Source organism: Meriones unguiculatus, chromosome 2, assembly GCF_030254825.1.
Source record: "Meriones unguiculatus strain TT.TT164.6M chromosome 2, Bangor_MerUng_6.1, whole genome shotgun sequence".
Classification (NCBI taxonomy): domain Eukaryota; kingdom Metazoa; phylum Chordata; class Mammalia; order Rodentia; family Muridae; genus Meriones; species Meriones unguiculatus.
In genome coordinates this window covers 170,479,236-170,551,324 of record NC_083350.1, presented here as the reverse complement: position 1 = coordinate 170,551,324, position 72,089 = coordinate 170,479,236, and the positions used below count along the sequence as shown (strand labels likewise).

Below are 72,089 nucleotides of genomic sequence, written 5' to 3'. Positions count from 1 at the left end.
TTTGCGTGTTTTTGAGACAGGGTTCCTAACCTCCGGGGCAGATGGCCTTGTCTTCAACTTCTTCCCCTCCTCCCTCTACCTGAGTGCTGGGATAGCAATTGTGAGCCATCAGCCCTGTTTACACATCGTTGGAGAAGAGCTGGGGGTTCTCCTAAGTGTGAGATAGTCGCTGTGCCACTGGCTGGATGTTATACCTTCTTAGGACACATTTCTCATACCTTCTGAGAGAGGATGCCTTATAAACTGTCTGTTTGTCTGTTTTTAAAGTTGGGGCAGAAAGATGGATGAGCAGTCAAGGGTTCTACTTGCTCCGGTATAGATAGGATGAGAGTTTAGATGCCAGCACCTGCTTCATGGCTCATAACTACGAAACTGTAACTCCAGTTTCAGTATCCAACACCCTCTTCCGGTCTCCTCCGGCCTCTGCATATGGTCTACACACACACACACACACACACACACACACACATGCACGCATGCACATAAAAGTAAATCTTAAATTCTTTTATTAGTTAACAAAGACAGGATTTTTTTTTGTCAAATTATAAAGAAATTATATAACAAGAATCCCTGAAATTTTTTTTTTTTCTCACACTTTGCTCTAATAGCCTTCAGGACTCTGCTTGTCTTGACCTTACATTGTTTTCTTCTGCATCTTTATTAATGTAATGGGACCATGGCCTTCTCTTTTCTGTTCTGAAGTTGCTTTATTCTTTATAAATCATCACATCAAAATATCCCAAATGCAGAAAAGCTTAAGACAAATGGGAGTCAAAAACTAAGAAATCAAATTCTACCTCTGTGGTGCACGCCTGTAATCCCAGCACTCAGGATCACAGAGGCAGGCAGATCTCTGAGCTCAGGGCAAGCCTGGACTGCTAAGCGAGTCTATTAAGGCTACAAAGAGAAACCCTGTCTCACAAAACAAAAAAAGAAAAGAAAAGATTGTTGGTAGATGCCGATATGATCAGAGCCCAGGGTGCCTTCCGCTACTGAAGCGCTGAACGGTACCATATCGAATGATTCTGTAAGGGTCGTCTGACTTCCACCTGAAGAACCTGGAAAAATGCCCACAGTCACTGGCTGCCTACAGCACCTTAGAAAATAAATGCCAGCCACAGGAAACGTCTTATTCCTTCTGTCTGAATGAGACCTGCCAGTCCTGGAGACTGCCCACATTTGCTTGAAAAGATTAAAATAAGGAGCCAGAGAAAAGGGGTCCTCTCCCAAAGCCCTGGGCTGTTTCTCTCTGGCTCCTCTTAGCCTGTGTGTGCCTTTGTGGAGCCGGCATTGACCTGGCATCGGGTTAGTTTACACATGGGTGTCCTGAAAGGCCAGCAGGGAGTGAGCTGTGCCAGGGCAGGCCACTCATCTCAGAGTGGCTATTTGCCTTTTCAGCTGATATAGACTTTCCAAACACTGGTTCCCACACTTCCCTTGGAGATAGGCACACAATGTCAAACTCCTGCTTTGTCAAAGATGACGAGGATACAGAGAGGCAGGTGGTGGTCAAGGGCCACACAGCAAGTGCGTTAGTCACAGAGTCCAGGAGCACTCTGGCTAGGCTCCGGCTCCTCTGATCTCAAGCCTGGACCTGTGGCTTGTGCTCTGGATAGCACACCCAAAATGGACCATCTTGCAAGCTGCTTTGCTGCACATTTACTGAATGTAGCACTGGCCGAGTGTAACACCTTAGCTTGCCAAGGGCTTTGATTCTGTGTTGGGATTACTGAGAGCCGGCGATGGAAGCTTCCTGAGGGCAGATGCTTCATGAGTGGGATGTTTCTTCGCTGCTGTAGCCCAGTACCTACATTGGTGCCTGGTATATACTAGAGACTCCATAAATGCTAGCTGAATGGTAAATAAATCTTTGCTAGGTTCTCAGTCATTGGAACTTAAATCAGAGCCGTGCCTGCCTGACACCTTTGTGAGTCTTGAAGGCCATTTAAAAATAATTTTTTGTGGCTGAAGATGGTGGCATATGCCTTTAAACTTGGGAGGATGAAGCAGGACAATTGCAAGTTCCAGGTCATCTTGGGCTACCCAGGGAGAATCTGTCTAGATAAATTAATGCACCAAAATTAAAAAGCAAATAAGCTTGTGATTGAGCCTTTCCAAAGAAAGCACAGGTGCCTGCTTCTATAATGGTCTCTGTGCTCTATACACAAGGACTCACAAGCACCTGGGGCCGGATGCTTCGCTCCTGCTCCCTCAGATGGAATAAAGCATCGGATCTCTTGACCACCTCACAGTGGCTTTTCTAACACAGCTTCACCTCAGGTTTAGCAGATAGCTACAGCCAGCTGGCTGCCCACTGGGCCTAGACAGAACAGTTACACTGAGGAGCAGAGAAAGCCATGCCCTCATCTGTGGACCTACAGCACAAGCTGGGTGGACACACAGATTCCTGTGAGCCATCCGTCTGAGAAGCTGGCATTGTTAAGCCTCCAAGTTAGGCTTGTCGAAATGAGCCTTTGGAAGGGACAGCTGTCCTAGGTAGAGGGTTTGGAGGTGGAAACAGTCTTGGTGGATCCTGTGGCATTCATAACAAGTGCTCCCATCCCCCTATCAGGCTGTGTTCCCCTCTTGTCTTTCTCCCTGCACATCTAAGTTACTTAGGGTGATGCTTCTTATTTCCCAAGCAGAAAACTGAAGGCAAATAGATGAATTTATAAATCTTTCAAAACAAAGCTTTATTTTGTGTTCTTCAGGAAATGAGAGTTTCACCCTAGAGGTCAGGCTGGCCTCCTTTCCTAAGCTTCCCAGGAGTGGATGACAGGCAGGGGTCACCACATCCAGCCACGTGTTTGCAAACCTACAAGGAGGTGTTGGGAGACCTCAAGTGGGACAGAATTCCAGCACTGCCTCTTTTCAACATCTAGTACATTTTGTAATCACAAGTACCTCGCCCATTTTTCCTTGAAATGTATTTTATAAAAGGTCTGAAAAGTGATGTTATAAAAGAGAAATGTATCTATAACCACCCAGATCAACTTTGGGTCTCAATTATGGAGATCACATGTTGCCTTTAGAATGTACTTGTTCACCCCATCTCCACATTGTTTTGTTTGTTTTCCAGGTTTGGAGAAATACTTGCTCAAGTGCCCGGGTCTGAAGGATCTAGAATTTTGCATCACTCTTCAGGAGAAGCCTCAATCCTTTCTCATTGTTAATATTGGGGAGTTTCTAGGGAGAGGGTCTGGGCCTACCAAGAATCATTGACAGAAGCAGAAAAGTCCTGTGGACCCAGCTGCCACATGTCTGCCCGTTCACATGGGTCCCAGGGCTGCTGAGGTCAAAGCTGGCAAAAGCCACTAAGAAGTTCCCATGATCCCCTGCACTCCAGTGTATGCCCAATCAGGGAGGAGCAGAGAGCTGACATCTGAGGCTATCATTATGCAGATAGGCCTTTGCTGGCTGCTCTTTCCTTAACCTTCAGATCTGGATGGCTATGCCCTAGAGTGACTTGAGAATCTCTCAGTAGGGGTGCTTGGAAACAGCCACCTAGCTGGTGTGGTTGTTGCTCAGCTTCCAAAGCTGCCGTGTCAAAGCATGTTACATAAGCTTGAGAAAACATTATTATCTCTATTAAAGAACCAGCAAAGGTGACCGTGATGAGATGAATGGGTCTAAGACATGTCACTCACGAATAAAAGCCCACATCTAATTCTCCACAGGAAGTGAACAGCAGACTTCTGAGGAACACATGTTCTCTGGCAATAAAAAGGAACTTCCTTCATATATTTAATTAATTAAGATTGAGGAATATTTTCCAGTGGGAAAACTTAGTTGCTGTCCCTGTATCTTTCAGGATATATAACGTCTGGAAAGCTCAGATGACACTGTCATGTCTTCCTGGTGCTAGGCCAGTGAATGGGTGGTACAAAAAGTTATTACTTCAATCATTACTGAAGTTTCCCACATGGCGGAATCCAATTAATTAGGCCTAGACAAACCTGCCAGCCACACCCAGGACCCAGCTGAATAACTCTTAGGACTCAGGAACACCCCTTCAACAAACACTCATTTGTTACTACCTGTTTTCAGTGAATCACTGTGGATTCTTCCCTTCAGAGCCTCCTCCACACACACAGCACTCTAGACCAAAGTCAAAAGCCTCTGCTTTAGAGTTCATTAGAAAATGTTCTTTAAACAATTTTTCAAATGGTAATTTATATTTCATGTTGACCTAGTTTTGCTCACAGGCAAGGATAATGCAATTAATTTTTTTTTTTTTTAGGCCTAAATCAAAGGACTGAATAGAGTCTTCCAGCCCTATCTGTTTTCCTTAAAGTTGACATAAATCTTATTTTCTCTCCAAAGCCTGTGGACTGTCAGCAGAACGGGCCCTACGCTTTGTACATGTCTTGGAGAGATCTGGAGATCAATCTCCAGAGCAAACTCATGTCCTTGGTTACCAGAGGTGCCAAGACTACTTAAGGTCTACTGTTTGCACCAAGCCACATTTATTGCACGCCAGCTACTGCCAGGTACTAGGTGGAAATTATAGATGGCCATCCTTTCTGCTAGCCCAGGTTTACCTTCTAGTTAGTAAGCAAAGAAAACAAAAAAGCCACCCCCCAAAAAATAAAAATAAAAAAAGAACTTCTACTAGCAAGTGATGGTAAAATAACTCCGAGGATGGGCAGGGAGGAGTTCAGTGGTAGGAGCACTTGCTTAGCAAAGCTGAGACCTTGGGTTAGAGCCCCAGCAGCTACCAAAAAGTGTCAGGAGGGATAGCATTTGAGTGAGCCTGATAACAACCCTGTGCACTCTCACCTGTTGTACTTCTCTGTTTTATTTATTTATTTTTGAGACAGGTCTGACTATATAGCTCCAGCTGACCTAGTACTCACTATGTAGACCAGGCTAGCCTTAAACTCACAGAGACCTGCCTGCCTCTACATCCTGAGTGCTGGGAATTAAAAAGGAGTGTGCGATCATGCCCAGCTTATACATGTTTATTTTAAAAGCAACTCCCCAAGAAAACATAAACTCAAGTAGGACAGGGAGACTGTCAGGACACGACTGTCCTCTGGTGCTTCCACTTTGGTGGGGGGGGGGGAGGTATTGGGAGGCATGCTGAGAAATTTATGCAGTCTCCAAGGGAAATGACAGTATAGTATGTATTCCAATGTAAAATTCACCATCCTTTGACTCAACAACCCCACTTCTAGGAACGTAGTCTGTCAAAATGGAACAGTCTCAAGAGGATATGTGTAAAAGATACCATAGCACAGTTCGTAGTTAACAGCAGTACCAACGACCCAAAAGTTCATCAGTAAGAAGAAAGTGAATCATACAACAGAACGTTTTACAGCCTTTAAGAAGAGTGAAGCTGCACTCCATGATAAACTGTTAAGTGAAAAAGGCAAGGAATACAATTGTGTTTAATACCCTACCATCTCTGAAAATTAGATATATTCACCAGTTTGATCCTTGAAAGGATCATACAGGCTAGTCAAATGTTAGATGCCTGGCTTTGGGGATGGGCTGATGGGCTTTGGGGATGTAACCGGATCTTGAAGGCTTTGACTTAATTGTTATATTAATCCATTGGTGAATTCATAATTAGAATTAGGAGAAGGCAGAAAATGTGGAAGGTAGCGCCCGAGTGGAGGAAGCAGGCTGCTGGGGACCTACCTTTGAGTGGCCTCCTCCTCTGTTCCCTCTCTCTCTGCTTCCTGATCACCTCGAGGCCAATTCATTTGGGGTTTTTCACACCTTCCTTCACTACAACCATCTAGCAATAAATTAAGCTGGTCTTGAGCCGAAATCTCTGAAACTGAGCCCAAATCTCTGAAACTGAGCCCAAATAAACCTTTATTCCTTTCAAGTTGTCTTTGCCAGGTTGCTGTTTGCCTGTTTGTTTTGGGCACAGAGAGAAAGTGTCAACTATCTCAGATAGATAAGAAATTGATAACAGCTTTTGCCTCTACAGAGAAACTTCACATATTCTTTTCTGTTTTGCACTCTTGTGCACATATTTGGCTACTGAGAAAAGAAAATGTTTTGAAAACCATCTTGGTTTTGGGAATCATACATCCAACTTTTACACACAGTCTGTTTTGTATCTGTTTATACCTGATGGTTCGATGGTTCTATCTTGAATGTAAATGTTATTTGTAGGCAAACACCCCTAATCGGTGGTGTAATCTCCTGTGAGCTGACCTAGTAGATGAACAATTCTCAGCCAGGGATGAGTATAGGGACAACTCTAAGGAATGTTTCAGAACAGTGTTTCTCTTAGGACAGCTGTCCTCTTCGGAAGACTGTGCCCTTATCTCTAATCCATTCAAAGATTTGAACAGCTACCCTACCCAACAGTCATTAAGATAGAGAACTGAGCCAGCATGGTGGCACACTATTGTAATCCCAGTATTTGGGATTTGGGGAGGCAGAGGTAGGCAATCTCTGTGAGGTCAAGGCCAGCCTGATCTACAAAGTGGAGTCCAGCTAAGCTGTTTCTCAAAAAAAAAAAAAAAAAAAAAAAATAGTGAAATAGTGAACTGAGAGGGTGGGGGCAGGGTGGAGGAAGAGTTTTGAGAGATATTTACAGTGTGTCCTTGGGCGCTAAAAGCAAATTTCTTCCAGCAGAAATGTCATCCCAGCTCCCAGTTTCTCAATTGCACAGACATTGTGGTGATGGACTGGAAGAGCAGAATGCTAAAGAAAAGGCTGGAATCGAGTTTTTTTTTTCAGATGCCCGGATCCGAGCTAACTCTGGTTTCCTACAATGTTGTGCTGGGGAAGGTCAGCCAAGAATACTCATAATCTGCTCATAGTGAGAATAAAACGTGTCCCATGCTAAATAAAGCATGTCTGCGTATGTAAAAATCTTATCTAAAAGAAAATTTGCTATCAAGAACATGAGGAGCTAGCTATGGAAATGACTTTCAGTCTCTATTTTTAAGGTACATTAAATATGTATCTCAATGGAAATGTGAGGAATTAACTTGCTTTGGGGCAAATTTTCCATTACTTCTGAGGCAGGTGTGGGAACTCATGCAGGGGCAGAGCTTGAGAAACTGGCAGAGAGGCTGAGGCTGCTGGGGGCAGAACTGCTCATTAGAAAAGGCCACGGGAACACCCCGAGAGCTGCTGCATGTGGGACTGAGTCAGAGAGCACAACCTGATCACGGAGTGCCAAAGAACAGAAACTGCCAGTCATGAGCCTGCAACCACAGCTTTGCATGCTCCGTTTGAAATCAACTGTCTTGCAGTCTGCCCACCCTGAAGCCAGGGCAAGATGCAAGCTCAGGAGTCCTCCCTCAGCCTTCCCCTGCAGCAGGAACCCCAGGGAGAAGTCCAAGAGCAGGAGAAGTCCAAGAGCAGGTGGCAGGCCTGCCATCTGTGCTGAAAGAACCTGATCACAGAGGAGGAAGCTATTAAAACATTGGTCAGTGCAGGAGGCCGAGCCAACTTCTGGATCAGAGTTCCATTTCTAATGAGGCTTCAGGGAAGGCCTTTGTTCTCCTGGTCCTTGCCAACAAACCCTTCAGCGCTCTGGGGAAGAGGGGCTGCTTGACACAGGGTGTGGGCACTAGGTAGTGGAAGTGAGGAGTGGGGAAGAGAAAAGAGCAAGGGACAAGAGAGTGGGATAAAGGAGGGGAAATAGAGATTCTAGAACTCACTGACAAGAACGCGCTATAACAGGCAGCAGATTCGTCAGAGTCCTGTGAGGAATTCTGAATTTCAACTTTATTTCTCTCCTCTTTTCCAAAGTTCTCTGGAGTCCTTCAGCCTGGAATCAGATGACTTTCCTTGCAACATAAGGCCAAGGTCTCAGTATTAATGATTCAATCTATAGCTCTACTGTTTCTGAAATTGTCATAGAATCGTAGAAATGACCTTAGATGTCTGTACCACTCAGTTTTCAGATAAGGAAACTGAAGCCTGGAGTGGATGGGTGACTTGGCTGAAGCTCATAAAACATTAGGGACTAGAATTCTAGTTCTCTTTTTCCAAGTAGTACAATGACATTAATTTTTCACGCTCACATTTTACTTAAGAGTTCTAGTCACTGTTTCAAACTATGTGCTCCATTCTCCTGTCTCCCAAAGAAAGTGTGTTGTCTTCAGGCATGATACAGGAGGCAGAAGAGGCTAGTAAAGCTTATATATAGTGGCCTGCAAAGCTTTAACCTTACGATTAAAGAAAACTGGTTGTTGTTTTGAGACTGCGTCTTTTTGTGCAATACATACTGGTTGAATTCAAACTCATGGCAATTCTCCTTTCTTAATCTCCTCAGAGTTGGAATTACAAGATTCAATTGGCTTAAAGGAATTTTAACTAGCAAATAGTGACCAGAATTTAACAAGTTGAGACATAAAAATTGATCCCAGCTCAACCTAATACAATATAGGGCAACCCTGGTCTTCAGGGAAGCCATGCCTACTATGTACTATCTAATCATCAGCTGGATGTGGCCCGGACTTAGTCACTGCACGGGAGAGTCCTAAGGCACATAATAAAAAAGAATCTGGTAGTTTCCAGTTTACTAAGTCTAAACAAATGGTACAATTTGACATTAAGTCCATTGCATCTTACCAGAATTTTCTGGCATGGCAGTTTATCTTGATCAAATTGGTTAAATTATTGTTATTCTAGCCGTCTAAAGCAGAATTTAAAATGTGGTGCTGTGCCTTGAATCACTTCATGAAGCAGACTTCCCAGTGAGGGTGAGAGAGCTGGTTCTGCTGAACCAGGGGACTGTCATCGCTCCTGCATTTGGGTGGGGCCATGAAGTAGTGACACTTGGTGGATACATATCACCCTAACTGTTGTGTATGTATGTCCACACAAAGCTGTCCACACATATACTTCTTTAGCTGGGAATTCCATATGCATGGCTGTCAGTTATTTTCTTCTAATACTTTTGGCTTACTAAACACCTCTGAAAAAGTCTTATATCCAGAGTTTGGATATGAAGAGCAATGGCCCCCACCCAAAGGCTCACGTTAGGGGGTTGGTTCTCACCTGGGAGGTTCTGGAAACTGTAGGAGGTAGGACATGGCTGGAGAACGCAGGCCACTGGGAAGGGGGTCTTTGGGAGGATCCTGGTCTCCTTTTCCCTCTCCCATTTCTGTATAGTATGAGATGCCTCCTCTGTTCCCCTCATTGCCACCATATACTACCTTATTATAGACTAAGGAACATGAAACCAATAGAGCATTTTGAAACCACAAATTAAAACACACCTTACATCCTTTATGTTGCTCTAGAAGATATTTTGGTTGTAGCTACTCAAAAGGCTCAGGGGGCCCTGCAGAGACTGATGAATCAACCAAGGACCATGTATAGAGAGGACCTAGATCCCCTGCTCAAATGTAGCCCAAGGGCAGCTCAGTCTCCATGTGGGTTCTCTAGTAAGGGGAGCAGGGGCTGTCTCTGACATGGACTCCAGTTGCCTGCTCTTTGATCACCTCCCTCTGGTTAGGTGGCCTAACTAGGCCACAGAGAATGAGGATCCAAACAGTCCTGATGGGACCTAATAGGCTAGGGTCAGATAGTAAGGAGGAGGACCTCCCTTATCAGTGGACTAGGCAAGGAACATGGCAGAGAGTGGGGTGGGAAGGTAGAGCCAGAGATGATGTGGGAGGGGCCTACAGCCAGATACAAAGTGAATAAATTGTAATAAATAATAAAGAAAAAAAGTAACCAAGAGGATAGAACAAACTCCATGTCCCACACCTACCTGTCTGTCTCGCTTCCACACAACCCAATTAATTAACTACAGGCTTAACGGGCTCATTTGGGGCTGATCTTCAAGCCTGGCTATTTATGTGGTTCCTGTACTGTTCCTTCCCTTTCATCCTGTTGGCCACATTGTTCTTAGAGAATCCTCTTTGCTTTGTTACATCTGGGAGACCACAGTACTGTTCACACTAATTCTAAAAAGGTGGGGTTGGGGATCCTGAGAGTCTTCTGTTGGCTTCCTTTGGCTTCGAGTCATTCTGTGATAGAGAAGTCAAAGTAAGGGAATTTTACCGCTCATTTGGCACCCCAGTGACAACCCTGGATCCAGGTGGTTCTTCACCTACTCTGCCTCCTGATGGTAAGTTTCTGTTGAACCAGAACAGCAGGGATAGGACTGCCCTCCAACAGGAAGGTGCCAGTGTGGAGGCAGACCCCTGTTCACAGTAGTCTCCTGAACCTCCACTACCCGCTCAATGAAGATATAAGCATTGTGGCATGTCTTCAAAATAAGGCCAGCCATAGAAGGTTGGGTTTCCTAAGGCCATCACTTTTCATTAGATTGGTCTATAATGGGACAAACAGGGAAGAAAAACCAGATATTTTGAAAAGAATGCTTTCCTATAATTAGGAACACTACTGTAATAAGAGCTAGAGGTAAAAGTTGTAAACAGTATTCATGCATATCAAATAGCCTATCAAACTAATTCTTGGGCTCAGTTTCATAGAAAGCATGAAAGTTGTATATGGTACAGATGGCAACAGCCTACACTGTAAATTCCACAGCCAACTGCCACTTGTTACTTAGAACTTCACGCTGCCTTTAAAATTTCAACAAGCATTGGAAAGAGTTCAGATTTCGAGAGCATTTTAATTATCAATTTATATTGAAGTTTGCTGATGGTTATTCAATTGTTATTACTTACACTAGCTACTCATTGCTACTCTGTACTGTATTAGTGACAAAACTACCAGTAATATGTTACCTTTCGGTTCTGGAGGCTAGTCTTAAAAAATCAAGGCATTGGCATAGCCATTTTAAGAGGTATCTATTTCCTTTCATTTTCCGGCTTCTAGAAGCCATCTGTATTCCTTGGCTTTATCTTTGAAGCCAGCAACATAGTATCTTCTCAATTTCTCTCCGACCCTTGCCGTTTTAGAGGTATTCTTGTTGTGGGGCTGGAGATGGCTTAGCAGTTAAGAAAACTTGGTGGTTCTGCAGAGGATCCAGGTTCAGTTCCCAGCACTCACAGCCATCTTTTACTCTAGTTCCAGTGATCCAGTGCTCTTCTGACTTCTGCAGGGACTAGGCATACATGTGGTGCACATGTGGGCTGGCAGTCATGCATATAAAACATCTTTAAAAGCACTCTTTTGCTGACATTAGGTTTAAATGGATAATCTGCTATAATCTGAATATGGCTTTTCCACACTAGAACTTCCTAGTCCTCAAAGTGGTAGGATTCAGAGGCAAGGCCTAGTAAGGTAAAGTTTGCGTGATGGGACACAGCCCCAAACAGGCTGCTTCATTCACAAGTGTGGTTATCAACGCAGTCTCGCAGTCTGCGCCCCTCTTCTCTTTACACATGTCCATTTGCCCTTCTGCTTTTCTATTGTGTAACAGTACACAAGGCCTTTGTCAGATGAAGCCTCCTGGGTCTTGAGCTGCATAAAATTTTCGTTTAGCTATTACCATGCCTCAGGTATTGTTATAATAATAGAGCAAGACTTACCCCATTTTAAGATCCTTAATTACCTACATAAAGCCCCTTTGCCATAACAGGTAACATAGTGATAGGTTCCTAGAATAGGCTTTGGATATTTTTGGGAGTTCTATTCAATTCATAACACCACCATTCCTGCTGATGCTTTTACTGTTAATATTAATGGATAAAACTTGATTGCATACCATAAACTAGAAGCTGTTCTGCTATTGATTGTCTTAATTTGTCCACAGCCTAGTTACTAGAATCATTTGACTTTCTCAGACAGGCCTGTGACTAAGCTGCTGCTGACAAACAGCAGTAATTTATCACAAAATTGGGTAACAATGATTCACAAACCCCTGTATTCCCATTAATCTAGCCTGATGTGTATACACTAACAAGTTAACTCTAAGACTGCAGGAGTTTGCAGCTCTAGAAAGATGCAGGTATATATCTAGATATGGGTAGAAACTTGCTTTTGAATTAATCCAGCTACTTTTATAAGATGCTTTATATACAGCAGGTTCATTCAGCTTAAAATTACTGAGAACAATAGTAATTAAGTTTATGAATGCTATCCTTAAACGCAAACCAACTATACCCAGCTTACTGAGTATGACCTAAGGTCCTGAACAAAATAATATTACAATGTAGGGCTAGGGATGAAGCGCCATCGACAGACAGCACTTGCCTAGCCTGCACCTGGCTCTGGGTTGTTTCCTCTAGTGCACCACAAAAACTAAAGATTCTAAAAACATTCACATGGAACTGACTTTTGTCAAAAATCCATCACTCCTGCTCAAAATAATTACAGACAATTACAAATAATTAATGATTAGACAGCAATTTCTGTTTCAGAGTCCAATGTTATCATGCCATCCCGTAGTACCTGTGTAGAGTACTCAGCTGTTAAATGCAGTATTTAATGAACTGGGAGACTATTCCAAGTGCAGTTCGACTGTACCTAACACAAGAGCTACCAAATAATTTTGCACCTAAGACTTGAAAAGCATTAGAAGAGGTTTAGAAGCTCTTGAATGCTTACTTAGTTGAGCCTCTAAGCTAAGTAATTAAAGTGATTTTAAGACTGAATATAGTTATATAAGTTATATAAATGTGAAGTAGAAAGCCTAGCCCAGTGACTTCCAGCCTAATTTGAACTCCAGCAGCATATAGGAATCCACTAAAGCAAATCAAAGCAAATTCTAACACTGCTTGCTTTTACCCTTTTTAGTTTGCTTGAAGTTACCCACAGCTCATCACTGAAAGGTTTTACCTGCACTGTTAGCTCATCTTACTTGTGTGGCTTAATTCATCCCCTGAACATCTTTTGGGAGACATCAGTGATGCCTGCCTACACAGAACTGAGATGACAGTTCTTCTCAAGCTTAGCTTCACGTGAACGGAGGCATTTGTCAGCAATACTTTCTGAGCACATGCTAAATCTTTAAAGCATCCAACAATTTAAAATATGACAGAACTTCAAACTTTCATGGCATAACTTAATTGCATTTAAAAACCTAATAATATGAAGTGCAGAACAGCTGCAAGCTATTGGAACTTCATTCTGCTTCCTTAATTTGCCTACAAAGTAATAAGTAAGCAGGCTGGACAAATCTGTTAAAAAAAAAACAAAAACAAAAAAGCAAAAAAAACCCAACTTATTTCTACCCTAAGAAAAACCTAACTATCTAGTTTTTAAGTTTGTGATGAAATAGTATCATTCATATCTTATTTACATAGATGTTTGCAAAAATTGTAAAGTCTCAAAGAATGTTTCTACTGCTTAGTCTTTCTGAAAAAGCCATTCAGCTGAAATGCAGATCTATAGCCCTAGCTACCAGGGGAGCTGAGGTCAGAGAATCCAAAATTCAAGGTCAGCCTGGATGACTAGTGACACAGTTTCAAAATAAAAGGTAAAAAGGAGGCTTGTGATACAGACCACTGGTACAGTGGTTGGTCACCAAATGCAAAGTCCAGTTTCCCTCCCTGGTACTGCAAAAACCAAAAACAAATAACAACAACAACAACAAAAAAAGTATGGTATAGTGCTAGATACGGTGGAGGAAAAGGAAGTATCTGGATTGAGGATTGAGGCCAGTCTGTTCAAACATATAAAAAAACAAAGTCAAGTTTTAAATTCTAAGGGATCAAATATGTTTAAACTTTGTTCACATTAAAGAAAAACCTTGGGCCAGGTGTGGTGGTGCACACCTTTAATCCCAGCATTCAGGAGGCAGAAGCAGGCAGCTCTCTGACATTAAGGCTAGCCTGATATGCAAAGTGAGTTCCAGGTCAGCTAGGGCTATACAAAAAGACCATGTCTCAAAAAAGCAATAAATAAAAATAAATAAACACAAATCTTCCCTAGTATAGTATTATTCAACACTGAAATAGCTTATGGATATTTGAAATTAAGTGGTATAAATTATAACTGTGCTGACAGAAAGGAAGCCACTACACGCCTTTCAGTATGTTTCAGGCCCATAGAGCCATTACAAGATTTAGACTAACTCCATACATATAGCTGATTTAAAACAATAAATACAGTACTTATTATAGGAATTTAAAAGTCATTACTATCATCGTAGATATAGTCTGGGGTGCTCACACATATTCATCAGAGGAATTTCATTATGCTGAAATCTTGAGTTTACAATTCCTTTTTATATTTCCTTCATACAACTGAAAGTGGCACTTTCAACTAGTTTACGTTTTTCTTTATGGCTATTTGCTGATATAAAATTTGTCGCTTACCCCCCCCAAATACATAACCTGCAAATAAAAACTCATTCTTTTCTTATGACTCACAGTTGAAAACTAGATAGTAAACTTCCTTCGATTCCTAAGCAGAAGGGAATAAGGAGCATGTACTGAACAGATCTACTCAGTCAATCCTACAGTCATCTATTGAACCAACCAAACCAAATCACCCACTCACCCGGTCAGCCAACCACCCAACATTTACAGATCCTCAACTATTTAGTGATTTGTTATTTTAAACAGAAATAGAACAAAACAGAAGTTCTAAAAGAATTTACTTTTATTTTTGCTTAGTTTTATTAAAAAAATAAATATGTCATAAAGCCTTTGTTTCCTTTAGGGAGAAAATAAAGGAACAAGTTCCATAAAATCAAACAAGCAATGGTAACATGTCTTAACTTGAAAACGACTGGGGATCACCGGTTTACGAGTTATAATTGAATGAATGCCTGCCGCAGTTGCCCATTTCCTCCTGCCAATGACAGCAAACAACAGGATCAACTAGGGCAAAATAAATAATTGTGTGGAAGCCCTGGTAAGTGCTTAAACAGACTATTTCACTGAGACATCTGTACAGCTATATCTTGCTTTAAATAACAAAGAAGTTCCTGTAAAGTTTGGGCAAATGAGATAGCCACAAACATACAAGAAGAACTTGGTGTCTGAAGGACCTCTGTGGTAAATTATTTTATGAACAAGCACTTTCACTTTGTTCAGGCTTTCGCTTTGCTTAGAAGTACTACCGCTCTGAATTGAGGCAACAGCACATTCACCCAGCAGTGTTCTTGCTGGGCCAGTGGCACAATTTCCAAGTTTGTGTTTCTGTTAAAATAAGTAGTGTAAGGTAGAGTCAGCCAAGAAATCCAGTGCATCTGGCAAAGCAGGCAGAGGGGTGGGGCTTGTTGTTTTCAATAACTCAACACAGCAGATATGGCTAAAAACCTGTTTTGTGCAAAGCACAATACTCAACTCAACCTTTCCACTTTGGTTGTAGATGTTTTCTATTGTCTAATAATACCAAGGAAGGTCTGAGATTCCAAAAGAAATACTTTTAATCCTCAAGACTGGCTCTAACCAACCTAGCTGCCTAACTTTGAGACTAAGGTAGGCAACAATGGAAGAGACTGAGTTTTCCATGGCTGAATTTTAATACATGTATGACACTTCACAACCAGTTAATGGGAATTTTGCTGGTGATGATTTTTTTTTTCAAGCGGTTCTTTTATTATCTTACTTCTTCTGAACTTCAGACCCTGAATTCTCAGGAAAATTCTGGATGTTTCTGAGTAGGTGATGCATTTCAATCCTCATTACAGAATGAAATTCTTCTCACCTACCAGCATTACATGAACTTGTACTACCCCCAAAGTATAACACATAATGCTCTGGATAGGTAATGAGCATGGTAGTATCAGTTCCAGTTGGTTTTATCAATGTTAAGTAAACAGAATCCTCACTTTACTCACAGCCTATTTGTTTTGACCAAACTTCTACCAGACCCAAGCAACATTTAATTAGGCTAGTCAGTTGTTTGTTTTTTTTCTCCAAACACTTCTACTAATATTGCTGCCTATATGTACAAGTGTGAGCAAAGAATATGCACTTTTTAGCCTTTCCACACCAAGTACACTAACCATTAGTAAATAATTAAATAATAAGTGGTCACTTTAAAAACCACTTTTTTTTACTTTTAAAAAATTACTTTCTAGCACTTAAAAAACTGGGTCTGAAAAGTATCCTATTTCTGTCAAATGCTGTTTCCCTCCCAGTCCCACCCAAACCTGCTACAAATGCTGGACTGAGTTCATATCAAATAACTTAGTGGTACCAAGATTTTCAAATGGAAACAGTGTTACTGACTTCTTCATATTGGATAACAAAATAAGGGTAACTCTGGTCGTCATTGAAAATGACGAAAATCTGAGGCTCAAAGAAATTATCCACACAAGAGTCATACAAGTCACTGGTGACACTGCCGGGGTTGACTGGCGGGGGTCTTCTCATGCCATGACTGCCCATTGTGTATCTGCCAGTCAACACTTTGGCCAAAAACATGAAATGGACTCCTTTGGAGGACTTCTTAGAAAAGTTATGAGAGTAGCTTGCCTTCTTTGCAAAATAACTGCCTTGTCCAAACATTGTAGCATGCTTTCCACAGACACGAGGGTCAAAGTTGTGCTTGCAGATTCCATCTACCACATCTTGGGATGTTCCATGAAATAAGTGTCTCTCATTTATTATTTTGTCACTGCCACACATTTTTCTGTTCATATATTCTTTTTTCCTAATGCAAAAAATAAACAGGCATTTAGAAGAAAGACATGTAGATTATAATAATACAGAATGCATTCAAACACTGCTTTACAGTTTCAATGGTAAAGATGTATTAAACTAGCTATAAAAGCAAAATGCCAAAAATCATTTATAGGTGTATTATGACTACATGTGTGCTGCTACATGGAAATATGAATACACTAAACTACACAAGTGTTTATTGTGTTTTACAATTGATAATAGTGAATACTAAAAAAAAAAGTTCTCTTAAATTTTTCACACCTCTGACTCACCTTTTATATTTTTCCCAAAGAAATTGGTTTTGGACTCTTAATATTTGTAAAATTCTGTATTTAAATTCAGGTACAGTTTTATGAAAAAGGTTGTAAATGATTCGATAACTTTTATCCTCTGCAGAAACAGGCACTTGGATGAAGTCCTGAGACGGATGCATGTAAACCCAAGTTTCAGGGTAAAAGTTTGCTGAAGTTACTCCATCTGGGCAGATAATTTGAGATGAAGCTGCTTCAATAGGCAGAGAAGACTGAGTGGGAACCCCACCAAGTGTCCTAAAATGGAGAAAAAACACTAAGCAAAGCATTCAGAAATCAGCACATCTATTATATAGTGTTTTGTAGTAGTGTCCAATTTTATAATTGAATAGCTTAAATACCTATGAATTAATATTATTTAATTACTGAAGAAAAACAAAACATAAAAAAACTGAGTGTAGTGGTGCTTAGCTATGACACAAGTACTCAGGAGATGTAGACAAGGGAAATATAACCTCAGGCCAGCCTGAACAACTTTGTCTCAAAATAGGAACTCAAACAAACAAACACCCATCAAACAAAAACTACAACAGACTCTTAGAGAGAGCACCTATCATCAGCTTCTTTCTAGCTTCCTTGCTGTGGAGACAACTCTGAAGTGTATTGCTTCAGGGCAAACAGCAAGGAGCAATTTATAGGTATCTTTACTTCTGAATCCTAGCGTCCTCTTTTGCATACACAATTAAGGAAGCGTTGTTTCAAAGGAGTAACGGTAACTTACATGTTTCTTTCAAACTTTGCTGACACTAAGCAGAAAAATTACTATCTCTATAGAATGTGTAGGATGGGAAATATTAGAATGGGGGTAAAAGGGAACTTTCAGGGTAAAAATTAAAAAGCTTACTTTTTATGCTAAAAAAAAAACCAGGAAGCAGGCATTCAAATCTGACAAACATTTGTTATTCCCTTTACTTTCTATCCTACAAATAAAACAACCGTCAAATATTATTCCAAGTTTTCAATCTCTAGCATATTCCCTGCCCCCAGTTAGAGTTACCAGATGCCAGAAGGTATGCCATTCAGTCTTTAAATTCAGTTTTTTTTTTTTTTTTTTTTTTTTTTTTTACTTTGAAAGATGAATTTTAAAAAACAGTAGGTTTGCTTTTTCCTGCCTGGTCATATGTTTCAATCATACTTTTTAGCTCCTTTTTTTTTTTTTTTTCTTTTTCAAAAACAAGGAAAAGGGAAGAAGCAAAGAATAAGGAAATCCTGACCCTTAGACCTAGTTGCAGTGTCAGGGTACTGTAACACTCTCTCATCAGTACATGGTAGTCACAAGGAAGGAGTAATGTCTGCCAAGTAGATTAGGAAATTGATATTTTCTTTTAAATTTTATTTTTTCTTACTAGTTACATTTTATTAACTCTGTATCCCACTACCTCATTCCCTCCCAATTCCACCTTCCCTCCCTCATCTCCACTGTGCCCCTTTCCAAGTCCACTTATGGGGGGGACCTCCTCCCCTTTCATCTGACCCTGTTTTATCAGGTATCTTCAGGACTGGCTGCAAAGTCCTCCTCTGTGGCCTAGCAGGACTGCTCCTCCCTTGGGAGGTGGGGAAGTCAAAGAGCCAGCCATTGAGTTCCTGTTAGAAATAGTCCTAGTTCCCCTCACTATGGGAAACCAATTGGTCACTGAGCTACCACGGGCTACATCTGAGCAGAGGTTCTAGGTTTTATCCATACATGGTCCTTGGTTGAGTGTCAGTCTCAGAAAAGACCCTGTGCCCAGATATATTTGGTCCTTGTGGAGCGCCTATCCTTTCCACATCATACTAACTCCCCTTCTTTCATATGATTCCCTGTACTCTGCGGAAGGTTTGGTTATGAGTCTTATTATCTGCTTTGAAACACTGCTAGGTAGAATCTTCAGATGCCTTCTGCGGTAGACTCCTGACATACGTTCAATGCACATCCCATCTGTCTTTCTAAATGAGGACTGATCATCTTACCCCATGTCTGCTCTCTTGATTATCTTTTTTAGGTGTATAGATTTCATTGTGTTTATCATATCTTATAGGTCTATATAAGCGAGTATACACAGTGGAAACTGATATTTTCAAAAGAGCTTTGTAACAGCAGTTATAGTTGCATATGAACATTCATCTTGTCTCTAAAGAGCATAGCCTACCATCACCCTCATTAGTCACCTACTAAGCACATCCTAAGAGCCAAGTATTTCACACACAGTATCACTGTCACAAGAACTGCATTATGGGCTTGATTATCCCCATTCTCTAATAAAGAAGTAGTTCAGAGAGGTTAATAATTTTGCCCTCATATAGCACATGGATTTTTAAATCCAGGCCTGTTTCTTTCCATTTTCACATTTCATGTATTACAGTAAAATAAAGCTACTAAGTGGTAACACAAGCTGGTCTGTCGGACTCTTATGACAAATAATATTATTGGTATTACCACTACTACTACATCGCCATTACACTTTTAAGAGATGAATATTAAGAGGCTAATGCTATGGAAACACAATTGCCTTCTCTAATCCTTGCCAGCTTCATGTAAATATCTATGCCCTCAAATCAATGCTCCCCAAAGTCCCTTTTTAAGACAAATCTCTAAGTGAGTGGAATCGGGACTTAACAAGTCCTCCCACCTGCCATCTGAAATTCAGGAGCAGATTTAAGTAGTCTCTCCAACCTTTACAACAAAAGACACATATTTCTTGTCTTTTGAATCATTTTCTGAGAGCTCAGACAAATTCCTTCGGAGACTTGGTACATGTATATTTTCCTGTTACAATATTTTTTCACTGGTATGTTTTTCTAAAGAGAAGTTCCACTGCCTTTATCAGATTTTCATAAAAGTCTGGCTCTCCTTAAAATGTCATCACTGTTCTGAACAAATTACAAAAAAGCATCCAACTTTAGCCCCCCCCTTTATCCTGCTTTACAAAGGTGAGTAGTAGCCCACCTGACTTTCCATTATTGTTAAGGTTTGACATTTCCAACAAATATAAGTTTTCCCAAACATTCTGCTTAAGGCTTATTCGTTATTTACAGCTGGCATATAAAATAATGGGTCTCATGTTTTATAGATGCTGTAATGGTTCATCTTACAGGATTCAGAGTATCACAGGAAATAAACCTTTTGGTATTCTGTAAAGACATTCCATGGCTGCTCTGGGTCTCAAAATTGAATAAAAAGGAAGACAGCACTTTTTCTTTCTGTTTTCTGACAGTAGATGTAGCATGGCCAGCCACCTCATACATTTTCTGTCATAACCACCCTGCCACAATCAACTGTAACCTTAAATTATGAGCCCCAACAAACCGTTCCTTAAGTTTAGCTTTCATCAGGTATTTTGTCAAAGCAAAAAGCAAATAATTCACATGTGTATCTTTGTATTGTGTTCATCCCATTATTCTTTACTGTCTCCACCTGCCTCCCAGACTCCCTGCTCCACTTTCATGTCTGCCTTACATATATCTAGATTCTACATAAGAAAACACATGCATAACTGTTCGTGTGAGTCCGGCTTATTTCCTTGAACATGAGCTTCAAGACCATTCATTTCCTTTGAAAAGACTCCCCCACCCCCATTTGTGGATGAATAAAACCCAGTATACATTTAACACATTTTCTCTGTTTATCTGTTGATGGGCATGTAGGATGATTCTTTATTAGTGCAACAATAAACACAAATATGCAGGTAATCTGGATTCTGTACATGGATAACATTTATTCCCACGCATAAATCCTTTCATCAAGTTAACATTCTAACTTTACTAAAACAGATATGCATACAAAGGCATATGTGATGACCTTTTATATTCCAGTTACCATGTCCAAAAAAATGTGTGTATGTTCCAAGCAATGTTACAATGTACCACTATTTTCTCAGAATGTTGTTTCTATTCAGCTTATAGTATTGCAATAACATACTGCAATGTTTTACCATACTAGCCTTTGAGAACCTCTGAAGAATGGCTTTTCAGATTCCGTTATTCTCCTTGTCTCCCTTTACCATTTTGAAATGTTTCCTAAACCAATCTCAGTACTGAAATAAAAATGGATTCATTTTATCCTTCTGGGGGAAGAGCCAAAGGAACTATGTTTAACGTTCTTATAACCATGAGATGTTTACATGAACTAGATGTCTTTTCAGCTTTAAGACATAGCCCCTCAAGCCTCTTAATTTGATCTGTTGCTTCTGCTACTTCTGCTCAGGTAGTCTAGGAATATTAAAGAACAGGCTCCTTTTTATCAGCACCAGGGAAATTCTTTAAACAATGGAATTTGCTGAAAATTTATGAACCTCACACCTACTGTTTCCTTTGAGTCTTCGAATTTAATAGTTAAATGTAAAACACTAGACATTCTCTCTAGCTGAGATCATGACCTCTGAAATCCCATTAGGAGGAAATGTCCTACAGTTGTAGACCAAGGGCTAGCTAGAATGCTGTATTTAACACTTTACCCTGGTCAACCTACTACGTGCTTTTCTTCTTGAAACATCTGCCTCTTCTCATCTATTTGCTGATCTCTCATTTTAGTTCTTTATTATCATGGTTTCAGAAAGGAAGCCTAAAACAGAATTTTTGAAAAGAAAAAGCAAATAGTTCTTTTCTTTCTTTGCAAGTCTGCATTCTATAAAAATGTCATATATGTGCTTATATTATTTTTATATTTTATACTTTTGTTCCCCCCTCAGAGAGGGTTTCTCTGTGTAACAGTCCAGGTTGTCCTGGAACTCACTCTGTAGACCAGGCTGTCCTGGAACTCAAGAGATCCACCTGCCTCTGCCTCCTAAGTGCTGGGATTAAAGTCATGCACCATCATGCCTGGCCAATATATTTTATTTTTCAAATGAATATAAGGTTTAAAAAAAAGGCATAATCCCTTAAGTACTTCTTTCCACTATGTAAAACTTTCCCAGCAGTGTAGCATTTGAATGAAGATTTTATCCTAGGAGAGGAGCTACATCTTGCTTCTGTTAGCTCAGCATGCCAAGGTGATGGTCTCACTAATGAGTTGTACTGTCTCACCAGGAGGACAGTGTGTTCCTGACTACTGGATGCAGAATCAGCTGTGCTAGTGAAACCCCAGTCATAGTGGTTTTATTACTTCTAATTAAAAAACAAACAAACAAACAAAAAACTTAAAAGGTAACAATCTTCATTTGCACATATGAACTTGGAAGAAAACACAAGACAACACACTTCTAAAATTATTCACGTTATTACAAGCTGATCTTGAATTCTAATTGTTTGAGGGACTCTTTTTATTTTGTAGTTTTCTGTGCTTATTTTAAGACAGGGTCTCCCTTGGTTGCCCAGATTGGTCTGCAATTTGGTATGTATCCCAGGGCTGGTCTCCTATGCACCAAGATTACAGTCTGAGCAACTATGACCAGCTTGACTTGTTTTTCATAGTCCTAGTTCAATCCCAGACTTAAATTCATTAAGAGTTTGCCATGAATGACTTAAAAATAATGGGAAGGAAAATACAGCACTTTTCCTTACGGATCAGAATGAACCAACTGATATTTTAATTCATAAAAAACTTACTATCATCTTCAAAAGCAAAATCGAGCCAGAGGTTATAATTGTCCTACATAAACTTATTTTACATTTATTTGTGTGCACACCAGTGTACACATACATGCACATGACACACATTCTAATGTGCCACAGAGCATGTGTAGAGGTAAGAGGACAACTTTTGGTAGTCAGTTCTCTCTTTTCACCTTGTGGATTCAATAATGAAAATCAGGTCATGAGTCTTGGCAGTGAGACTTTACCATCCTGCTGGCCCTAAAGTAACCTTCAAAGGTTACTGTACCAATAGTGGCATGGTACATGTTTTGTCTTTCAGTATCTATAGACATACCAGTGGACTATCTGAGGGAAGGAAAGAGTGGCACTTGGGAAAACGAAACCAATCACCTGAAATTGAGAAGGCTGAGGTAAGCCTAACTACTTTTATTAAGAAAGGATATTGTAGCCAGGTGTGGTGGCGCACATCTGTAATCCCAGCACTCGGGCAGGCACAGGAAGGCAGATCTTTGCAAGTTTGAGGCTAGCCTGGTCTACAAAGCTACTCCAGGACACCCAAGACTACACAGAGAAACCCTGTCTTGAACAACAACAACAAAAAGGATATTCTTATGAAATAGGATAGATAATTTTACCATCGCAAAAGTTATTCCTTACTTAGCAAGAAAGAACATAAATTATTATACCAGAATTCACTCAAGGAACAATGGAGACCATCACCTTAAAGAACTCAACTCCAATCTCCTGGCCATATATTTGGGTGGGAAAGGGAAGTGATCTTGTAATTTGGAAAGATCTCTTTAAAAGAGGCAAACTCTAATTTATCCCAAATACAAATGTCATCAGTTGTAGAAAAATGTTATCCGTACCTTGCTTTTCAATTCACAACTCCAGCATAAATCTCATGCTTTTAGGGTTGGGTGAAAAGTCGTTATCTGAACTCAATTTACTGAAGAATTAAATCTAAAGAATGCAAAATTTCACAAACTGGTAATAGTAACCAAGATAATTCTCTTAAATTTGGCATCCAGTAGTGCATTGACATAAATGGAAAGTAAAAAATGAATTGTAAAAAACAAGTGTATACGTACTGTAAATATGGAATCAATATGAAACAGGAGCGGAAAAGGGGTCTCCGTTTTATTTCTCTCCGGAAGAATGAGTTATGGAGGATGTAATGGTTGTTCCACATCATAAATCTAACTTCTTTCAGACCCCGAGAGTTGGCTTCTTCAATTAATCGAACAACAGACTATGGAGAAGAAAATAGAAGGTAAATGAAAATCAGATTTATATGAGAAAAGTAACTGAAGACAAAGAATAGTTCAGTTCACTGCTAACATCAAAGGCATTTCAATAAATGCAATAAAAAGCAAACTAATTCCTATATTAGGATTTCAGTCCCCCAAATATTTAGAGTAGAAAGACATTCCCTGTTCACAAGAGCATGGATATCTGTCTCATGATATGGATATCTGCCTCATGTGAAGCTCAGAAGTCTATTTTCAACATGCCCTAGAGACTTTGATTTACATTTCTTAAGAAAAGTTTCAGAAAGGGAATTAAAACAGTGGCCAAATTTCAAAAGAAACAAATAAAACAAAACAAAAACCCAACCTAGTTCTATGTCTTAAAAACCTGACAGTAACAACACAAGGACAGTCCAAATATTTCATTTAAATAAGCCCCTTATCTGTTTGGAAGGCAGACACCAATCGATTCTTAAATGACACAAATCAGAATCTGGTTCAATACTGAGTTTAATTGTGGTTGAAGTATTTTGGTCATTTGGTTTGGCAATGTCTTAAAAAAATACATACAGTCTAAAATCTCATTTTGTAATTCTACAAATGAAATTAATTAACAAGCTGACAGATCAATGAAATGAGAAGCTAATCTCTAACACCCATTTTCAAGGTTTAACTGGATTCAGTAACAAACAAAAGCTGATGAGTTCTTCTATCTCATACTAGGGATGCACCTGCACATGACAAAATTCTAAAGACATGATTTACCTAACAATAGCTTAATAAACAAACATATCCAAACACTTCTCCATGGACTCAAGAGTGACTCTTGTTCCATTAGGCTTTTAAAAGCGGTAGATTTAACATGATTTGATTTCTATAGGCACAGAAGGCAGATATAGCCAAAAGTTACAGCAGTTCTCAGGTTGTTAAAACTATTAGGAAGATGGCACCAAGTCTGTACTTCATCTCTATACTATGAGATTCTGGGAAAGTCCTTTAGAATTCTACTTATGGATTTCATATTAACAGAAAGAAATGTATATACTTTTAGAAATATGAAGAGAGAAGTTTACCTGTACCAACCAGCAAGACTTTTAAATTTACATCTTTAAGATGTCTGATTATTATACTCAGTTCTGCTTAGTCACTGTTGGAAAGGAAAAAGACCACAGGAAAAAAATTTAAATGTATTTAGTAGAAAAAGAACATGTAAATACCTCAGGATACTCTCTCCATCCAAAGTGGTCTCTACAGAAGAATTTCCAAAATGTGTGGTAAATAGAGTTTGTACTACTAGAGGGTGGTGTAGACAGCCTTCGAAGTTGGTCAAATTCAGTTGTTTCAAATACAGTCATGGCATTCAAATCTGCCCAAAAGTCTTGTCCTCTAGAAAGACCCAAGAAAAAAGACCTGCTAAATAAAAGTGCCTAAACATTTTTGGGGCATTAAGAATTTCTAATATAGCCTGCTTTAGAATTGTCAAAATTTGTTTTATTTGGTATAAAACTATTGGTTGCTTCCCCAACACCCATGCTCGACATGCTTGTTCTTAACCAGACCAACATTTCTAGGTGTGTTCTTATGATATGATTAAAAAATTAATAATAAACTACTGTCATCACTGGCTAATGTCATCAATCAATACAACTCTAGCTTATTCCTGGTTAAAAGAAGCCAAATCCTGGAGTCAGCCAATCAAGGTGTCAGGCTGCAGAATCAAAGTGATTAAAAAAAAATATTTAGAGAAACAAACAAACAAAAAATAATTTGAAACATGCCCCCCACTCCATCCCCGGAAGCATCAGGTTACCTGTGCCAATCAATGTAGATATAAAAATACTGCCTGGTGAGTTACAAAAAAAGATGACAGAAAAAAATGATACCAGGTGAAGCCAGTATTGCTGACTCAACAAACATCAATATTATATTATATAGTGTAAGAAAAAAAAATTAAAAAGTAGTTTGAACTATTATGAGGATTAGCTATGAGAATTACTTTGTCATTTTGTTATCTAGCCTATTATTGCTAAAATAAACCTTTATGAACATCTCCACATTGTTTTTTGTTTTTTTTTTTTTTTTCTTTTGAGAGAGGGTCTCATTTAGCCCAAGCTGGCCTTGACTTGTTAGGTAGCAAAGGGCTAGTCTTGAACTGATTTCCTCCTACCTCCACCTCCCAAAGGCTGAGATATGTGTTGTGCCACCATACCTAGCTTACACATTCACATTGTTGGGAGATAAGTTCACTATTAGAATCAAATTCACTTAAATCATTAATTGACAAAGGATAAGAGAAATAAAACCTATTTTCTCTTTGTTGAATCATTAGATCATGATGAAATATCTGAACCATTAAAGAAATTAGTAAAATGTTCAATGTTCTATGCTCTGTATAATTCACGTTTAGGAAAACATTTTTTAAATAAAGTAATATTATAAATGTTGGTAACTAAGTCCCTGAATGCACCCCTCGGTCTCTCCATTTCTCAATGCAGACTTCCAAGTGGACAGCTATAAAACAGAGGACTCCCTAGATCAAGCGGGCCTCTACATGTAAGATTAAGTACTGAAGCAGGTTTCCATGTCAGAAAGAAGATTCAGAGAAGAGTATTCATTATCATCTAACTAATCCAACTGTGCTCTTGGTAGACTTGTTTCAAGGACTGTAACTGAGTCTCAAAACCCTCTGTAGTCAAATGTTTGAAAATTAAATTGGTTACACAAGGTAAATGATTTACTGTACCCATTCCTTAGTTAGTCTCTGTAATATGCTATGGATAACAGCGTAGTGCTATGGTTAGAATGACAAAACATACTTCCAAACCAATGAAGACCCTCTCCTTTTCTCACTTGAGTATCTATTAAAATCTCTCAATGCACACAACCTGGCAAATGTCAAGGAAAACCTGTTCCTTCTCCCTCCATCCTCATAACAATTTATGATCAGGTCCTACTCTTTTGGAAACACAAAGCAAAACTAAACTAAAGCCACACACATAATTAAAGATACAAAAAACAAAAAACAAACAAACAAAAAAAACCTACCTAATAAAAAGCTCTACGTTCCTGTAAAAATTCCTGAAGATTTCCCTGTCCCTAAACAAAGTGCCTGCTTTGAAAGAGAACTGGGATTTTGTCTCAAAAACAACATACAAGTTAAATTAAGCATGAAATGAGACTAAAATAAAATGTAGTTGAATATAACATTTTGGGGAAAAAATAACATCAATGTAGAAGAGAGACTATAAGTGGTAAAGGTCTGAGAGAGGGGAGGCTTAAGAAAGATAAGGGTAAAGGGATACATTTTCTCCAAGTTCATTATGAAATAATGAAACTCATTTATTCTTCATAATTAAGAATTTAGAGGGGGCAAATTACATTTGGACATTATTTCATTTAAAATTATAACTGGTAATATTTAATTTAAAAGGAAAAATGTTCATAGGAAATTCTAGAAAAAAGAAAAACTTAATCCTGAAGTTGGAAATTCCTATGCTTAAGTTCAACTTCATATTAAATTGCCTAAAGCATTTGTCACTTTATAAAGGAGAAATCGATATTATAACTGAAGAGCGTTAGAAATCTTTCTGTGAAGGACATTTCAGGTTTGTAAACATATTTGCTCCCATCAAGCTCATTTCCCAGCAACTGCTTCTTAGTAAGTTAAGCAAATCCTTTGTCATTTCTGCTTTTTTGCTGTTTATATTTTATTATGGACATCATTTTAGCAATTTCTGTACAAGCCTTTATCATTAAAACTTTACAGATAATGATATGCATGAGAAAACATCTAGAAACATGGCTTTAATTACATCCTCTATACATTCTAGTCCTTTGGTCTTTGAGAAATTTCTATGAAAAGTCCTCATTTATTATAACTTATTTTCTTTGGATTGGTGTACTCAAGTACTGTTTTGGCTGCATTTTAGTTTTAGTATGCTTTTCCAGATTTGACAGAGGTAAAAATCACAAATGTGATAAACATTATCTTTTCATAAGATTAATTTTGCTACCTGCTTTCCCTTAAACAGGGATGCTGTAAAAATTTAAAGCCAACCATTTTTTTCTTCCTTCTACAATCTGTATCGCTACGCATGTACATGCTATAATTACCAAGTGTTCATCATCTTCTTTATCAAACCATTATTTCCTATTATCAAGAAGGAAGTTATGAGTAATCTCTGCAAGGTAATGAATGGTGTGCTGAATTAGACAATGCACAAAGAATTTAAGAGATATGATCTCAGATTTCTAGGGGTTCCAAAGAAATAGTATGTATCTGTCTATATAAATTTACTATTATTAAATAATATAGTCAAACAATCAGAGTAGATGACAGATATGCAGCAATACAGGAGAAAAAGTGATTACTGATGTCCAGGAATGAATAGAGGTCAGGGAAAATAGAACACCTTACTAATCCAAGAAGTATACAAGAAAAAATTTTAGGAGCAGTTTAAATATTAGTAACAATCAATGAGTAAAGAGGCTGTGCAGAACAAAAAAAAAAAAATGAGTTAAGTGCTTTCTACTCCTAGTTCAAGTAGTTAGGAGGAGACCTTCTCAATGGTGCATGGGGCATGAAGGACATGCATACCATGTACAAGCAATGGGAGAGCAGAAGTTAATCCAGGACCTTGGAGAAAAGAAGATAAAGAAGAAAGCAGACAGGGAGGCCATAAATATAGGATGTGTGAAAACTGAAGAAGAAAATCAAAGCTACAGACTGAGAGAAGGTGTCACTCTAAAAGCGAGTACAACAATCCTGGTAGAGGAGAACCCTACTCAGCATAAGTGAATTCCTCCTGAGACATGACCATAACACAAGGGAGATGGCCACTACAATGTAGAATTATCTACAACCTCATCATTACTCAAAGGCACAAAAACACATCCTGTGAGCAAGTTATGGTTTGACTGAAAGAATAAAAATAGAAACTCTGCTATATTCTTTGCTAACAAACATACCACACATATACTTGTTCAAAAACACAGACAGAAAACTAACTTGAAATTCTGGAAAGGACCCCCTTCTCATAAGTTAGATGCTTTTTAACAATGGTTCTCTCTTATCTTACAAATACTTTCACATACTAATTAAGCCAACATTTCCAGACATAGTTTACCAATGTATGTAACCAGTACCCACACTGGGGCAAAAAGTATGCCTCACACGCCATTTCAGAAAGAAAGTGAAGAGGTAGAAGATCAAAACCAATACAGAAATAGGTACTGAGTAAAACAGAAATTACTTGTACAATATCTGAGGGACTGTTGAGATGTCTTTGGGATAAATACACTTGCTGACAAGCCTGCCCTTCCCATGATTCACATGCTAGAACTGACTCCAACATGTGGTTCTCTGACCTCCATAATTGTACCACGGCATGTGTCACTCCTCCCATGCACACATAAAATAAATCAGATGTAATTAAGTACTTAAGACTATGAAGGAAAGCCTAGCAGGGTGGTGACACCTGTAATCCCAGCACACAAGGAGGCAGAGGCAGGCGGATCTGGTCTACAAAACCAAGTTCAGGACAGCCCCGGTTACACCGAGAAAAACTGTCTGGGGGAGGGAAGAACTATGAAGGAAATAATGACAAATAATAGTAATTTTAAATAGACATACTATGTACTAAACTGCATGCTGGGGAGAAAAGATGAAAAAAAATCAAATGCTATAGAACATTAGTTTAGAGAGAAAAGCAACCCACTGTTATAGTGTGAAATGTGACATAAAGATGGTCTGAGGATAGCTCAAAAATAGATGGCCTGGGCAAACTGTGGGAGGGCACATCTTTAGTTCCAACACTCAGGAGACACAGTACACGGTGAGTTCCAGGCCAACCAAGGATACACAGTAAGATCTTGTCTAAAAAACAAAAAATTAAAACAAAAACAAAAACAAAACCACACACACACACAAACAGCACGCAAGCAATGGTCTGCTACTGCTGTTAAAGGTTTCAGGAGCTGCCTCAGAATGTGATATGTGAACTTAGTTACCAAACAGACCACCACAGGTGACTTAACATGTTTACAAGCTAACTAAGCACAGGGCACGAGGATAGAGTGCAAGAAGCACATGCAGTTCATGTGGGAGGTCAGAGTGTATGTGTGTATGTGGCAGGTGATTAGATAAGACTGGTCTGGAGAGATAAACTGGACTCAGATAAGGAAGAGCTCTGTGTGCTGGGTTAAGAGGTCAGGGCTTGATCCTGTGGGCAGGATGACTTTCAACAAGACCCAGGGTTGCCTTTCATAAAGCTTACTCCAGTAAGATGATTTATTTTCAGTACAGGATGGAGAAAGACGAAGGAAGAGTAGCGATCAAAACTATTTTGCAAGCTATTAGCATATTTATTATTATTTAATATCTCATGTCTAATAAATATGCGAGATAAATGTTGGCAGGCTATGGAGGCGATGAAAGGTAGCTGCTTGGGAGGTTAGGGTTAGGGTCAAACTATATAAAGAACAATTACATGTGGGTCAAGAAAGTAGAGTCCACGATGGCCAGGTATGGTAGCAGACACATGAATACTAGCACTCAGAGAAGACTGAGGTAGGAGAAGTTTGAGGCCAGTTTGTGTAACACAGAAGACTTTCTCAGAGTCCAGAATATCTGTGTTTCTAACCTGTGTTCTTGAATAATGATGCCAATAAAAATTATAAGAGGCAGGATATGTGTAAGTGGGAAGATGATGTAAGTAAAAGTAAGAACTCGGACTTCAGCAAAGGAAATTAAGTATAAAGTTTTCTGAACATTGCTCAGTTTTAAAGAGATCAGCTAGACTTTGGAACTTTGCTTTCTGCCTGTTAAAGAGTTAACTGGTTTCTATAAGGCTAAATCTATGACCTCAAACATTAGCATGCATCCTAATCAGCTGAACACAATTAGTAAGCCCTATTACTTTACTACTATCATGTAAAATGAAAATGTCTTCTTAAGCTGAGGGTCATAATGATAGAAGGAAAAGATTAAATGCTGCCTAGAGAGTATGTAGGCTCTCCTAGCTTAAGCTTGACAGATGGGAATGTTTGTTGTTGCTGATGAAGAAATTTCACAGGGACACAAAATGTGGCTGGTTAGCTTTTGATATGTGGCTTTGACGTTTCTAGAACGTTCATGGAAGAGAAAGATACTCTAGTTATAATGGAGTTATCTGCTAGCTTAGATACATCTTCAAGACGTTACCAGGAAATGAGAACCAAAAATAAACCAACATATTTTGTGAAAGCACTAGTTATTGAACCTCATAGAACTATGTACTTTGTATCTTAAACTATAAGGTTAAACTTTTATGAAGATGAGTAATATCACCTTTGTTAAAAGTAAGCTTTCTTCCTTGCCTCAAAGTAGACAATAAAAATAAAATTCTTGCCATATACTAAAGGTACAAATACTGGCTAATTTCAATTTGCAAGGAGATGGTGAGGGACTGGTTCGAAGACCTCACATGTGCTGGGTAAGCATCCTACTACTCAGTTATATTCCTTTGTTATTCTGAGACAGAACCTAAACTGTCTAAGCTGCCCTTGAACTTGAACCTGCCAGATTACAGACATGTAACACTAAGCCTGGGTAACAATTCTTTGAATCTGAGAGTATTTAAAAGGGGCCCATAGTTTTCTATATTAGAAGCACTATCACTGTCAACTCTCATATCCTGTTACTAATTATGATTTTTGCTAAAATTGCCTCAGCCAAACAGTAGAAAGTTCATGGAAGAGAAAAGAAAATAAAACATAAATCCTAACATCCTATGCAACATCTTTCCCTATTTACTAGAAGCTTAAAATTATATGCAATTTATATACCTGGGTTTGTATTTCAAAGTAGCTACAGTTACAGACATATCCATAAGAAGTATTACAGAGTTTACACTATTGAACATATAAATCTCAGTAGCTATGGAGCACTTTCTGTGCTTGCAGAGGACCTGAGTTTGATTCTGAGCACCTATGTGATGGTTCAATGGTTCACAACCATCTAGATCTCCAGTTCCAGGGGATCTCTTCTGACCTCTTTGGCACCAGGAATGCACATGGTGTACATACTTAATGAAGGAAAAATAAAATAACGATTTTTAGTGCTGATTATGAATTAAATGTGTCCACTTTTAAAGAGGCTGATCTAGCAGAGGCAGGATTATTGAGGCTTAGGTCACTCAGTAAAATGATTAAAATAAAATCAGAATCACAGACTTTTCTAATGTTTCTAAATACATCAAAAATGTGGGTATGGGGTAAGTATCCCATTTTAAGATATGATGCATTTAAAAAAAGTGACCATTAAGCAAAATTATGCCCATGTATGCTGCTCCCTTAGACCATCCTGGAACATCAGAAAATCAGAAACATGTCTTAGAATTTCTGAGAAAGCAGGCAGTTGTAAGTGGGATATCACACTTGTCTGTATGTCAAACCTTGTGTCTGATTTACACGTCAGACATTTAGTGTGTGGTCTTGAAGTCATTCTAGAAGAGTAGAGTGAGAGAAGGGGGTTGGGGACAGAGAGAAGCTGACAGGAGAAGAAAATAAGTTTTCTAATTAAAGAATATTCCAAAGAACGTGGAGAATGGAACAAGATGCAGTTAGCAAAGCTTATGCTAAAACAAAACAAAACCAAAAAACTATGACACTAAAGCACAGCCACTTAAATGTACCTAAATGTTTGTTAACATCCTAATGATCCTACATTTCCCCATTTACTCCCCACCCTTGTCCTCATTTCCACCAATGCAGCTACTAAAAGCAAACTATATAACTCAAGGAAAAAAACTACCAAAATGGTAGGCATTATTATTATTAACCTAAAATTACAGATAAAAGCAAAGAACATATGCAAACAAATTTTCTAATATCATGTGAATAAGCCTAAAATCTTTTATAAATAAAAAGTATAATTGTAAGATCTTACTGATCTCTATTTAGAGCACTGGTATTAAATATTGCACTCTGAAGATGCCAGAAATGTCATACAGCCTTAATTTTGATCCAAGTTCAATCACATGTCCTGAGACTAGTAGCAGGTAAAAACTATAAGTGAAACATATTTAACTGTAGCCTAATAAGGAAGTAAAATTTAATTTCTACAAGAACAACTGAAAAAGGAAGCAGTTTAGTTTTTTAAAAATCATTTTTTAAAAATTCTAAATTTTTAGAATGCTAAAAATTTTAAATGCTAAAAATTCTATTTTTATTTTATATTGCCTTAAACAATGCAGTAAGAAATTTCTGAAATGTGTAAATATCCCTTTGTTGAGTAAAATATTTTAAAAGCAGACATTTCAGAGTGATCAACTAAAATGTGTGCCATATATGCAAGGCATAAAGTAATTCAATTTTTAAAAATTTGAAAGTAGAAAGGACTAAAATAAACTCATTTATAGAACAGTTCTAAATAAATATAAAATATTTAATAGTATATAAAACACATATAAATGATAAAAATCTTTAAATCACTTTAAAATAGTCTCAAATTAGAACTCATTTATACATAAGCAAAACACTACCAACATTACAAAACGATCTAATAATATCTAGAAATATTATTAGTCTAATTTATTTTGGATTTAATATTTCAATTACAAATAACTCTTTAAAAACAATTCCAAATTTTATTTAGTCTTGTCTTTTTTCCCCAGTTAATCCAAATAAACTGAACTCGTAAATAACAGAAATGGAAATAGGCTCACTGATGGCTGTTTATGTATTGATGCTAACAATCTAAAGATAAAGTAAATGAGTTTTAACAGACTAAAGATTTATGCACACACACTAATATACAGAGAATCTACTGATAGCTCCTCAAGCAAATTTTTGTGGGAGGGATGAGAAAGTTTTTACAGAAAAGATATTAAGAGATCTTAAAAATAAAAAAAAAATAAATAAATAAAGCCACTATGGTGGATTCATAAATAGTGATCACAAAATTTTTTACCATGATCTTAAATGGTAACTTTTGTTTAGAGAGGTAGTCTACAAAGTCAAGTTTCTCTAATGAGTCCAATTTTAACGACTACTCTAAAATTTTTTAATTAACAGGTTAATTGTAAAACATTTTACACAACACTTCTGATATAACAGTATTTCACTAATCCAAACGTCAAAAAGAAAAGATTTTTCTTTCATTCTTTACTCAGATTCACCAATGTCTTTTATTTTTTTAAATTAAGATGAGTATTAGGAAGGAAAACCCAGTATTTCTTCTGCGTTTATTTATGTCTAGAAATAAATAGCTAAACCAGGTGACAGTCAGAAACCGAAGGCCAACCACAACAGGAAATTATTAGGGTATTTTGTACCATTTGCTCTGTCTACGCCCTGATCAGCTGTTGAGTTGTGAAGTTCAGAATGAAAGCGAGATCCTGAAAGCACATGTATTGTTCAAAGCTCATCCTTGGGTTCCCATGCCTGACTAATCAGTGCCGGTAAAAACTTGGAGCAAAGAATTTACAGTTATTTCAAACAAGAAAAGACAGAGTAAGAGTTCTCTTTAAAATGTAAAAAGGAGTTTTCTTTAAATTTGAGTGCTGCTTCAACCAATATAACACAAACCTTTCTTTAATTCTCAGGAGCATATACACTAAAGCATAAGACTTGAATTTCCACAAGGAACACAAATTTACTAAACTCTCAGACAACTTCGACATGGAAGATCACAATACACTCTGCACAATTTCTTGTAGTACAAATACTGGAATACAAGAAAGACAACAGTCACCCTACCATTCTCGCTTTTAAAAGCTTATCCTTTGCAATGACCACGAAAGGGTTCTTTACTGGTCAAGTGGGTGCTCAAGTTAGTCAACAGAATAAAGCAGAGAAAGACTGAAAAGGCAGGCACATTTTGTCATGTGGGATAGCAAAGAAGAATGCTTAATTAACTTTCTATGCTTGTCTTAAAAACAATTAACTGGCCAAATCAGAAAGGAAAAATTAGAAATTTTACATTTGATAACTAGAAGCTTTTTAATGGCATCAACTTCTAAGATTTGGTCTTTCAATCACAGAATTGGTTATACTGAGTTAAGTTTGCAGCATCTTTTGTACAGACTCATAAATCTACAAAATACAAACTAAGATAAGTTAATTTATTTTACATAAAAATCTAATCTCAAAACTTCACACCATATTTTAAAATCTACTACTTGTAGATTATTACAAGCATAAAAAAAGAGGTTATTACAAACTGTGACTCTTATTACACTTTGACGCTTTCAGTATTATTTCAGATGCTAGGCTGGGTGACATTCAACAATGGTAGGAAAAAAATTAATGGGATATTTATGCAGTGTAATTCCTGGTCCCTAGAAAGCTCTGTCATAAATAAGCATAAAAATACTAGTTCCAGACCCAGAATCTGACAGAAAGTGGTTCAATCTTTAGCATTCTACTATTCCTCAAAGATAAAAAAAAATAGTTCAATTATAAAAGAGAAACACTGCTTACTCTAAGAATTCAGCAGTGTACACTTTGAGCCCACAAAACTGTGTCAGAATTATATTACAATCATAATGTAACTCAAAACAAGATTTTTCCCCCTCTGTATAGTGATACACACACACTCTTAGCTTTTTCCACAACTCACAAAGACTGGTAATTACTAAAGGTTGCTGATCTAGGTTAAAAGAGCTTGACAACCTAATCTAAATACATTCCAGAAGCAACTGCATCAGACAAAGAACGCACAATCTGGTGGTCTTCAAATCAGGGGATAAGAAATTAACAGGCCACAGAAAACAGTTAAAATTTACAGTAGTTGGTTTTAGTAGCATTCCTTCAGTAGTTAAGGCTTACACATGATATAAACAGTTTCACTCTTGAGAAATATAGAGAATTTACGTTTGCTTTATAATTGATCGTAAATCTAGAAATTCTAGTGTTTCAGGAAAAACAAAACAGATTTTCAGGGGCACAGAAGAGTTAGTCAAAGTATCTTAGGTCCTTACAGTTTCATGTTACTAGTATTCCCTTTTCAGGTATAATAATAATTAAAAGCTTTGGATTCAAGTGGATAAAACATATTATGTATTATGCAATTATACTCAGGAATTGCCAGATAGAAGCTTTTTCCTCCAATTGTCTTAAGAGTTATAAATCTTTGCTTTTTCCAAGATTCATTTTTATTACATCAGAAAATGCCTGACCCCAACCTAAAGCCAGGTGACAGCTGCTTCAGAAAGTAACCTACTTATTGATGAAAAGCCAAAAAAGTCAATGAATGACTGCTATTGATAATCATGATAGCTCTACACAGACTCACTAACTTCTTTCTCTAGATTAGTACAGATAGATGCCAATTAGTTTTATTTCATATGTAAATAGCAGCATAAAGAGGTAGAAAAAAAAAAAAACACCAAACAAGTCACTGCATAGCTTTATCATTATAGCACAAGGCACCCATTTTGAAAGTCACTTCAAACAAGTTCTTGCTTATGAGCTCTTTCTCTTACACAGGAATTTTAAAAATAAATTCAAACTCATACAGCTGTGTATATTCAAGAAATACCAAAAAGTCACAAGGCATAGCTAAGTTTCAGCTGTTCTCCTCTGTCCAGTGTTATCAATAACACATGATGAGTTAGTTCATACATCATCACAGCTGTGGAGACCATAACTAACTTGGCTAATTTAACAGTTCTAGTCAAGTTCAGTCAGAAGCTTGTGCTAGTATATAAACCATAACATAAAACTTTCTATCATTTGTGCATTTTTCTTTGTCTTCTTACAGAGTTTAGAGTTGCTCTGATGTCATCTACTGTCATTCTCCTTGGATAGATTTTTGAAAAAGCTTATGAGAATTATTACCAATAAAAATATACATTAGCCAAGAGTGTAACAACATTTCAAGCAAGTAAAATTATATTATCCATAAATACTAAGCAAACACACATGCTAACCTTTGACTGGTGTGATAGCTCATGCCTATAATCACAACATTTAGAAGGTTATGAGGACTTCCATGAATTCATTGCTACTCTGGGCCATATAGCAAGACCATGTCTCAAAATAAACAAAAAAAAAAACACCTTCTCCGTGAGAAAAACTAACCATGGGTTCACCCCATCCTCCTTCAACGAATTGAGAATTAGGAATACTCAGTCATAGTTTCATTAGGAAGTTAGCCCCAAAACTTAGTTCGTGGTTCCCTTCCTTATTAATGAGCAGCAGTACCTAGAACAATATCCTGACTTACTTTAAAAGGAATGTAATGTGAAACTAATGGTGATCTTGGTTGCTAGACATTTGCACTGCTTCCAGTTTCAATTCTCAACAACAGTATTCTAATTAGCAAGGCTCCTTTAAAACTGTCACTCAAAATCACCATCTTTTAATGATGACTATCTATACTGTTAAAAGTTATTTAAAAAAAATACAACACTTAGTACTGTTGCTCTAGCTGCATATTTCAAATTTAGAAATTCTTGAAGGCCTGGCCCATGTACAAAAGCCAAAAAATCAAATTTATAGTTCAGGCCCGTAACTAAATAGTTTCCAGCTGATGTTGGCAATAACACCTATGATAGGCAAAAGCAGACAATGCAAACAGGAGAATATCATAAGCTTGTTACAATGAATCAAATAAGCATTTATTACCCAAATATTATAAATGTGTTTTTACTATATAAGCATCATCTTAACTAAAGAGCAAGAGGAACTGTGAAAACATTTGGCTCAACTTCCTACCCAATTTCATTCCTGAAAACAAACATTACACATCCAATTTTGATTAACTTAGGTATTAAATCCTCACAGGTGTAAAGAAGAATAAAGAATGCTTATCTGCATAGTTTGAAACTATGACCTGTCTATGCTTGAGTCCCAGAACAATGAACACCCCTCAAAGTTCACAGAAGATATTATGATATAGTGTGTAAGGATGATTAAGTCATATAAATTACCTAAAACAAGTAGAACAAACATCTGCTATTTCTGAATCCCAAGACTGGGTCCAATATGGACATATACACAGCTGAACACACATTTCCTGGTTATGTGCAATCTGCGCAGATAGACCAGCTTTACAGGCCTGACCACAGAGATTAATAGCTTTAGCCAAATAATGTGGTAACCATGTGAACCTGGGCTGCTCCAGCTTGTTTGTGAATCTCTCAGCAAGGCTCAACATGCCGTTATCTGCATCTTGTTGCCAGGAAACACAACATCACTTTGGAATACAAGGAAACCAGGTTGCAATGACCACAGGTCAATTCCCCAAAAGCCTAATTTTCGAGAGTTCTTTTCAATTTTATCTTTCTTCTTGTAGTTCTTTGAGAATTTCATTAGTAATTAACAGTTCCTATTTCCAGCTATGTTATTACTGCAGGACTACTTATGCAGTAGCAGCAATATTAATTATAATAGCAGCTCACTCATACTTTTCCTAAGTGTCATATAAATATAAAGTTTACATAATTAAGGTTAATGTGAAAAATCAAGCTCCTACTGTAACTATATAACTGAACCTACAGTGTATGCTAAGGGCTCTAAAACTGTCTACTTTTCAAGCAAAATAATCTTACAAGGTATAAATGCCCAATATGTTGTTCACCTAAAAATTACTGGACTTTCTGGGACCAAAATGATTTCCTTGCCTTGCTCATGGTAACTGAATGAAATGTGTTAGACAATGACCTGCTAGTTTCTTTCTGACCGAGTCAAACAGAAACTTGATGTACCAAAATGTTCAAGCACTCAGTAGACTGGAAATCTGCTTTATAACTGAAGTGAGAGGCCAGTACTTTGAGAATTCACCAACTTAATTACTCTTGACAGAACAATTAAAATTGCTAGCTCAGAGGCAAAAGAGTTTTTGGACAATACCTTATTAAAATGATTTTGAAGAAATGGGGTCCTCTTGCAGAGGACTAAGGGTCAGTTCTTAGCACCCACAGGAGGCTCAAAACAGTCTGTAACTTTAGTTCAACACCCTCTTCAGGCCTCTGCAGGAATCAGGTGCACATGCATTCATGCAGGCAAAAAACTCATACACATTCAAACAGCATGAAAAATCAAAATTATATGCTATATATGAATAACTTCTGAATTATTCATATAAAACGTGTTTAGTCAAACTAAAGAGGGCCACAAAGCTTCAAATATTATTTCTCACATTTTTAAATTTAAAACTGAAAATTTAAAAACTGGATAAATTTAGTATTTAAGATTCACAGTAGCTGTTCTTTAAAAGGCAAGGTGACTACAGCTAAAATATAGTACCTGATTCACAATACTCAATGTACATACAACTTTCATTCATACACATACTAAACAGAATGACATCTAAACTGTTCAAATCATAAAACGTCTCTCTGCCTGGTTACAGAGACTATGTTAAAATTTAAGCACCATGAAAAATCAGAATAAAAGCCATAAAACAAACAAACAAACAAAAATTGGGACACTACTGAAAGAAACCACCATACCAAATTCTCAGTTTCTTTTTTTTCTTTAGAACACAATTTTTAAGTTATACATACCCATACTTCATTCTCATTCTATCATTTTCTGGGTTACAATAGAATCTTTCCAAGTGCTCCTGAGAATCATTGGAAACACTCTGCCATTTCTGGGTGGTTGTCCTTTTGATCTGCCAATGATAGGGCAATATGGTGTGATGTTTCAAACAATCCCTGCCGTAAATGCAAGTGCCTTGCAGAAAGTCCATACAAATTTCAATTCCATTCTCTTGGTGAGTATGGTACTGTAGCTGGTTTACCAGCTCAAACACAAGGTCAAGGGAAGCTTCCTCACTTTTATCTCGGAAGAGCTCAGTATTCAACTTATCACTGGTATCCAAAATGTACTGGATTGTAAAACTATTTTCTTGGAAAGTTCCTGGGGCATAATCCATAACTTTATCTATGCAGTCAGGACTTGTAGGAACATCACCTGAAACAGGATGCAAAAGGTCAGTTTGGAAGTCTCCTGTTGTAGAATCTGCCACTGTCCCATTGATGGTTTCTGGTGGATCAAAACTGTGATCCTGGATTGGAACCACCTGCTCTGGAGCATCCGTAGAAGGATGAGCTTCTGGTAACTGGCCCTCAACATTTGTCCCATCAGGAATCAGAACAGGCATACTGTTTTCTGTTGGTGGACATGATGGACTGATTTCCAGGGGTTTTTTCACCATACATTCATGTAAGCTGCTCTCATCTGCATTTTGGTCTCTAGCTCTAAAAACTCCATCGAGCGAGCCAGATTCTAGCAAAGTATTTAATATTGGCCTCAAAGACCTCAGGGTTCCAGTTCCCAATCTCTTCTGATCCTGTTTTTTCTTAAAACAAGTTTTCAATGGAGCGATCTTCTCAGAGATTCTCACTTGGCATGAAAAGTCATCAGGAGGAGAGGGAGGCTGAACTACACAGTCTGGCTCAGGTTCGGTGGGTTCCATTTCCATGATGTGGATTAGCTCCAACTGCGCCTCGGTATCAACAAGTCCTACCAGGAAAGGAAGAAAGGTAATTATCTGAAAACTGACAACTGAACCCATTCATTCATGACAACACTTGCTGTCGGTCTGTAACCCCTGCTTGCACTATATTTAGCTCTAACAGGTCAATTTTCATTTTTAATAGAAATGACTCCAAAGCTATGCCAAAATCTGCATACGAGTAGGTAATAGTAGACAAGCACATATTTTTTTTAACAGTTATGTATTACTTATTTGTGGGGTTTATTATAAAATCACTGGGGTATGAATTTTTACTATAAGGTAAAAATAACTGTCTGAAACCACGCCTCCACTTAGCTTTGTGGTTCCCTTCACAGTTGTTTATGTATGCTTGGTCTCATGAGTCTGCAAAAACTTAAGTTTTGGGGGGAGGGAAGTACATCAAAAGGACAAACAAAAAGCAAAAGAACTGCTGTGTGTAAGGACAGACATAGGAGCTTTCAACTGAATTGTAATGTAAGAGAAAGCCAGGAGCCTGCTAGCATTTTCATATTCTGAAAGTTCCAGTATTTAACTCTCAAATGTTAAAGACCTACTTTTAAAAGTTAAAAAGAAATTATCATAACCGAATGAAATATCCAAACATGCTTTACTTCAATAATCATTGCACTCCGCCTTATAAACCAAACACAACACACTTATACAAAAGGTCTTTAAAAATTTACACATGTCCATTTTTTAAAAGTCTTTAAATTTTTTTTAAAAAAAAAAAAACAACTTATTTTTATTTTATGTGCATTAGTGGTTTTGCCTGTATGTATATTTGTGTAAGGGTGTCAGATTCCCTGGATGTGGAGTTACAGTTTTAAGATGCCATGTGGGTGCTGGGAATCAGGTCCTCTGGAAGAGCAGCCAGTGCTCTTAACCACTGAACCACCAGCTCCTACATGTTCAGTTTTAAAAAATCAACTGAAAGTATATTACAAACAAAAATACAAGTATAAAACACCAAATTTCAAAATCTGAATGGATTACTAAAAGAAACTAAGAAATTTTCTTGCAAGAACCAGATCTTTAAAAACAAGTGAGATTTCCAGGTATTTACTGAGACTGTGCCAGATGAGAAGGGACAGTGATGAGCAATTAATGGTCTTTTCTTCTTGTCCAATACACTGAAAGAGCTCTTTGATGCAAGAACCTATGATTTAATCAAGTGTGTATCTTAGTGGTTCAGCACAGTGCACCAATGAGGATGTGTATGAATATTTTGTGGCTGCACTACTGAAAAGGCACTCATTAGGTGCTTTGTTCTTGATTGAAGGTCAAAACTAAAAACCGATAAAACAATCTTGGTGCTTTAAAAAACAAATATAAAGGTCTAGAAGCCATTTATAAGTATGATTAAAAAGTGCTTAATAATCAAAACTCAGAAAAATACAAGGCATGGAACAAAGTGTTAGTCTAAGTACAAAAGAAATATTAAAAAAAAAAGAGTTCAGTATGAGCTGGCATTGTTAGGGAAAGCTTCACGAAGGAGGGATCTGACATGAGACATAAAAACTGGAAAGCGGCCAAGCCAGGCGTTATTATTCATCATTCGGTGCTCCTGCCTCAAGGCTCAATTGGCAGAGATTGTGGTATTCCCTCTCCGTATCAAACCGGCCTGTGCCTTCCCCCACGCACGCACACTACTCGCTCCTATCACACCAATCCAGGCAAAACACTAAGCCATTTTATTTATACGTGCACACACACACACACACACACACCCATGCGTGCACTTGAAAGGGGGCACACACACACACACACACAATCGCACGCGCTCACAGAACTTTTTCCTCTTACTGCCCCCCGACAAACTCGGAAACAGAACTAGGAAACAGAGGAGTGGAGCGCGGAAGCCACCAGTTCCTCAATTAGTTTGCATAACAGAAAAATAAAGATTGGAAGGACGTTTCCTCCGGTTGCCCGCAGCAGGCAACCCAACCGCGCCACCCTTCACCTCGTGACGCCCGGGTCGTCTGGCACTCCCGGCTGATCACACCTTCCATGGAAACCGCCCGCTCCAAACAGCCCGCCGGGAGACACCCCGGCGCCGAGCCGGGGTCCGAGCGTCGCCTCCTGCCGGCCGCGACCGTGCGCGCAGCCTCGACCTCCCGCCGCGCCCGCTCCGCCCCGGCTCCGCGCTCGGCGGGGTGGGCGAGCATCCCCGCCCTCACCTCGTCCCCAGGAGCCCGGGCGCCCCCACCCCGCCCCCCACCTCCCGCAGGACCCGGCCTCCCCGCAGCCACCAACGGCCGGCCCCCGGCGAACTGCCTCCCTCCGACGGCCGTCCCGCGGGGCCCGGGCCGCAGCGGGGCCCCGGGCTGGCGGGGGCGGGAGGGGAGGGGAAGCCGGGAGCGCTCAAAGTTAGCACCCGGCCGGCCCGCAAACTTCGCGGCTGCAGGGCGGCCCGCGCGCCCGCCGGAACTCTCCCGCGGGGGCCGCCCCGGGCTCGCGTCCCCCGCCCGGCCGCCCCGCGGTGCCCCTGCGCCCGGCCGGCCGGCCACACACCTGCCCGGCTCCGCGACCGCAGCCCGACCCGCTCGCGCCCCGCCGCCGCCTCCGGGCGCCAGCGCGTTCGGCGCCCGCGGGCGGTCCGCGCTCCGCCGCTGTCCCGGCGGCGAGGCCGGCGCCCGCCATCCCGCCGGGGTCCCCTCCACCCCTCGCCGCCCGCCCCGAGCCCCTTTACCTCAATTGGGCTGCACTGCCAACGCTCCACAGCCGCGGCGCCGCGGGCCGGGGGCGCGCCAGCGGTTCGAGCCGAGGGCGAGGGCCGGGGTCTAGGGGTCGTGGGCGGCGGGCGCGGCGAGCGGCGCGCGGGCCATTCCGCGGCGGAGCCGAGAGCAGAACGCCGCAACTGGGCTCCGGGCTCCGGCTCGCTCGCCTGTCAGCAGCCCCGGCTCCGCTTTAAGTGGCTTCCGGTCTCCTCCTCCTTCTCCTCCTCCCGGCCCTCTGGTCTTGGGGGCGGAGCTTGAGTTTTGGGGGGGTGGGGTGGGGTGAGGGGGCCGGGCGCTCAGTGGGTGCCGGGAAGCGGACCCGCCTCCCGTGCGCGTGCGCGGGGGACGCGAGGACGCGCGCACGCGCGCTCGGGGTCCGCGGGGACGCGCCGGGTGCGTGCGGCACCCCTGCGCTCCCGGGGAGAGGGTCCGGGAGGGTGCCTGCGTGAACACGGGCCGAAGGGGCCCCCGTGCGCCTGCGGGGAAGGGGGCGTGCGGCGCGCCGGCCGGGCTCCACCTGCCTACCGAGAGACGCAGGGTCACGGTGTTCCGCGGGACACCCAGGCACGCGCTGTGAGAGAGGATGTGAAACGTAACGACCGGTTTCGGTGCGGTTGCCTTTTGTTTGTTTGCCCTCCGGACACGACGCCTCCGGATCCCGCGGTGGGGGAGCGAGCGGCCGCGGCCGCCGCTGCTTCCTCGCGGGGTCGCCGGGCCCCCGCCGGACGGGCGGGAAGGCAGCGCCCGGGCCGCTGCCTGTTCGCGGACGCCGGCTCAACCTCCGCTAGGGGAAGCCAGCGCTGGGGTTTTGACAATAGAGATGCGTACGCGCGTGTTTTACAGCCCACGTCTCCCGTGGTGACTAATTCATTTAACACATCAGAGCACCTACTCCGCGCCGAGCGTGTGTACTACCCTCATCACCGAGACCCTACGCCTGCCCTCCTGGGGATTTCGGGAACCGTGTGCTAACCCCGGAAAAGATAAGCAGGACCGGTGGAATGGAACTTCATGGACTGAATAGGTTTTTCAGTAGGAAATAAAGACTATATTAAATTAGTACAATCCGGATTTCGGAAAAATTCAAAAGGTCCCATGTTAATCCCAACATGGAATCCTGGAAAAATAGACGTTAAGAAGAGGTTGTGGTTCCCAGGTTTCATGACACTGCTAAAGCAGATTAATGATCACCCAGCAGTGTTGTTTCAAATCGCATCAAGTCAAGGCCCCCAGACTGAGGTGGAAGGCTGGGGCAGAATTCAGAGACCAGTACGTGAAGCAAAACGAAACTCTAGTTTTAATAAGTTATAATAAGAGAAGATCGTAGTATTTCCATTTAAGTTGTTCCAACTTCACCTACAAACCTAGTGATTATTAAAAAAAAAAGTTTGCAAAAACAACATTTTAAGTACATTTGCGATTTTTTGTTGGGCTGCATTCAGAGTTACTCCTCGGGCACACATGCATGTCTCAGGTTGGACATACCATATTTGGGTTTAAATCTACCATCTTACTACTTATTTGTGCTATTTTTAAAATTCCATTCTCTTCCAACAATTTTTATACATTCCTTATACTTTTAGTAATAGATTTTCAGTTAACTGCTTTGTAGGAATTACCCCCAAAACAGTTATTTAAAACAATGCCTGATTTCTTCATGGTTTGCTCAAGAATTCCATCAGGACAATCTACCAGTAGCTCATCTGTCCAGCATAATGGCTGGGCCTGGCTAGCCTTGCTCAGTGTTAGAACATGAGGTTGGAGCTAGAGTCTCAGGCAAAAATAACTGACAATGATGTGGGAAAATACAAAATATAGAAGCTAATCATGCTGGAGAAAAGGAAGACTTGCTGTTCTCTGATTTCTTCTGTGGCTTCTCTACCTGGCTGATTTAGGCTTTCTCATAAAAATGATAATCTGAGTTACAAGAGGGGGCATTCCAAGAGAACAAGCCTCAGTATGCAAGCTTTTGCTTCCATTGTGATTACTAATCTGACATTAACCAAAGTATAATTAGATGTACTTCCAAAGCTAGTTTATTCTCCAAATACTGGTTTCCAGAACGTTGGAACTTATACTTTTAAAAATTAAAAAAAAGCTGGAGGTGTGAGGGATAGAGAGATGGCCCAGTAGTTAAGAGCAGTGCTCTGAATCAGAGGACCCAGGTTCAGGTCTCAGCAGCTACATGGGAGCTAACAACGGTTTATAACTCCAGTTCCAGGGGATTCGATGCTCTCTTCTGACCATCATGGGTATCAGGCACAAACATGGTACACATATAGACATGTTCCTAAAATATGCACAGAAATTTAAGGAATTTTTTTAAAAAATTGGAACATGAAAGTTTAAAATTACAGATTGCTTCATGAACTTTTGTGTCATTCTTGCACGGGGTCCATGCTAATCTTCTCTGTGCCATTCCAACCTTAGTGCATGTGCTGCTGAAGCGAGCATGAATTTAATTAATAGGAAGTACCAGGAACATCACGAGGGCTCGTGGAACGTGCAGTCTGGGCGCCGTATAGTAACTTACTGGCATTTTGGCCTTTCCTAGGGAGAGTAGGATTATATTCTTTGCTTGAGAAGAAGGGCAAATTGTGTCATAGAGTTCCTATTGTACTTTTCTCCTTTATCAGATTTTTACTCCTCTCCCCCCCCCCCCACTTTTCTTTTGAGGAAGATGGGTGGCAAGGTGCCTAGCTGAGAAATTTATCTCATGTTTCCCCACAAGGAGACAGCTGTAGAAACTGCTCAATTGCTAGAAAACATTTTTCTAATACTGAGGCTCTCCTTTGCTCCTGTTCCCTTCCTCACCCTCCTTCTCTTTTGACACATAGATGGAAATAGTGTCTCGTGACAAAATTGAAAGAGAGCATAATATGGAAAACATGAAGACTGAATCCAGAGGCTGAGGATGTTTGGAAAGAAAGAAGGAACCTGAGTCTTTCATGACAGTCAGAAGCTGCTCTGGCAGCTGTAACTGCTCTAAAATGGCTACTTCTGGCCCCCAAATAAACGTGTATTTGTCTCCCCTGATACCTGAAGTATGTAGCCAAGCACATAAACTACCATAAGTTTTATCTTCTACTGAGTGTTCCTGCTCACATGGTGTACAAATTAGATAAGGACTTAGTGTGTCAGAAATACAAGAGCCATCACAAAATAATGCATCCACTCCGATACCATTTTCTGCTAAGTGCTGATTATCTCAAATTATTATTAGATGAAGAAAGATTTATTAAAAGGAAGAAGAAACAAAGGAAGAGAAGAAACAACACGCATGCTTGAATCTCCCAAAGTCTCATTGTAACATTTTGATGTTCTCTGCCTTTTTATCCAAGTACTTTTTTAACTATTATGACACTAGTGCATATTTATATTATTTTACCTAATGTTGTGCTATAAATAGCTTCCCAAGTTAGCACAAGTCAGCAAGGGTGTGGCTAAGTGAGAAAAGAAGTGCATATACTGTGGCAGGTAACTTAATATATACACACAGGAACGGTCTGAAAATACACAGAAGGAGAATGACTTTTAAGTATGTAGCTGACTGTAACATGTTCTGTGGCTCTCATCACGGAATACGTCAGTTCACTTTTTAAAAAATTTATTACTGTGTGTGCGCACACAGCACAGTGTGTATGTGTGAGGGGCGGGAACACATGTGGCATATCGTAGGAGTTAGAGACAAAATTTTAGTCAGTCCTCTTCTGCCACCCTTACATGGGTCTGGGGCTCAAACCAGAGTCAGCAGGCTTGCACTGTAGCTGCCCTTCCACTGCTCTCTATCCATTAAAAAAATTCAAATCAACTGAGTAACTGAGAAAACCTAGAGGGATAATAAATGGCGTCTTAGTGCCAACGGTTTTCAGCTGGAAGACAGGACACAGCTATGTGCTAGATGGATGTGTAGACCTTTTATTTGTGGCCATGCGTTTTTATAAGCCATTTAATTCTTCTGAAATATGCATAGAGGAAGGAAATAATTTTAATTTCCAAGCATTCTTTTTATTGCCAATTTTCATAGCTCTTGTGTTCTGGATTTGCCTCAGCATAAATGATCAGTTTATTAGACTATTCCCAATGCTAATGAGCACGCTTTAACATAAGAACCAAGATTTCATTCATGAAATTTCAAATGACTCAACGCTTCTAGTTTTCATTTTTATTAACAGTAAATGTTATCCAATCTAAACATCAGTATTCTATTGCTTTCTGTTTTTGCAATTATTAGTAATAGTTAGTTTCCCAACCTTCTTCTCCAGGAAAGATAGTTACTTTTGGTTACCACACCACCAAGTCGGAAACAATGACCAGCATGACTAAGAGAGCTCAGTGAAAGAGTTGAGATTTGAAAACAAGCTTTGTCCCTTAGTATAACTAAGCCGAGATCACACAGAGAACACAGCACTTGTTCAAATAGCGGACCGGGATCTGCTTATCTATGAGTGCTAAGTTCAAGCTATCATGTTTTCTGTGGCTATGTGAATAATTAATGGTTTAGGTTAACTTAAAGTTTTTCCTAAATACCTTTGGTAATTGGACATTTAAAAGTCATTTTCTAAAGATGATAGAAGACCATCACCACATTAAAAAATGTTTTTAGTTATAACCTCCCCTCTCTCACTTTTTCCCTCTGCCTCTGGTGAGGCAGCAAGGAAGTCTGGGAAACTCAGGGTAAAGATCTAGGAGAAAATTATAAACTCCCAATATGATACGTGCTAAAATGTTTCAGCAAGTTCACCCGATCTTCTGGTTATCTGAGAAAGCCATTTGTAAATCCCCTGATCATCTGCTGACCTTTCTGTTTTTGTAGAATTCAGAAAGTCTGGTGAGCTCTTCATTCTCTCCAGTTGTGAACCACTTCAGCAAACAAGAGCATGTGAACAATAATTATTCACAGTTCTATCTGAACGATATATGTTAAATTAGGACTGTCCTCAATTAAAATGTATGCTCATCCTACAATCCTATATAAATCCTTAGAGTGCTGTGGGAAAGGGAATAAATTAGAAAAAAAAAAAGTCAAATGGAGAGCAGGGAAGACCTTCCTAAAAAGAAAACACATAAGCAGAAGCTTGGGGAGAATAAGGAGCAAGCAAAAGGAGCATTAGAGGAAGACTTTCCCAGGGAAATGTCGAAGCATGTGCAGAGATAGGAGCAAGCTTGGTATATTATTGGGAAATCCCAGGAGCCAGGAGTCAAGGATACTCCCTAGATCTTTAAAACATGAAAGTCAATGCAATTTACATTAAAAAAAAAAATCTGCCCTTCAACTTCTCCCATAATTGCTAGACTTCATTATCTAATTGACTATTAGCATCTCTTCAAGTATCTAGTATTTTTCAGTAATAGTCAAATCTACACACTTCCTCCTCTTTGTTCCCCAAAGCCTGTTCCTTCCAGTGAAATGACAACCCTATTCTTCTAGTCACTTAAGTTACAAAGGAACCATTCCTGGGTCTTCAATTTCTTTCATGTCCCAAATTGAGAAGGAAGCCCTCCCAGCAGCGCTCAGCATGTGTCCGGAATCTAACCAGCTATAGGTGCTCCACTAGTTCAGACCACCACCAGACCACTAATCTTGTTGCCTTTCTTTCCATCCTACAAGAGTTCCTCTCCACACAGAAGTAGTTGAAGTTCTTTCTTATTGTAACTAAGAATGTCCCCAACTTCATTGATACTTTTTTTACGTCATCAATTAATTAGTGTATGTTTCTATGTGTGTTTGAGAAAGAGATAGAGGGAGAAGGAGAGAGAGAGATCACAGGACAACTTTTGGACTTCGCTCTCTGCTTTCACTTTATGGATCCCAGACACCAAACTCTGGTCATCAAGCTTGGCATCAAGCAACCTTTCCCCACTGAGCCATAGCCCTGGTTTGAAAGTATTCATGTCTACATAGCAAACACTGGTTCCTCCATTTGACATTGTAGTGACATCTTTTCCTGGGGAGACACGACACACATGTCTACCCACCCCACATACAGGACCCACGACAGGCTAAAGTCCAGTTTGGTGAAGCATTGTGTTTTATTGGGGCTACCTACAGAAATATAGGTGAGGGGTTACTTATAGGAACAAAAATGACTCAAAAGACAGCTGCATCACCAAGGCCCATCCCAGCATGGTGACAGCTTACAAAAGCTGGGAAACCTGGAGCCCACTGCACAGCCTACAGGCAGCTCAGCAGGCTGGAAAGTGTCCTTCCCAATGACTCAGGTAGTCTAAAATTCTTCTTGGCAGCCCTGCTGTTTCTGTTTCATTCAGGCAGTATTCTATATTTTGGAGAAGGAAGGTTTATTCTCACAAGGCCTTTAAATGAGGTGCTGCTGCCCTTGGTTTGTCCACTCAGTTTATAGTGGGATGGAATGGTTTGCTCTTGGTGATTACTAAGCTAGTAAGCACAACCAGGAAATAAAAAAATAAAGTGTTCCTGGAGCTAGTGAGGCACACACTGGGACTTCTCCCAAAGCAGAACCTCTCTGAACAAAGCAAGGGGTTTTTAACAGGGGACACTCATACATGTTCTTAGAGGACAGACTCATCATCATATGCCCAGTTGGAAGTCAGATGTTTTTAGACATTACATGCTCAAAAAAATGACAGTAATTTTTCTCGACAGAGTTTAGTGTCATAGAGAGCCAAGGTTTCTTTACTTCACCTAAAAAGGGTACAGAGTACTCATGTACTATGACTCAACAATGTTGGCTGTTCCTGGTTTCTCTGGAGAGTCTCACAGAAAACAAAGGGTGGTTTGAGAGGCACACTGAACAGTCAGTTAAAAGGAAACACACTCCACCCTCACCTCATGCCAAGCATAGGTGATTGTTCTAAGTGGTGCCTGCCTCCTGCCTAACGATTTGCTGTTTCTCCGGCAGAGGCAAACTGCAATCCTTACAAACATGAACTAAAGTAAAGCTCTCATTGCCCAGCTGTGGCCTGGCAACCCCATTTAAGGAAGCTCGATGAATAATAAATGACTCTCAGGCTGATGAAGAGAAACAGGTGACATTTACATGCTCTTCAAGGAAGGCTAAATAAAGAAAACCAGCAAAGCCAAGCATATTAAAATATGAAAATGAAAAATTGGTACAAACTTATGCAAACTTTATAGTGGTGTAAGCTAAATCTGTCTCTAAAACAAAAATGTATACTATCAATTTGAATCCCTATCATTTATTGACTTCTTGCCTATGGAGTTTAAATATGCAGCTGTCTCTTATTTTCAAATGTTAAACAGATGGAAATTTAGTGTACCAGTCAAGTCTATATTAAGCCAAAGAAAATATTTGCAACATTATTTACTGTGTGCATTATTTTGACTTCACCAAGATTTTTTGTTTTCTGAAGAGTCAGAGCTAATTATAAGTCAAGATTCTAATTTTTTTCCCCTCCACATTCAGGGAGTATATTTACACTGAAACTGATAATCTTTGGGTTTGAAAGTTTTACCGAAGAATAGTGTTTCTTTGGTTAAAAATAACCTCTGTTGAAATGCAATCTGTGTGACCATAAGCTAGATGGAAACCAAAACTGTTTTTCTTAAACTTCAAAGGGAAAAGCTAAGAAATTTTAGCTGCATCAACAGAACACCAGGTACAGACCTACTGGAAATAAACGGGCTAGTTGCATAAAGTGACCCAGAAAACAAACCACCTCATTGATTGACATAATTTGTATTTATTTCAGTTTTGTTGAATGCCTCTATAAGAAGTTGCTGAGCATGCAATGTCTGAGCAAATGAGACAAAACCTCCGCCTTTGTATGGAATAACATACATTACTCAAATATACAAATCAACACATAATTAAGTTTTCAAAAATTTATTAGTTGTGTGGGTGAACACGAGCACATAGTGGAGGTCAGAGATCAACTTCTGGAAATCAGTTCTCCCCTTCCACTATGGTCCTATGGCTCGAACTTGTGCTGAACTGGGTGTATTGGGCTTATGCAGCTATTTATTTATTCACTGAACCATTTGTCTAGCTCTGTAGGTACAAATTTTGAACACTGAGGACTTACGGGTTTGCATGACTGAGACCATATCTAGGCTGGAGAAGTGAGGGAAGATGTACCTGGTCAAAAAACATTTTGATGATCTCTGACAATTAAATAGTAAATAGGACAAAGAGGAATGACTGGGAGTAGTTACGAGTGATCAAAAGACAAATACAGTAAGTGCAAAGACAGACTTGTGAAGGTGTGACACACAGGAGAGAGCCAGTGTGTCTGGAAACAGAAAATGAAAGAGGGAGGAGGTTGGCGATGGTTTGGTGGACACACATTTAGACAAAACAAAAACTGAAGTCAAAGTGCTTCAGTTAAAATGATGTGGGGCTAGGGAGATGGCTCAGCAGTTCAGAGTTCTGGGGGACTGGGGTTTGATTCCCAGCAACTACCCCAACTGCTTATATCACCAGTTCCAGAAGATCTGCCCCCTCTCTGGCTAATGTGGGCGTCATATTGTGTGTGTGGTTCATAGATAGGCATATAGGCAACATAGCCATATGTGTAAAATAATGAAATTATAACAAAAAAAATTTAAAGAAAGAAAATGATGTGATCACATTTTGTTTTCAAAAGGCAGTTTGCAATAAGGGGGATGCCGGGTATGGCGGCACGCCTATAATCCCAGTACACTACAGGAGACAGAGGCAGGAGGATGGCTAAAATTTTAGGCCAGCTTGGGATGCAAAGCAAGTTCCAGGCCAGGCTACAATATAGGAAGACCCCATTTCAAAAAAAGGGACTTGGGGTGACAGGGATGACAGACTCAGAACTCTTTCAGTAATAAATAATTCCGTTTCAGTGAGAAGTAATTCAGGATAACATTCTTACCAAGAAAAAGCATAGGATTGGACCAGAAATACTTTTAAATTTATGTTATTTTGAGATACAGCACTGGTATGTAGTACTGGTATGCTGGCCTTAAACTTGCCATATAGCCCAGGCTGGCCATGACCTCACTTGTAGTGGAAGTTTTGGTTTCTTTTAAAGCTCAGTTATGTAAGTATGTTTGGGGTGTAATCCCACATGTGGGCTCTAAGAATGCTTTCAGTTTATTCGCAGCTGATAACAGCCTTGTGAGAGGGCTCCTGAATTTTGTCAGCTGGAAACTGCCTTGTGCAAGGCGCATGGTTTTAACCATTGGAAAGCATCCTTTCGCAGACTCTGAGAGAGTATAAAGATGAGCCTAGAGAGAGCTGGGGGTGGGAGGAATGAAGCTTCAAGATGCTCCTAGAAAGAAATGCTCTGGAGAATGCATCAAGGAGGCTGCTGCTGATTTGTCCCGCTGCTACTGTTTGCCGTTCCGCTGGACTGCTGGAATCCTGATGATGAAAAGTGGAATTGCCCCAAGGAACTAAGTCTAAAGAAGTCTACCTCCCTGTCCCTACTAACCTTCTTTTTCTCCTACCTAAGGTCAGGGGCTTGAAGGGAGGCAGGGGCATTTAGGAGCCTCAAATAAAGTAGGTTAAAAAAAAACAAAGCCTACACTCACTGGAGCTTGAGATCCTCCTGCCTCAGCCTTCCAAGTGATAGGTTACAGGTATGCTCCATCACACATGGCTCAGACTACACAGTGTTTTACTTGCTGATATAACATAAGAAAGGATCAAAGCAACAGATCTACAAGGAAAGTCAGAGAGGTAAGTAAAGCACTCGTGCGCAGGGGTAGCTGGGATGCTGTGCAGAGCCTTGATACATGAAGAGCGAAAGAACTAAAATTGAGATATGAGGAGGGCAATGGGAGGGATTTCAGGTTTTGGGATGGGAACCAACTGTCTAGGAAGAAGGGATAAGCTGGAAATTGAACTCAGGAGCTGAACCCTTCTCTCAAAAGCTCTCATATGTATGTGCTTCAGTTGGATTGGATTAAGGTGATTCAGGATTGCCGTTGATTTTAATTTTTTGCTGAAAGATAACTCTTTTGAGCAAGATAATATTTTTTTAAGACCTGGAGCTATTTTCATGATTATCTAACTTCATATAGCCACTGAAAAATAACTAGGTCAGCATTCATAAGCTGATAGGACAGGCCAAAGAACACAGAAGCCAAGCTGGAGATTTTACTGAACGCAATAGGCAATACAAGTAATAGTGAAATAATGGCAATTCATTACAAAATATTTAATTCAAAATAAATTCATAAATATACACAAATATTCCAAAAGCAGGGATGGGGGAGTACAAAAGAAGAGAGCAAGCTTTTGGTGCTTGTTTTGTTTGTTTGATTGGGTTTTTTTTCCCTCTGAGATAGGACTTGAGAGTATATGAAGAAAACAGATTGACCCTATGTTGCGCTCATTTTTAAACTATTTTATTTGGGGCATTTAAGACTCTACCTCCCTTCCACCAACTCTTTAACCCTAGGTAAAAGAGAGAAGGTTAATGGGGGTAGGGGCACAGACGCTTTCTTCTCCCAGCGGTTTAAGGTCAATGGGTTCTTTTGGGGCTATACCAATCTCTGTCAATAGCAAACGCAGTAAGCAATCTCCTCCAAGCCACTGCGCTAAACCTTTCTCTGCCTCCTCCAAGCTGCCACACTGTCTCTTTGTGGGTTCTTGTATTTATATTCCTCAGAGTCCCAGACCAGGCTGGCCATTATCAGCTGGCAAAGACTACGCCCTACAGGAGACAGTTATCAGCTGTGGACAAAATTAAAGCCCAAACTAAAACCCTACACTTGGGATTAAAACAAAAACATATTTACATAGCATAACTGAGTTTTTAAAAGAAACCAAAACTTCCATCACCACCTCATATTCGACCTCCTCTAGTTTCAGTTTCATAAAGAACTGGAATTGCAGGCATTTACGGCCACACCTAGCTGAGAAAGTTCCGTACAGAAGAACAAAAGCCAGGAAATGTGGACAGATTGATAGAATTACAAAATATTTGCTTAACTAATCTAGTAACTGATGAAGGGAAGTTAACTGATGTTAATACTGCTAGGCGAAAGGATGGAAGAGGCTCAGTCTCAAAGAACATCTTCTGTACTGACAACTCCTCCCCCAGCAAGGCTGTACTGCTTCCATAACGGCATGACCAACAGGACCTGGGTTCAGACACCTGAGCCTGACAGCAACATTGCTCGTTCAAACAACCACAGGGAGTTTCAAGCTTGGTAGCAAGACCCGTTGCAAAACAAAAGGAAACCAAAATGTCAATGTCATGAATTATTAATCATGGGGTTTCCTATAAAACTGAAAAAAAAAATGTTAGTATCATGAGAGATAAAACAATGAAATCATTTTAGATTGAAGGATATTACAGGCCAGGTTTGATTGTTACCTAAATGGTGGATATTTTGAAATATTACAGTGATATTATTCAGTTAACTGGTGAAATAATAATATTACCTATGACAGAAATATTCATTTCTTAAGTGTAGTTATGGTAAAGAGAATTATTGTCATTATGTGTGTAATAGATACATATTTTGTTTTAATTTTGTTTTGAGACAGGGTGTCACTATGTAGCCCTGACTGGCCGGCATCAAACACACAGAGGTGATCTCTCTCTCAAACACACACAAATTTATTTATTAATTTAAAAAAATTTTTCTGTGGGGTGTGTGTGTGTGTGTGTGTGCTCACAGGCAATAGTGCCTGTGTAGAAGATAGAGAAGCACCTGTGAGAGTTGATACTCTACTTGCAACATATGGGTCCTGAAGATTTGAACACAGGCATTCTGGGTTGGTGGCAAGAGCATCTCCCTGATAATCTACCTCCCAAGTCTTTATTTTTTCTTTAATTACATCTATCTATCTATCTATCTATCTATCTATCTATCTATCTATCCATCCATGTGTCTATCTAGCTAGCTAGCTATCATTTATCTATCTTCTTATTTATTTGTTTATTTGCATGTGTGTGTACGTACACCTGTGCCACCGCGTGTGTACGAAGGTCAGAGGACAACTTGGAGGAGTTGGTCCTTACCTTTCACCGTGTAGCTCCTGAGAGTAGAACTCAGGCTACAGACTGTCAACTAGCCACCCACATGGCCAACCCTTTGCTCTTAAAAGACAGGGGTCCATGCAAAAATATTTGGGAGACGAAGAATCATTTTCTATGTAGAGTAACACCACAGGGTTCAGGTTTATCCAAATGTTTATACATACACACGTAGAGGCAAGCACTCCTCACTCTGAGTAACCATTGAAAGGGTAGAGTGCTAGGTGTGGTAGAACCACCTGTAGTTCCAGGGCTTAGGAAGTGAGGGCAGAAGAATCAGTTCAAGGTCATTGTACAGAGCTCCGTGTTGTGAGCTCCAGGCCAACCTGCATTACAGGAGATGGCTTTCAGGCAAAGCGAGAGAGCCAACTTCTACAAATGTCCTCTGACTTTCACATGAACAGCATAGTATGTACATACTCACACATACACACACAAATAAGCAAAAAAATAAATGACAGTTGGGAGTGGGAAACTGAGGATGAATATGATCAAGATATATTGTATACATACATAAAATCATCAAAGAATAAACTATTAACAACATCACTGTCAAAAACATTAACTCATTAATAAATGTAGGAAAATAAAGTAAAAGTGATTTTTTTTATTTAGTACACTGTAATTTTAAAAAATTAGAAACATGGGCTGGAGATTTGGCTCAGCAGTTAAGAGCACTGCCTACTACTCTTCAGATGTTCTGGGTTTGATTCCCAGCACTTACATGGTAGCTCGCAACTGTCAGTGATACAACAGCCTCTTCCGGTTGTCCCAGGCACCAGGCACACACATGGTGCACATGCAGGCAAAACATCCATACACATATTTAAGCGTTTAAAGATAGAAACACTGAGTACTAAAATGTTCATTTTTTTCTTATAAAAAACATAGCAAGATCAATTCGAAAAGCCCTGCTTTTTCTGACCATAAAACTTAACCTGTGAGCCAACCATCCTTTTTATGCTTCCACAAATTGTCATATTCTTAAGTTTGGCTGGTATTACCTTTCTTTAATTTTTAAAGAGTTTCTTTTAAATACCTAATGTGTGTGTGTGCATGCGTGCATGCACATGTGGTCATGTGAGTACATAATGGTTAGCTTGGGGCTATATATGTATATAATGGTTGGTTTTACAGGGCAAGTGTGAGCGTGTGGAGGAGCCAACCTGGAGCATCCCTAGATTCCAAAACTGGCTGAAGGGAGACTGTGACCACAGTGGTGGGAATGTGACCAGATAGCAAGGGGCTGAAGAAGGAATTGTAGGTGGCCAACAGGAAGAAAAGCATTGTGTCCATTTTGGGAGCAAAGTTGGCTAGCGCAAAAGGAGTTGGTCAGGCTGGGGATATAGCTCACTGTTGGTTTCAGTCTTCCATACCACAAACAACCACCACCACCAACAGGACTGTCTCCCCTAAACTTACAAAAACACAAATGCCCCATGAAGGAGAGCAAGCAGTGAGTGGTGTCCTATGCTAATGGAGCATGACAAGGGAGACTGTGCCTGTCTATATCAGGTGAAGTCTCCATGACCTCTCCTGATGAACAGAGACTATTCTTTTGAAAGACTAGGAGAAATTTGAAGAAGCCATGAAAGTTAGTTGTCTGCCCTCGGAGTAAGAGGCTGAGGAGTCAGAGCGGTAACTAGTCTACAGAGGAGGATGAAAGGAATAATTGGAAGGAAAAAAAAAAAACCTCATGTTTTAATTCTGCATTAAAGAATGCAATCACTATAATGCTGGTTATACTAAGCTTGTGATACAACAATGGCAAGATCCGGAATGTGGCTGTGAGAAAAACTGAGCCTAACGGAGTGGACTAGGAAGTCACTGAGGATGAAAGGGTCAACATAGAAGAGGCCTTGCTTGACTCATTTTTGTAGATGATGAAGTCTTCAGAGCTGGCAAAGAGTAAAATAGAGAGGGCACAAGCCATGAGTCCAAGGCAGCGGTTTTCAAACTTCAGAGTTGTACCATCTCAAAAACAGTTACAGAGCTTGGACAGCTTACAGAGGAGGGGACCTTCTGAAGGAAGAGAGAGCTAACACTTCTGCATATTTTTACCACATTGTCAGGTGATTTAAAATCTAAAACAAATTTTGAAGTTCACTCCCTAAACATTAATGAGGAAAAGTAACTGATGACTAGTCCATGACAAAAATTGCCGGAAGAGATGGAGAGAATGTAACTGAGAGGCCTACGGAAGCAAACTTTTGTTAAAAGAGGGCTAGGTTGCTGTGGCCCAGAAATAATGAGGACAACTAGCTCCTCAGACTTCCTTAACTGTTATTTTCCCTTTTCTGATAATGAATGTAATTGAATCATGACTCTAAAAAAAAAAATACATTGAAAGTCCTAACCAAATGTATTTCAAAGTGTGACCTTATTTAGCAATAGGAGTTTGAAGATGCATGTAGTTAGTGAAAAATGAGGGCATGGTAAAGTGGGCCCCAAGCTAATACGACTGTTATTTTTGTATGAACATGGCCATATGCACAAGAGACCTGCAGGCAGAATGCTATATGATGATGAAGGTCTCAGTTATGGAGCTGCAAGCATGGGCGCTACCTCCATAACCACCAGAAGCTAGGAAAGGCCAAGGACAACTCCACCTACATGCTGAAGGAGAGGTATGGGCTTGCTGACACCTTAGCTTGTACTTCTAGTCTCCAGAACTTAGAAGACAGATTTGTATTGCTTAAGCCATCAAGTTTGTGGTAGCTTGTTACAGCCTTCCTGGAAAATTAATACAGTGAAATTGACATATTCCAAAATTCTCTTTCCTACATTCTGCCAGTGGCCTAGCCTTGTCTCCTTTGTACCAAACTTACAAACCTACAGTCTTTCTCTCAGGACAGAGAAAACTTGGATGAATCAGAGGATGTCATCAGCACAGCAGCAACAACAGAAAAACAAACAAAGGAAAAAAAAAAACCAAACCAATACAAAATGCTCATTTCTTTCCAGCACACTGTGGCTGAACACAGCACACATTATCTCTTTTTGATGGTATGACTGGTTTCTGCATTTGCTGACTGCAGTGTGTATGAGATGAGTCTGTTCATATGACTCACGGATAGTATTTGAGGAGTTATGTTAGCTGGCATTTAAAAAAATAAGCAGAAGCCTCTAAGATATACCTGCCTGATGCTCAGAAGAAAGCATTCCCCCATGAAGAATGTTAAGTCTTCATAAATGTTCCAACAAGTGCTAGACATGCATAATGAGTTCCAATCCCTAAAGTCCTCCCACCTTCTCTACTTTCATAATGTCTCCGATTTCTCACTTAAAGGAAAGTCTTGGTTCAACAATTATCCACAAAAACCGCACTAGCTAGCTCCTGGAAGGATTAAATTCCTACTTTATTTAGCAAACTACAGAAAACAGTCAGAACTGAGGTGTTGCTCAGGCCAGGAACAAAGAAACATACTGTATCCCACCTGGCTTTCTGAAGTCGCCAATGATTCCTCGTTCTGACATGTCAGACCAATACTCTGTAGCTCAGAAATATTACTTTGAAAAATTAAGCTTTCAGAAAATCCCCAAGGGTTCAGGTTAAGGAGTAAAGCTTGAAGATTATAGCGTGAGAATAAAGCAGTTGGTGTCCACATAGGAGTAGCATAGGACTTACGTATGTAAGCAGGTTCATGAGCTAAGTCTTCTCTTTTATTGCAAGGCTTTCCGTGTGGACTGGAGGAGGGGATGGGTTATATTAAAAGACATCTGGAATAGAGATACATGTACATGATTCTAATGCTTTCTCTCTAGTATTAATCCAATATTCTGTAATACAGTTGTATTTGAATGCTCTCTACATAACTGAATCTCACTTCATCTAAGACTTAATTCATCTTCCTATCCCATCTCTCTCCACCAACTTGGTCTCCTCTTCAATTTTCTTTTCATGTGTTCTCCTAAATTACCAAAAATATAATAATAATAAGTCTTTTGTACTGATGCAAAATGCTCCTTTTCTTATGTTTTCCAGCCTGCCTCCATTATTCTTTATATTCCTGAAACTGCCTGGTCGAGATCTTCAGTGACCCTGGGGATGTCCATCTTAATAGTCACTGTTTTAATTTTTCTTCAGCATTCTGTAGAGAAATTTAAATCAAGCAATATGGCTGCTCTGGCAAGGGACACATCCAAAGACCTTCTAGTCTATGTGATGTGGCCAGAATACAGACATGCCCTTTGTATACACCTTTAACCCCAAATAGTGAAACTAAGGTTAGTTTATAGAAGCAAGCAGCCATGTTGGTAAGTAACATTTGATTGAGGGGCAGACAAAGTGATGAATCAGAAAAGGATTTGACAGAATGAGTCAGAGATAGGATACCTTCAACTCTAACGAGATTAAGACAGGAAAGAGAGGCTACTCGAGCAGTGAGGGAGAGTGTAAGGAAGAGGTGTGTAGCAGTTTTATCAGGACAGTTTTACAAAGACAGGTTACAAATAGAACAAGTTAGAAACAGTTGAAGATAAAATAAGCCAGAGAATGAGAAGGAACCAGAAGGTTAAAACATACTGCCAGAATTAGTTTGAGGTCAGGCAGACCAAAGAGAAGCCAGGAGAAGTCAGTTTGAAGCAGTCAACTTGGAGAGGAGTTTGGGCCACAACAGTTGAGCTGATTCAACCAGTGAGAGTTCAGAAAGAGCTAGAAAGAGCTAGGCTTGGGAACAGCTCATCTCCTCCTCCAAGGAAATAAAAACAATTATTGCATTCAAACTGCACACTTTCACGGGGAATCTTATGAAAAAAAAAAAAAAAGGAGAGATAGAAAGACCTGGAGGGGGCAGAAACTCCACAAGGAGAGCAACAGAACCAAAATATCTGGGCTCAGGGGTCTTTTCTGAGACTGATACTCCAACCAAGGAGTATTCATGGAAATACCTAGAATCCCTGCATAGCTGTAGCTCATGGCAGCTCACTGTCCAAGTAGGTTCTATAATAATGAGAACAGAGACTATCTCTGACATCAACTCAGTGCCTGGCTCTTTGATCATCAACCCCTGATAGGGGAACAGCCTTACCAGACCACAGAGGAAGACAGTGCAGCCAGTCCTGATGAGACCTGATAAGTTAGGGTCAGATGGAAGGGGAGGACCTCCCTTATTACTGGACTGGGGGAGAGGTATGGGTGGAGAAGAAAGAGGAAGGTTGGGAGTGGGAAGAGATGAGGGAGGGGGCTACAGTTGGTATAAAAAATTAATAAACTAATTAATAAAAATAAATAAATTTTTAAAAAACCTGCACACTGTCTGGCTCATTCTTCCCTGCTCTTTTCCCTTATATTTCTTTGTTCCTTTTGTTTTCTCATAGTCTCCTCTCCAGGCACCCTCCAAAATACAGACTTCTTCTGACATTTTTGTAAATACTATTGAGATGTTTAAATAATACTGTTAACATGTATTAATAATAAACTGATAGTAGGCTCCATACTTCTAAGTATAAATGCTGACTTAATGTGGCTCTTTTTTGCTTGCTCTGTGTCAAACATCTGAAACATGACATACCTGACCTTCATCCAAAGTTTTTCTGTTTGTGTTTTTTTTTGTTTTGTTTAGTATTTATTTGCACATGTGTGGTTGTGTGTGTATGTGTTTGTGTGTGTGCGTGTGGACAGGCACATGCCACTGCATGTATTTGGAGGTCACAAGACAAGACAACTTGTAAATTGTCAGTTTTCTTCGTCCATCTTACTGAGCATGTAGATCTCTAGCTTGTGGTTCCTCCTACTCCAGGTCACTGGCTCCAGTGCTTTGTGTGTGTATGTGTGTGTTTGTGTGTGTTTGTCTCTGCCTCCTGGCCTGGCTATTTAGTGGTGTTGGGTTGACACACAAGTGCTGCTGCATTTGCCTTGTGCATGGGATCCAAGGATTGGACTCTCTTGGCTTTCGTCTCTGGTGCCTTTGCCCACTGAGCTGTCTCCCTTGCTCTTCTTTGCTTAGCTTTTGAGACTAGGTCACACTATGGTGCCCCGTCTCTTGAGTAGGTAGGATAGCAGGGATATCTCACTGTGAAACTCTTGAGTCATTTCAAAGCTTTCTTGCCTGACCTGTCATTCCCAGGTATTTCCAGATCTGTAAATGGTACTTTATTCAAGCTAGAAGCCTTTCCATTCCCTCATCTTGCACATCCAAAATGCCTCACAAGTCCTATGCTTTTGTACAACAAATCTCGAATCTGTCATTTCTGCTTATTCCCCTCTGACCACTTTGGTTTAAGCTGACACTTCGATTCTGGCCATTGCTTTCCAAACTGATCTCTCAGATGTATTTCTTGGGACTCTGTTCCCAAACTCTGCCCCAGTATCTTTGCCAGGAACTAGCTAGAGAGCAGACTGTTAAGAATTTCGTAATGACTCCTGATGAGACCTGATAGACTAGGATCAGAAGGAAGGAGAGGAAGACCTCCCCTATCAGTGGACTTGGGGAGGGGCATTTGTGGAGAAGGGGAAGGGAGGGGAGGATTGGGAGGGGAGGAGGAAGGGGCCTCCGGGGGATACAAAGTGAATAAAGAGTAATTAATAAAAATTAAAATAAAAAACATACAAAAAAAAAAAGAATTTCTTAATGTGCCCAGAAGGGCATGCATGGGTTGCCTTTCACTAGTCTCTCTAATCTCATCTCATTCTGTTCTCTCCACCCACAGAGCTTCACATTGTCACTCTTTCAGTTTCTGGGACCAGCCCAACTCTTCCCCACCTCAAGACTTTGCATAATAGGTTCCCCTTTCCTTGAACACTCTCTGCCTACTGCTGTACATGTATTCTCTTTGTTTGATTTCTCTTGACCTTTGGTACAGTGATTGGCACATAGTAGGCTCTTATAAGAAGTGAATATAACTGGGACATTTAATCAACAACCTGGTATTATGTGAAGAGGACACAGAGGGACTGTATTAGTCAGGGTTCTCTAGAGGAACAGAACTATAGTATGAATGTGTGTGTATATACACACACACACACATAGAACTATGGAATGAACATATATGTCTATACATACATGCATATATTCATACACATATTTATGTATGTGCATATATTGCAATAAAATACATGATTACACACTATGTAGTCCAACAATGGCTGTGTACCAATAGAGGGTCCAAGAATCCAGTAGTTTGTATGAGCCTGGTTGTCTGAGTATATACAAGAATCCCAAAAAAGTAGGCTTTAATGCCAGTGACAGCATGGACTTGCCAGAGAGAGTGAAAGCAAACAGGCAAAGAGATCAAGAGTTCTTCTTCCATGTCCTTTATATAGGCTGCCAACAGAAAATGTGGCTCAGATTAAAGGTGGATCTCCCTGACTCAAAAGATACGGATTAAAGGTATCTCTTTCTACTTCAAAAGAGTCTGATTAAAAGCAGGACTTCCTACTTCAAATGATATTAAGGAAAAATCCATCACAGGGATTTTTACCTGTACTCAGCCACTTGGGTTTTAGTTAATTCCAGATATAGTCAAGTTGATAACCAAGAATTGCCATTACAGGGACCATCCCTATGAGCCAGAAAATGCTCTTTGGAACAACAATAAAAAACGTTGCTTATATAAGTATCCATGACAGGTGCTTCTTTTGTTTTAAGGATTTATTTCATTATATATTTTCCAACAAGATCTCATTTGTTGCCTAAGCAAACTGCACTTATTATGAAATAGTTAAATTTCTATTTTTAGTCATACATTACACCTAATTAGGCATATATAACCCCTAAGTAGAGAGTTGAAATCAACATATGTTGAAAATGTAAGTCAAACGTAGGGTCAGGTAGTAAGTATCATTAAAATTTTTACTGGGCTTCTATATTTAAAACATCTTACCAACCCATAACCCATATTTACTCAAAGCTTTAACATATCTATCTTATAAAGAAAATAATATACACAATTTATCTTTTTCATTTACGTTTCACCTGCTTATTTTTTTTTTTTTTTTTTTTTTTTTTTTTTGCAGATTAGTAACTGTAAGTAAATTGAATTTCATGGGACAAGGAGGTAAGAAATTATTTTACCACAGTGGTATTTTGAAAATAAGGTAAGCAGGGTTTGTGTTGATAACGATGATGAGACAGTGGCTCATAAAGCCCAGGCTGACCTTAAACTTGCTATGTGGCTGAGGATGACCTCAGAGTTGCTGATGCTCCTGCCTCCACCTCCCAAGTACTAGGATTGCAGGCATGCACTCAGCTTATCCAGTGCTGGGGATGGAATCAAGGATGTTGTGCATGCTAGTAGCAAGCACTCCACAACTGAGGCATTTCCCTAGAGTAAATACAACTCATTTTCTCCTTTCCTGTTGTTGTTTTTGTTGTTGTTTGTTTTTTGTTTTTTCCTAACTTGAAACTGAACCCCAGGTCCAGAACATGCTAGGCATCAAGTTATATGCTCTCTGTAAATAAAAACTTTCTTTCTTTATTGCCACTTTTGGGTAATCTTTTATGATTCATTTATGGTAGGATATAACATGAACCACTAGTCGAATCCAATTTATCCACAAAACTCTCTGTTCTTATTCTGTACTTCTTCAGTAATTGTAATCATTTCCAACAGCTTGCATTCCCCAAAAGTAATTTCTGTCAAGTGAAAGGGAAAAATGTAAATATTTTATGTACATAAAATGAACATCCATCCATGTGCTTGAAAATGTCTGAAATAAACTAATGATACTTTTCAGGCTGTTGATTTGAGAATATTTCCTGAATTCAAATCATTCTGAACAAAATCAGTTATTCTATAGAGGTATTCAAAATAAACAAGCAAATAATGTTACATAATTCCTAAAGAAGAGGTGTGTTAACCATACAGGTTTTAGGCAACTTAACACTGGAATTCAAGAAATTTCAATTCATAATTTTGTTAACAGGTACAGAATCTTGTATTTTTATAGCTTTTGTGTGGGAAGCAATTTGTAGAGGAACTGGTGGCAATGTTCTCTTGCTAGTCAAGTGTTAGATAGATCAAGCTTTTGGGGTACATAAAACAATCCTGAAATGCATTTAAATGTCACCTTTTTTTTCTTGTCAAGACATTCAGACATCATCCCCATCTTAAACCCTTAGAGAACTGTATTGATAATTATTCTCTCCCCATTTTTGCCACAGATGAGATGAAACAATTACCTTGACTTTATTACTGTTATGTGGTCTCTGCGAATCTGTAAAGCAAAGCTGTATGGTAGTTTTTCTGTACCAAATGCAAATAAAACATTTTACTGTGGATATTCACATAAATACATATATATCATAAAACTTACCAATTAACTATTTTAAGTATAATTCTGTGTCACCAATAACATTCACAATATTGTACAACTATCACCACTATTTCCAAAACTTTCTTCTTATCTCAAAGAGAAGCTCCAACTAAACACAAATATTTGAAATGGCCTTCTCTGTTCATTGTTCACTCCTCTCCTCTCACACCATTCGCTTCCAGTTCCTAGCATGGCATTATGTACATGATGGATACTTGATGAATATTTTCTTAGTGAGTAAGATATTTATTAAATATATAACATATTGGAAAATGTGCAATAGCGTTTCTTCCACTGAAAAAATATGAGAATTCTGGTTCCTCCATGCTTTTTCTAATAGTGGTTGTTTCAGCCTTAAATTTTAGCCTTTTTAATGGATATTCTGTGGCTTTAATTCACCCTTCCATGGAGACTAATGATATTGAGACTCTTACAATTTTTACCGTTGTGACAAAATGACTGAAAAACACTACTTAAAGAAGAACTTATTTTGGTTCAGGATATGAAAGGTTTCAGTTGAGGGTTAGCTGGCTCCTTTGTTTCTTAGCCATTGCAAAACAGAACATCATGGTGTAATGTCATGCAGAGCAAAACTGCTTATGTAATGGTGACCAGGGACTAGAGTGAGATGCTGAAAGATGGGAATCAGGGTGTAACTATTTACTTCCCAGTAAATGTCATCACATTATGAATCCATCAATGAATTAATGCACTGTTTGGGTCACAGCTACCGAGATCCAGTCACTTCCCCAAAGGTCATCAGGCAACAACCTTCATCTGAAGGGAATCCTGGGGTAAACCATAACAGTAATTTTCATTTGCATACTGATCATCCAAATATCTTGTTTTATGAAAATCATCTGTCCTGTGATTGATTGAATTCTTTTATTTTACAATTAAGCTGACTTCTACATAATATAGTTTTTTTAATGTATTATGAATAGGACTCTTGTTAATGCATAATTCGCAAATATTTTTTCTCACTTAGTTGTTTATCTGTTCACTTTCTGAATTTGTCTAGGAATAGAAATTTTTCATTTTGATGAAACCTTAATGATTGACTTGTTATTTTTTTATTCTAAGGACTCTTAGCCTATCTCAAGTTTACTAAGTATGTCCCAAGTTTTCTCATATAGTTTTTATAATTATGACACTTGTTGCAGACTTTTGTAGATGTTTTATATCAAGTTGAAGAATTTCTCTTCTACTTCTGATTTGCAGAGAAACTTTATCTTAATGAAGCATTTATCAAAACCTTTTTCTATATTGGGATGATTATTCTGGAAATATGGTGAATTACATTGATCAGTATTTGAATTTCAAATCAACCTTTGTTTCTAAGATAAACTTCATGTAGCAACTTCTTTTTTTTGCTTTATTTATTTTTATTAATTACAGTTTATTCACTTTGTAGCCCCCTCCCTCATCCCCTCTCAGTCCTACCCTCCCTCCCTCTTCTCCTCCTATATCCCTCTCCAAATCCGCTGATAGGGAAGGTCTACTTCCCCTTCCATCTGACCCTAGCCTATCATATAGCCACTTCTAAAAGTGCCTTTGGACAGAATTTAATAACATAAGGTTTCCAGAAAATTTACGCTGTTGTTCATAAGGTCTGTCAGGCAGTGGCCCTATTCTATTAATATCATTGTCAGTTTTGATGTTAGACTACCTGTTCCGTCACAGCACTCCATCACAGAAATGTTTCCCTTCCAGTTTGTAAAGGAGTGTTTGTAGAATTGATTTCTTTTCTTAAATCAGAGTGACAACTAAAACTATTTGAGCTTAAAGTAAAGCCCAGATAAGGACTTCAATTTTTTAATAAGCATTAGTGATTCATTTTTTGAGCCAGAGAACTGTCTTACTGAATAAAAACTTTTGCCATGCAAACCTGAAGACATAAGTTCAATCCCCAGGACCCTTGTAAAGTAGAAGAGTACCTACTCCAGTGTTGTCTCCTGACTTCCACAAGTCCACGTGGCACACACACACACACACACACACACACACACACCTCCCCCATCTCAGTTGTATAGAATAATAATAAATAACGTTTTTGAGACAGAATCTCACTACATAGCATAGCTGGCCTGGAACTTACTAAGTAGCCCAAGCTGGCCTTGAACTCACAGAGACTCAACAGCCTCTGCCTCCTGAATGCTCAGATTAAAGTCATGTGCTAGCATGCTTGGAAATAAATAATTTCTCAAATTTGATTTCTTTCTCTTTCTCTGTGCAGGGTGGCTACACAGAGTAATACATTTGGCTAATTTCAATAGATATGAAGCTAATTAGACGGTTTCCTTCTTCTGGAATCAAATTTGATTATTTATGTCTTTTAAGGAATTAATTCATTGGTTTATTTTTATTTACCTCTGAGCTACACCACCAACTATTCAAGACATTTAAATTTTTTGCTCTGTTTCTTGAGACAGAGTCTCACTATATAGCCCTGGTTGTCCTAGAACTCACTGCATAGACCAAGATAATCTTGAATTCCTAGAGACTTTTTAGGTCCAAAGCGGAACCTCAAATAGCAGAGCTAGTGGCTCTGTCCTAAACAGAAGGACTTTGCCTGGCTAAACAGAAAGACTGTAAGTGGGTAAACAAAGGCCCAAAGGTGGGTTTCTGTTTACCAGGAGCCTCATTTAACCCAGCAGGAATCTTCCTTAATTCACTCCAAAGGTCAACTGCCTTGGACAATGGCAACTACAACCTATATCAACTCACAGAGACCTCACCCTGATGATTGCCACATAAAATATGTTTGTTCCTCTGCCCACTACCCCCAGAAGTTAGCCTTGTCAGTTTGATGCCCATAAACCTGTCTTTCTCACCACGGAGCAGTTCTGAGGTCTCACTGTGCCCTGCCCTCACAGGCTGCACCCCTGCCTTCCCTCCTGAGGGCAGAGATGAAGGTATGCAACGCCATTTTGACTCATGTCTCCTCTTTGATGCACAGTTTATTTAAAAAGAGAACCTGCAAAATTTCAGTAGTTTCCCAATTAGTTTTATTGATTTATAATTAAATTTCTTATGATCAAAGAATATAATTGGAATAATTTTCTTTTTCGAGACTAGCTTGAAGGTCCAGAGTGCATTCTTCATGATAATTTTATGTGTATGTAAGAATGTATTCTGCTTTTTGTTCAGTGAAATAGTCTATAAATGCTTTAAAAAAAAAAATAAGATTCTAGCTGGTTGAGGGTGTTCCAGTATTCTGTGCCCTTTCTGATTTACTGTCTACTTGTGCATCTATAGTTCAGAAATAGTGAAATTTCGAACTATGAATGTTGATTTGTTTTTTTTTCCCCTTTGGGGTTCTTATATTAGTTACTTTTTACTGCTATAATAAAATACCATGGCCAAAGGTGACCTAAGAAAAAAAAGTTTGTGTGGCTTACAGATCCAGAGGAAGGGCCTGTTATTGGGGGTGAGGGGAGAGATGGCAGGAGGAAGGATGGAGGCAGGAAACTGAAAGGCCACCTCTTGATCCCTGTGCAGAAAGCAGAGAGGGTGAACTTAAAGTGGGCTGAGGCCATAGATTTGTCTACCCTCAGTGACTTACTTTTTCCAGCAATGCTGTACACCCCCTAAAAGTACGTAACCTCTTCAAATGGGACCACCAACAGGGGACCAGATGTTTAAATACAGGAGCCTAGGAGGGACAATTCTCAAACCACCACAGTTCTGTTAGTGTTCACGTCATGCGTTTTTGAAGTGTTGGCAGTAGGTGTCATGAAGCATATTCTGCTATGGGTGGTCAAATGTCTTCAATGTCTGTCTGGAAACTGGGAATGTATCTAAAAATTCCCCAGTTACTACATTCTATGATAAAGCCTCCTTGGAATTCCACCCCATTTCATTATTACAATTTTTTCAGTGAGAACCTCAAAGAAATACCTTCTTTACAGAACTTTTGGAACTCTGCTCTCGAAGTTGCAGCCATTGCCAACCTGAGAGTCTAACCTGTGTGCCGCTCTTCAAGTCAGCCATGCTCTCCCTGGCCTTGTCACACCGCTCTGAAAAGCCCCTCTTGCAGAAACTGTTGTCCTCTCTGAGACAGAGACAACAGTGCTTGTTTGTTGCTGGCAGCAATTGCTTATGTTTTGTTTAGAATAGGAATGTATGTTCTGGACCCAGTTACTCCAACATGCTCAGAAAGCAGAAAGACAGAAGCACTCATGGGAATTGGAGGGAGGTGTAGTGGTAGATGGGTATGATCACAATACATTGTATAAATGTTTGAGAATTTCAAAGGATAAGCAAAACAATATTTTAAAAGAAGAGAGCAAATCAGCAACTCTTGAAAGAAGACAATATACCGCAGAAGGTACTAAAACCATCACAAATTGTATCTTAAAAAAGGAGAACTTCTTTTTTAAATTTATTTATTTATTTTATGTGCATCAGTGTGAAGGTGTCAGATCCCTTGGAACTGGAGTTACAGACAATTGTAAGCTGCCATGTGGGTCCTGGGAATTGAACCCAGGTCCATTTGGAAGAACAGACAGTGCTCTTAAACACTGAGCCATCTCTCCAGTCCCAAGAACTTCTTTTAAAAATAACAGATCCTTTGAAAAATTCTAGATGCCCAGTGTATCGACACATGCCTGTAATCCCAGTTAAAACTACACAAACTTCCTCACATTGGCTATTGATGAAAAACAAAAAACAATTGAGAGCTTCTTTATCCTGTTTCTGCTGACGGTGAGGCCTCAGCACTCTTTCACCAGGAACCAAACCTCTCAGAGCTTAATCTACTTCCCTCAAGGTTTATTTTACCCATAAGGAAAAGTTGGTACCTATTATAGCAAGATACAAGAGAAAAAAGGAAATAATCACAGATTATATTAGCATGTAACATCAGGCTCTTACAATATGCCTGTCAGTCAATCAGCCTTGCCATGAGAACAAACAACCCTAAAACCTGAGGGTTTCTATCATATTGCAACAAAGGTTTATTTCTTGCTCATATTACATATCCATTGCTTTCTGGCCTTAACTCTACTTTACACTATTTTTTCTCTGGGACTTAAAATGATGGAGCAATTACTGTCTGGAACATTGCTGGTCATTATGATGTACAAAAAAAGAAAGAGAGAGAGAACAAGGCAAATGTGAACAGGCTCTTAGATATTCCTTCTCAAAGTGCCATAAATCATTACCACCAGGCTTTCTTTGGTTAAATCAAGTGTTAGGCCGCACATTAACAACAGTGCGATTGAGAAGTCTCCTTTAGAAGGGGCTTCAAATGTAACAGTTGACCCTACCATTTTAAACAAATATTTTCTCCTTGAGTCTTCATAACAGCCAGAAATAGGCTCTATAATTGTTCCATTTTCCAGATGGATTAAGGCTGGGACAATACCTGGCCGATGTCAAAGGCTACCAAACAGCAGGGCCTGACTAAGCTTATCAGGCAGGCTACTGCTCTAAGGTCACGGGAAAAGAAAAGGAGAGGGGAGATGTTTGAAAACGACAGTAGCACAGAAGACAAAGAAGGGAGACATTAAAAATAATAACAAACTGCGTCCTATGGAAGTCAGAACTGGTGATTAAACGAGAATGGCGAGGCACAATGAGGAGGGGCCACTTTGATTACTTCCCAGCCCACCTCTCACCTGGCCATCGGATACAGCAGCCCTCACCTAGCGTCATCCCAAGGAAACCCAGGCATTCCTTCCCCGTATTCTAAAGCTCTCACTCAATTTCCTTCTCAGTCTTTGTTGACTGGTCTGTATCGTAAAAAGAGAGGAATTGCTATACACCGTTAGCACTGGTGATTGTAATTTACCTAACGAAGTCATTTACCTTGATAATGTCAGGCATATTATAAAAATCCCAACAAATTGGTCACTTTTTTTGTCTTCTATGAAATATATATATAAAGATTTGTGTCTACCTTTTGAAACAAAACCATCATCTGATCAGTAACGCTCTCTGAAGCAGGTCCATGAGAACTGAAGGTGGCTGTAGCTCATTAATATGACCTTAGCATTGTAGGAAAGTGAAAAGATGGTCTCACTCTGTACCCTGGCTGGCCTGAAACTTGCTGTGTAGAGCAGACTGACCTAGACCTCACCGAGATCAGTCGGCTTTGCCTCCCAAGTGCTGAGATTAAAAGCCACCACACCAGACTAGTTAATCTTTTCTTACTCTTGTTTTCAGTGACACTGTCCTACTCTTTAAGAAGAGTAGAAGCAGTAGAAGACCACATAGCAACACAAAACTAGAGCATTAAGGTCATCGGCCCTTCAGCCTATGTTTTCCTGAGGACAGACCCTGAGCTGTCACAGCGGTCTAGGGGTATGCTGCAACTACTGAGCAAACATCTGATGGAAAGGATGGGAGGCTGCTGGAGCCCCCACTCCCCAGGTCCTTCTTTTAATAGGTGAAGTGAGAACTTTCCTTCCTGGATCCCGGGTATTCCTACCTCTTGAAACTAGACATCAGTGTGCTGTATGCTATGTGAAAGGACTACATAACTGTTGTACAAAAACAGATTAATTAAAAATATGATGTTGCTGTTAAAATTTATGAAGACTGGACTAGGCAGATAGCTCAGTAAGAAAAGGTCTGTTTTGAAAACCTATGGTTCTGTAATCTGAGTGCCTGTAATCTCAGCACTCAGGTGGGACCAGGCAGGGTCTTGAAAATTGCTAGGCACCCAGTCTAGCTGAAAAATAGCAAATTCCAGGTTCTGTGAGAGACTCTGTCTAAAAGAAAATAAAATTCTTAAGAGTCCCAGCGGTGTGAAGCATACTTCTAGAATGATTTCAGTGACAGAATAAACTCCTTACAGTTACCCGCCGTGGAAAAAAAGGGTGCACATTCAAACAAAACGTTTGACCTGCTGAAGTGTCAAGATTGTAAGCAAGATCTTTTCTCACTTATTCAGGCTGGTTGTGTCTACAGATGGAATATTTACGTAATAAAAGTTCTATTTTTAGACTAAAGGAACAGAGTACACAGTAACCCCTTTCTATGCTGCGTCTCATTGGTGGCTCCAGGATTTCTTTCCCAGATTGTTAAAATGCAAAACCCCAAGCCATCTTCACTTTGGGAGTATTGTGATAAATATATTAGTAGAATTACACTCTGAGCTTCGTCCACTCCTTCTGACGGAAGGGTCCCAATGTAGGTAAGTAAGTGGCTCGTATAGTAATGCAGTGAACTGGGAATTCAGCATGCACGAATGGTGTCCTTGTTATATTATGCAGGCAATTCAGCTAGCCTTCCCTTAGGGACCTTTAGGGTCCTGACAACGTCCTATGACATCATCTGGGCCCAGTACATAGTGACTGGTCCACCACTCCCCCTCTCTCTTACTCTCTTATTCTCGTACTCTCTTATTCTCTTATTCTCTTACTCTCTTATTCTCTTACTCTCTTGCTCTTGATCTCTGCCCCTTCTTCTGCTCTCTTCCCCCCTCTCTGTCGGGGTGTTCCCCTCCTCCTCCATCTGTCCCCCCAATTCTCTCATTCCCTCTCTCTCCATCCAATAAACCTCTTTCATACAAGATCGGCTGTGTGCATGGCATTTTAATAGAAATACTGACAGTCCTAAGTTTCAAAGTTACAGAACATTTCAGGGTGTTTGAAAAGTCAGGAGACGTAAGAGAAACTTTCATTATAAAATTATGATATTCATACTTTAAAAATTATTATTTTGGGTTTCAGGTACATTTCAGAGGAGGAATAGCTACATCTTAAATGGCTGTTGGAGTGTAGTGGTGCACATCTGTAAGCACTTAGGAGGCAAAGGAAGGCTGATCTCTGTGAGTTCAAGACCACTGTGCACTACATAACAAGAGCTAAGCGGCTCAGACTGCATAGTGAGATCCTGCTTTAATCAATCAATCAATCAATCAATCAATAAATAAATAAATAAAATAAAATGGTGTATTTAAAGTTAATCTCAAAAAAGATAAAACATAATTTGACTTGTGTTTACAAGCTTTTGGATATTCTATTATTTTAACTGTACTTGTTTCCAGATTAACAATTAGACCCATCCCATTGTATTTAGAGATTTATTGCTAAAAGGGAGTCAAAGAAAAACATTCGGCCTATTATTTGGAAATATGACTGAAACACTGCTTAAAACCAATGTATGCTGTATGTCTTACAGTACGAATACCCTTAGTACTTTATCGGTCTTGTCAACAGCAAAA

The 72,089-nt window shown here is 39.6% G+C and overlaps 1 protein-coding gene and 1 non-coding gene across 2 annotated transcripts; both read right to left on the bottom strand.

Moving 5' to 3' along the window:
* Positions 1 to 14,427: 14,427 nt before the first annotated feature.
* Tiparp (TCDD inducible poly(ADP-ribose) polymerase) lies at positions 14,428 to 42,915 on the bottom strand. Its single transcript, XM_021634061.2, has 6 exons — positions 42,672 to 42,915; positions 39,024 to 39,987; positions 24,750 to 24,918; positions 23,374 to 23,534; positions 16,733 to 17,008; positions 14,428 to 16,449 (listed from the first exon to the last, which is right to left on the bottom strand). The coding sequence occupies exons 2-6, from the start codon at positions 39,944 to 39,946 to the stop codon at positions 16,002 to 16,004; spliced, it is 1,977 nt and encodes a 658-aa protein (XP_021489736.2). The 5' UTR covers positions 39,947 to 39,987; positions 42,672 to 42,915; the 3' UTR covers positions 14,428 to 16,001.
* Positions 42,916 to 45,046: 2,131 nt separating this feature from the next.
* Positions 45,047 to 45,153, bottom strand: LOC132652546 (U6 spliceosomal RNA). The gene has a single exon (XR_009590156.1). It is a non-coding gene; the product is annotated as a U6 spliceosomal RNA (small nuclear RNA).
* Between the last annotated feature and the right edge of the window lie 26,936 nt (positions 45,154 to 72,089).

Coding starts and splice junctions, on each gene's coding strand:
- Tiparp (XM_021634061.2), bottom strand. CDS start 39,946: ATGGAAATGGAACCCACCGAACCTGAGCCAGACTGTGTAGTTCAGCCT. Junction 17,009..23,373: donor ATATTGATTCCATATTTACA/GTACGTATACAC, acceptor TCTCCATTTTAG/GACACTTGGTGGGGTTCCCA. Junction 16,450..16,732: donor CTTTGGGAAAAATATAAAAG/GTGAGTCAGAGG, acceptor TTTTTGCATTAG/GAAAAAAGAATATATGAACA.